The sequence below is a fragment of the Cajanus cajan genome, chromosome 7, assembly GCF_000230855.2.
Source record: "Cajanus cajan strain Asha chromosome 7, NIPB_CcT2T_4, whole genome shotgun sequence".
NCBI lineage: Eukaryota > Viridiplantae > Streptophyta > Magnoliopsida > Fabales > Fabaceae > Cajanus > Cajanus cajan.
This window is the reverse complement of record NC_138523.1, coordinates 36,203,062-36,264,009: the sequence shown is the minus strand read 5'-3', so window position 1 is coordinate 36,264,009 and position 60,948 is coordinate 36,203,062. Positions and strand designations below refer to the sequence as shown.

The window sequence follows — 60,948 nt, the reverse complement described above, 5'->3', positions numbered from 1 at the left end:
TAGGCGTTGGAAGGCCATGCCGAGACTTCAGCTGGATGGAACTTGGGTCGAGGCCTTAGGCGTTGGAAGGCCATGCCGAGACCTCAGCTGGATGGATCTTGGGCCGAGGCCTTAGTCGTTGGAAGGCCATGCCGAGACCTCAGCTGGATGGAACTTGGGCCGAGGCCTTAGGCGTTGGAAGGCCATGCCGAGACCTCAGCTGGATGGAGAAGGCCATGCCGAGACCTCAGCTGGATGGAACTTGGACCGAGGTCTCCCGCGGTTGGAGTTTGCGCTGAGACCTCGGTAGGTGTGGCCTGCCACGTTGGCCCTAGCAGTTACAGACCCAACGGTTACTAAATCTAGACCGTTGGATGTTCCAGAACGAACGGTTGTGGCTTCGAGACGTCGTTTCACCTCCCCCATTTACCTTGCCTATAAATAGGGGGGACCTTGGAAATTTACTTGCTGTAAATTTCCCAAGCGCTCTCGAAACCAGATTTGACCGAGCAAACCGATCAAAGGTAAATTTTGTATTTTTTATTCTTGGTAATAAATGGATAGGGGTTATTCCTCGGCTAGGAGCTGGACGTCCTCGGAGGCGTCGGGTGATGCGTCGGATAGAGAGGGGTCGGGTTCGAGCGAGATATCAAGGTTGCCTCCACTACAATACAAAGTGGTGTTCCCCTCCGACCATCCCGAGCAGGAGGATAGTGGGGATGAGGTGGTCGAGGTGTCGCCTCCGATGACTTTAGCTGTGGCTTTGGCACAAGCTACTGAGGTGGATGCTAGAGGTTTAGGCTGGGTTGGCCAGCGGAACCCACCTACTGACATCGTTGGCGCCGAAGCCTGTGGAGACGAGTTGGAGGTATTTGGCAATGACCGAGGTAAAGGCGTGGTTGGTCCGAGTGCTCGGGCGAAGGCGAAAATTGACTACGGCACAGTGGAGATGCCCGGGTACGAGTGGGTCGACGGTGAGGTTGGCATATACTTCTCGTCTCTCTCGGACCAAGGGTTATTAGATACCTTCGTGTCTTTGGAGAAGTGTTTCGGGAGTGGCGAAGATGAGTTTCCACTGCTTGCCGAGGCGTGCGAGGATGAGGGACCGAACACCGATTTCGTATTCATGGAGTCGGAGCCCGACGAAGACGACTACTTTTACGCTTACATGTGCTGGTTCGAGGACCTTGGGATAGAGCTCCCGTTTGATGACTTTCAGATGGGAGTTCTCCGGGTACTGAACGTGGCACTGACCCAGCTACATTCGAACGCCTGGGCGGCCATGCAAGCGTTTCAGAATTTGTGCTTGTGCGTGGGCCTTACACCCCGACCACTAGCTTTTCTTTACTATTATATATGTCGTCCGAGCAAGCCGGTGAAGTGGGTCTCGCTAGCCCGAGTGCCGAAGCGTGGGTTTCTCCGAGCCTTCACCTCCTCTTATAAGGGATTTAAAAGTGGGTTCTTCAAGGTTCGTTGGGGGCCGGAAATGAGGCCCTGTTTTTTCGACCGAGAAGACTCTCCTCTATTCCCTTTCTATTGGATGAGGCGGCCGACGCGTTTCGAGGCGATACCCTCATCAAAGCTCCCTGCTGAGGACAAAGAGATTGTGGATCTCCTAGACAAGTTGCCGAAGGGTTTGCCTGTCCGAGGCCTCTTGGACATTTTTGAAACATCTCACTTTGAGATGGCTTTGCTAGGTATGTGTGTTAGGCTTCGGTTGTTTAATCAGTTTTAAATTGATGTTAAGATGTGTTTTGTTGCAGGTTTAATGGCCGGAGGCAGCTTAGATGTGACCGCCATGGTCGCCAAGAGGGCGAAAGATGCAAAAGCTAGTGGGAAGGTGCCACAGGCAAGGTCGGCCTTGAAGTTGCAGCGGGACAAGCCTCCCAATGTGATCATCCCTCTGGTCGACGCCAGGAAGAAGGGAAGTACTTCCCGGGTGCGGGCGGCCGAGCATAACATAGAGCCGGAGCGTCCGAGCTCTTCTAGCAAGCGCCCGAAACAACTATCCTTGGAGTAATCGGGTTGTGGCGCTTTTACTATTCCAGCTGTTGTTGCTGGTTCAAACTTCCTCGCCCCAAATGTGCAGACCGAGAACTTGGTCAGCCTGGACCTCACTACCGGGGGAGGGCTGCAATACTTGGAGGGCATGTCGGCTGAGGCCGAGTATAAGCTCTTCTGTGAGCTTGATGCTCAGACTTCTCTCATCGCCAAACATGTGATGATGAGGCACGCCGTCTCGGAGGAGAGGCTCCACGGCCGACTCAAGGAGGCCGAGAGCACGGTGAAGGAGGCGTTAGCAACAAACGTCAAGGTAACCGAGTCGGCAGAAGAGCTGAAGAGGGCCGCCGACGCCCATAAAAGGGAAGCCGACGACCTAAAGTTGGCCGTTCAGAGATTGAAGGCCGAGGTCGCCGCCTCCGCGAATGAGATTGCCCGGCTGAAGGAAGCTGCTGCAAAGTTTGAAGCCGAGGCCACCGAGAAGATTCTCGAGCAGCACGACGCTGGGTTTCGGCATGCGGTTCGGCAAGCCTACTATTACTACGAGGTCCCGGCTGACTTTGACTTTGATGTTAGTCGGGACTTCTATGGTGGCAAGTTCATCAGCTATGCCGAGTTCCCTCAGGGTGCTCAGCCAGATGAAGATGCCCCTCGCCGAGGCATTTCAAGTCAGGCCCCGGTGCCGCCTGTCACCGAAGAGGAGGAGGAGCCCATCATTGATGTGGTCGGCGATGGGAATCCAGAGGGCTCGACAGCAGCATAGGTGGTCAGCTCTGGTAGTTAGGATAGGATTATCTTTTTGCTTCTTTTGCAACCGGGCCGTCAGTGCCTTTTGTAACTTGGGCATTGGTGCCGGTGAACAATTAGAATTTTTTGTGTAAGTAGCCGGGTTGAACGGAAATACTTTAATGGAATTTTTCTTTTGCTTCATTTTTGCCGTTTATGTAAATAATATACTGACTTGCATGCTTAGCCGAGGAGACAAATTAAATTTTAATCCTGGTGTGTAATTACGAGAGTGCTCAGCTCGAAGGTGTTCGGTTTGAATGTGTTAGATTTAGCAATTTGATATGCGGTGCGGAGCTTGCAAGAGTGTTCAGCCTAAGTGTGTTCGGCCTAAGCGGGGTTACGATTTGAAACGCGGTGTGAGTGTTCGGCTTGAGTGTGTTTGACCTAAGCGCATTGGGGTTCGGAGTCGAGTCGTGGTTTAATATTCGAGGAACCTTGGATCGCGCGAGAGCGTTCGGCTTCGGAGTTGGATAATACGCTTTGATACGCGTATTTGGTCACGTGAAGGCTCTTGCCCTAGGTACAACTTTAGTCGAGGAGGGTGCTAGTGTACGCCTGTGCATGGTCGGCCCGAGGGTTACTTGGTGTCTGCTCGTGTTGCAATGCTCGGCCTAGGTATATCCTCAGCCGAGGAGGGTACTCGGGAGGAACACATGTGGGGCGCGGGTGCACTAGCTTGAGTGGTCGGCCGAGGATGACGGTATTCGCGTGTGTTATAGTGCTCGGCTTAGGTACATCCTTAGCCGAGGGGGGTACTCAGGAGGGAAACCTGTATGGCTCGAGAGCACTCTGAGTGGTCTTTCGAGAGTTGCTCGGTATCCGCGTGCCTCGCGGTGCTCGGCCTAGGTGCATCCTTAGCCGAGGGGGGTACTCGGGAGGGAAACTTGTATGGCTCGGGAGCACTTTGAGTGGTCGTCCGAGAGTTGCTCGGTGTCCGCGTGCATCGTAGTGCTCGACCTAGGTGCATCATTAGCCGAGAAGGGTACTCAGGAGGGAAACCTGTATGGCTCGAAAGCACTTTGACTGGTCGGCCGAGGATTGTTCGGCGTCAGCTTGTTATATGAGTGGACTTGCGTGATCGCGACCTAGACATACAATAAAACAGCAAAGGGTATGATGAAATTTGAAAATTTTATTAATGAAGTGCCTCGTTAAAAACCTTGCCGACCCAAAACCCTCCTTAGGGAAAAAAGAATCGGTCAAGGAAAAGAGTGCACTATTACATCAGTTGTAATACACTTTCAAATGCGAGGAAATCCAAGTTCTCGGAATTGGTTCTCCTGATAGGTACTCCAGCTTGTATGCTCTGTTGTTTAGATTGTGTCGCACTCGGAAGGGTCCGTCCCAATTTGGGGCAAGTTTCCCTTGTCTCGGATCTTTTCTTGCTTCGCTTGTGACTCTCCAAACGAGATCTCCTTCACGAAATTCTCTAGGCTTCACCTTGCTATCGAATCTTCTCTAGTAGCGCTGCTTGGTGGCTTCGGCCACTACCAGGGCTCGGTCTCGGATTTCTTCTACAACATCCAGGTTTGCTCGGAGTTCAGCTTCGTTGTTCGACTCTTCGAAGTGGGCTCGACGAAACGATGGTTCTCCAATTTCTACTGGGAGCATTGTGTCGGATCCATATACTAATCGGAAGGGGGTCTCTTGTGTGGTTGATTGGGGCGTGCATCGGTAGGCCCAAAGTACCTCGGGCAACTGCTCAGCCCATGCTCCCTTTGCTTCTCCTAGCCGTTTCTTCAACTCTGTCAGGATGACTTTGTTGGCAGATTCGGCTTGGCCGTTCGTTTGTGGGTGCTCGACCGATGTGACCTTGTGTCGTATTCCTAGGCCGGTTAGGAACACGTTGAGTTTTCGGTCAGTGAATTGAAAGCCGTTGTCGGTCACCAGGGTTGAAGGGATGCTAAACTGGGTGATGACATTCTTCCAAAGGAAATTTTGTACTTGATGAGCAGAGATGTTTGCCAGGGGCTCGGCCTCGATCCATTTAGTGAACAAGTCCACGGCGACGATGAGGAACTTGCATTGTCCTTTTGCCACTGAGAAAGGTCCAAGTATGTCGGCCTTGTTGCCCATCATAGAGGTGACTGGTGTTCGGGTCACATGGTCAGTTGGGGCATAATACGCCGACTCCTCTTGAAGAGTGGGAGTCGACGGCACATAGGTCTGATTAAGACTTCGGAGCTCGGCATTTTGTCGACGTAGTTCGGCCAACTCCCTGGCATCGGCTTCTCTCTGTCTTCGGATAGTGGCCATTTCCTCGCGCAATGCGCGCAAGTCATCTTGAAGGTTAGGTTGGGCTCGGTCAGTGTTCGGCCGGGCCTCTTGTATCACATGTTCCAGTTGCATCTGAGGCATTCCGTACGGATAACGTTCTTGGTTGTTCATGGCGGGATTGTTTTCGGGGTTAGGGATCGGTTGGGTTGTTGTCGATTGTCCTTTGCGCGTTACTACCATGTCTCGGTCTCAGTTGTAGAGTTCTAAGGGGCTGAAAATGTCTCTTCGGGCCCCACGGTGGGCGCCAAATGTTCCTGTGTTAGGATACACACTCCAACTATCCTTGTTGTAGCGGGTCGGGTCCGGGGTCTAAGTCTTCTCGTCCTTCTCCGAGTAGTTCGAAGTGACGGGGGGTGCCTGCAAAGACACTCCAACGCTCAAGTAAGTACTCGGCGTATTAAATGCGGTAGTTGAAAAGTTAGTTACGACCTTGAAGGGGGTCTATTTATAGTGTTTCTTATTGGGCCGTGATTAAGGACTGGGCCCTGGAAAATTAGGGGACTAAATCGGCGTATTACGTAAATTAATCTTTCCGTAATCACTTTGGTATAAATCCATGCCTAGGCCGAGCACACTGACACGTTCCGTTCCATTAGTGGTCGGTTAGCTCGGGTGCTCGATTCAGTCAGTCACGGGCTCGGGTACTTGGCGTATTCAGGTATGGACTAGGGTGTTCGGCCTGGTCGGCCTCCATACGGTATATTAAGTTACCTGGATTGGTAGGCAAAGGAGAACCTTACGTTCCATGGCAACGGGGCGGGTCGGGTTTCATGATACCCGTCCTCGTCCTCGCGAGTTAAATCCATCTCCATCCCTGTACTCGTACCCGTCGGGTATGTGATTTTCATCCCTATTCCCGTCCCCGTTGAATATCGGGTATACTCGTACCTGTCAATTTTTTTATTTTTTATTTTTTATAAAAAATATGATATTTTTAAATTATTTTTTTATTATATTATAATTATAATTAAATTATTTCTCTATCTCATATTATAATAAATAATCACACATAAAAAATATTAATTTTTTTTAATATAATTTAATTAAAAGTGAGTATTAAATTAAAAATGAGAATAGGGATACAGACAAGTACGAGTAGATGGCAGATAAGTACATACTCATACCTGTACTCATACCCAATTTAAAGTATCGGGTTTTACCCGTATTCATACCTAGTTAAATCAAGTATTTTCCATCAAAATCAAGACGAGTTCAGATATTACATGCGAGAATATATTTGTCGTTTCTAAATATATGTTCCTAAATATATATACATATATATATATCATGAAAACTATCCATCCGTGCGAGATAAGATTGAAAACAAATTTACATTAGATGGAGTGTACGTATTTGAGTAAATACTAATAGCATGGCAGAGCCAAAAAGTGAATTTCAGAAAAAGCAGAAAGAAGAGGAGAGAAGTAGTAGTAGTAGTGTAACTAGTGTCTAATATCTCCATTCTCGAGCAAGAGCAAGAGCAAGAGCAAGAGCAAGAGCAAGAATGAAGGTAGCGACGAAAGGCATTTGTAGTCCGGGTCGAAGCGACAAGTTCCCACCACCGTTGATGAGATTCCTCAGAAACAATGCGGGAAGCAGAAGCAGAAGCAGAGGGAGGTCGAGATCCAGCCACACCATGTTTTTCAGAAAGAAGAACAGCGCCATGGAAACCACGCAAGAGCCCTCTTCCCCCAAAGTCACCTGCATGGGGCAAGTCAGAGTCAAATGCTCCAACTCCAACTCCAACTCCAACTCCAACGGACCTCAGGCTCAGACCAACTGCTGCTGTGTCCCACATCGTTTAGTTTCTCTTTTCCGCGGCCTCTGCCAACCGCTTATAAAGACAAAGAAAAGGGACTCCAAAGTCACCCAAGCTTGTTCCCCCAAAACAGAGTTCAATTTCAGGGGAAGGCCTAGACCCAGGCCTAACGCAGTCGTTTCGATTGCTCCTCCCAGAAACGCTTTCTTATTGACGCGCTGCAGATCCGCGCCGGGGAGAAGGGACACGGACCTTCGAAAGTTCCCATTCTTCAGAGACCTTGAGCTGCGTCCTCTCGTGCTCACCAGGTGCAAATCCGAACCCGCCAGAACCGCGCACAACAAACTCAAATTCAACACAACTTTCGGTTTGTGATTACTACCTCTTTCTCTTTCTGTTACTTGCTCTGCTTAGTGTTTATCTTTTTCTTCAAAAGAGTTTTTACATTTTACCCAATTTGTTTTGTGTTTTTTCTTCTCGAGCTCTTGAGAGAATCTCTATGCTCTATGTAATAATCGGTATTCAATAAAAACAAACATGAAAACTTGTTAGTGCTCACTCCTTCATCGTTTCTACTACTACTACTACCAACTATTACTTATTAAACAAGTTTCAAACTCTTGTGTTGCTTCTTCTAGCTGATTTCTCCTTTTGCTTTTATTTCCTTATGCATCATACAACTTCCTCCAACTTATGACAAATTATTGCATGTTTTGAGTGTACTTACTTTCATCTAGTTTAATTTTGCATATCACGTTTAATTCAATTTTGTTATTATTTTATATAAATTGAAAAACCCAACTCAAACTACAGACACAGGATTACTCTGAATTATGGAATATTTTCTTCAGGTTGAGGCATATAAGTGCTCTTGCCCACTTTTCTATTGGTAGTGGGAACTGAGTTAATCTAACAGGAGAAAAGTAAGAAGAGTTTTTTTAAAATATAAATTAAGGAGTTAAAAATTAAAATATTTAGTATAAAAAGAGTGCTATCCTTGTTTTAATATTTGTTTTTTTAATTAGTGACTTGCAACATTTGTTAATAGGATTCAATTTAGTATAATCTTTTATGAGTTTGAGGTAAGAATGACATCTAGTTTGAGTGGATTCGTGAGCTCCTGCACGTGTTAGTTTAATTTTAATTTTAATCTGGCATCCACGTGTCATGGGTTTATGCCATTAAAATAAAATAATAAAATGTGTAGTTTGGGGTGTAGAATAGATATGGTAAAAAAAATAAAAAAAAAATGGTAGTGAATTCATTTTTATTTTCTTTTAAGTTTGGTTTAACATTTTCTTGTTTTGGGACCCTTGTGAATGCAAATAGGTTAAGAAACACATTGACCAACAAACATGCAGTAAGGATTAGGTACCAAACCAAACCACTTTGTCATGCCTAATTACTTTTATGTGGGGTTGTTGGTTGCTCAACTAAGTTCACTGTACCCTCCACTGCATATCTGTTTAATGTTTATTTTATATAAATATAATTTATAACAAATAAATATTTATGAGTATATAAATTATATTTTATAATTTTTATTCAATACAAAAATAAAATAAAATGATAAACCGAAAGAGATGAGAGATTAAGAAAAATTATAAAAATATTCCTTTTTAAAAAAATCAGTTAAAAATATTATTGTTGAAATGAAGAGTAGTCTTAAAAATACTCTTATTTAATGACATTATTTTAATATTATATATATATATATATATATATATATAAATTTTAAGATAAAACTATAAAAATAAAAAAGAAGATAAATTGAAAGCAATGAGTGGAACGCAGTTAAAAGATGACACTCTATTAAAGATGACATATATGTTTTACTAAATTAGTATAATGTTTTTATTAATTTATTTAATCCGTATTTCTTCTTTTTGTTTTGGAAGAAATATTTCTAATATACTTAAAAAATTGCTCTTAAGAAATTATTGTCCAAATTGTATTACATAATAATTATTATGCACCTACGATTTTCTTATTTAATCATCTCTAAATATAAATATTTTAAATGGAAGTATTTTTAAGAATCATTTTTAAAAGAGAGTATCTTTATAAATTTTTCTAATTTTTTTTTATTTCTTTCAATATATCATTGTATCTTATTTTCAAAGTAAATTTCAATATTTTTAAAAGAATTTATTAATAATTTTAAATAAATTTATACATTAATTTATCTATTTATATATATCACATATCACATAATGTAGAATACAAAGATTTAATCTATAAGTACAAGTATTAAAAACACATCACATTTCTATGGGACTTGCACTTAGCACAAACCTCCCCATGCATAGTGGGAATAGGCTAGAGAACAAGAGCGCTCTCTTGCTTAGCACCCACTCATTTTTGGCATAGAGGACAAAGAAAAAAATTTGACTATTGTAACTCTAACATTTAGCATAAAAAAACACTTGCATTTAGTGTTAATTCTATAAAGAATTTTTTTGATTCCCGTACTTAACAAGAACTTAGTCTCTCTTACCGTTATAGTAATAAGACTATTTGTGGCTATTGTGTTTAATGAGAACTAAATCTCACTTAGCATCAAAAGAATAGAGAGCAAATTTTAGCCTTTGGGAGTCTAATCCTTAGAAAGGGTATCCCATACTTAACACTGATTTGTGATTTTGCATAATTGAGAGTTTTTCAAAATCTGACACACTCACTCATTAATTATCAAATTTATTTCAAGGTCTGTTATTGAATTAAAATTGAATTTTAATTTACTTTTTAAAGGAATTAATATCCAAAGAATTCAATTTTTACAATACTACCAAAAATCACACACAAAACCTAATTTACTTGAGAATCCTAACTCTAATACACAACATCTAAAGAACATGCAATCAACAATTTAATCATAAACTAAATAGTTTCAAAGGATTCACAACCATCTATAAAAATTAAAATAAAAGACATATATATATATATATATATATATATATATATATATATAAATCTAATATAGATACAAATCTAAGGTGTTTAGGACCAACTTAGTCTTCCAATATTAAATTTTCGCACCAATGAGTTAGAAAACTTACTCTTCCTTGTTTAGAAAGACACTTTCACATCACATGGGTGCAAACATATCTTCGCTCCTCAAGTTTCTTACTTTTCCATTTGCAACATTGATGACATGAAGTTTTCAGAAGGTAGAGATTAAAGATGACCAGAAAGATCAAAGATCAAAGATTAACTCTTATTTAAAAAAAAAAATCAACTTTTTACTTTTTTTTATTTTAAATAATCATATTTATTTTTTTCCAAAGAATTCTCTCATCTCAATCAATTTAAATAATTATTGAAAAAAGAGAATTTAAGATTGTAATCTTATTACACTTTCCATCCTTTTAATGAGATAACTTAAATTTCAATTAGAAGAGGGAGGAGATGATGAAAGTGAGATAATCTGTCTTCTTTATTTTTTGATAAAATTTTTACCAAAAATGAGATTTAACAATGTTGTGGCGGAGGAAAATTTTTGACATGAACAATAAATTAAATAACTAAATAAAAAAATCAAACAAAATTATAAATTAAAGTTAAAATATAAAATAATGACTTCACCTATTATTTTAAACTTTTATAAGTATAGATAGAAAAACAAAATATTATTTTAAAGAAATAGATAAAATTTGTACAAAAAAGGACAAATAAAAGTAAATATACAATTTTTTTTTTCTGTACAACTAATGTCGTAAATTACTCATCATTAATCTGATCCAAAAATTAATCATGATGGATGTTTATGAGAATTATGTATGTAAGAGTGATATATCTATTCCATCACAAGCTCAAAACTACTAGTCATGATGTTATCTTGGAATCCAATGTTTCATATTATTATAAATTCATTTGCATGAGTTAGTTGCATTGAATATTTCGTTTATTAATCTTCCATGTGACGCTATATGGGATATATTGCCTCCAAACTATTGGTGTTTTGGTCCATCGATCAAGGAACCATTGAATTTTCAAACCTCACCTTTACCATGCTATTAATTTAAAATAGTTTGTGTTTTGGTCCATCGATCAAGGGACCATTAAATTTTCAAACCTCACCTTTACCATGCTATTAATTTGAAATAGTTTGTTTCATCGTACTGTAGTAAAGTCTTGAACCTCACAAAAAAATAAAAAGAGGACTTTTGTATATGAGCATTTTAAAATAGAAATATATATCCAATAAAATATTAGATGCAAAGTTTAATTAAAAATAATATATTAGATGCATTTTAAATAAATAATACAATTTTAACATATTTTAAAAAATGTATCACATTCTTTGTTCATGTTATTGTTTATTATCAATAAATAATAGTTTAAGACAGAATATATATATAAATAATACAATTTTAACAAGTTTTAAAAAATGTATCACATTCTTTGTTCATGTTATTGTTTATTATCAATAAATAATAGTTTAAGACAGAATATATATATATATATATATATATATATAATAATAATAATAATAAAAGTTACTCTAAGAATAATTCTTGATAGAGTTATTTCACTCAATAACTCATAAATTCATGGTTTACATTGAATTTTATCAATCTAATTGTTGAATTAAGTTTTTTTTATTAAATAAATCAAGTCTACAATTTTGTTTGTAAAGTTTGAAAACTATATTTTTGATATTTTATTATGTAAATTCAAATAAATGTATAATATATTTTTATGAGCATATTTTAATTTGAACTTATGTAACAAAATATCAAATAATTTTTAAATTTGACAAAAATTTCTAAAATTATTTTTTTAAAAATACTTTAATTCATTGGTTCAGTCATTGAAATTTAAAATATATCACAAGTTATTGAGCGAAATAATTATATAAGGAGTTATTTTTGAAATATCTTTATCCTCACCCTATATGAGTAAATGATTTTTATGAGTATACATTAATTTGATTTATATAATGAAATATTATATAATTTTTAAATTTTGTAAAAAATTATAAAATTAATCTATTTAATAAGAATTTTAATTTGACGGATAAATCGTGAAAAATTTGTATATATCACAAGCTATTAAATTGAGTAATTTTACAAAAAAATTACTCTCAAAATAACTTAATCCCCATTAATATGGAGAACCTATTATATTAGCTTTTATCCAAAAAAAATGGAAACTTATTTTTAATTTGCATATAAATTAATTTTAGTTTTAATTTATGAAGAAAATTATTTATTTTTTTATTTATATTTTTATATTTTAATTTTTTTTGAATAAATTTATCAAAAACATGCCTATAAAATAAGTTAGAATAAATTTTGTAGTTAATGAAAAATGTTGGAAATGAAATTAAAAATGTTTCGTAATAGTGTGATAGTTAATGCACGTGATGGAAGTGTCCTACCAGTGCAGACAAAGAGCACTTGCATTAGACAATATGCAACCAGTCCAGCCATGAATTAGTTGTCCATCTAGGCCCAATTCCATCAAACCTAACTGCTCATTTAAGTCGATAAGAGAAACACTCTGTTTTAGACAACACAACACCCTCATATAAGTTTATTTAAACCAACCATTTTACTCTTTTTTTTTAAAAAAAAATTGAAACTTATTTTGTGGTTTACGTTCAAAAATATTATATTTGGTTTGGTCATTTAGAGTTAAAATTATTTGATATTTTTAAGTTTAAAAATTACTTCTAAGTTTTTGTCAAAATCTTTTGATTTGAAATAAACAAAGAAAAGAGAAAGTAAAAACTAAAATTAATTATATCTCTCTCATAAGTATTTCAACCAACACTTTGTCACTAGTTTTAGATTTATATGTCAATCATTTGGAGTCATTAATTTACTGCTGCAGAAACTTTTATACTTATTCAATATTGAAAACAAAAGGTCCACTATTTATTTCCAGACTAATTTTTTGGACATATGGACCTCGGGAACAAAAATGACTTTTTGTGTGAATTTGAACATAACGGACTAATTATGAAATTAATTATTTTCATAAAATTATTTATATATATATATATTAAAAGTAAACTAACCCAATTTTTGATTAGAATAAGATCTTATGATCGAATTTTGTTCTCTTAATTATGATATATTAAAAAAATTAGAGTCTTAACCTGGCTGCCATTTTGATCGAGGTAAAAGTAAAACGGGTTGGTTATAGAGCTGAGATGAATGCAATAAGAGAGTTATTCACATGAAATGCCAAATTAAAAATTAGAGAATAATACTTATTGCACCTAGGGCATGCAACTATTTTGAAATTTATTTAATTATTATTTTTATATTCTTTATTCACTATCTAGAAGTCAAATAAATTATAAGGCTATATCTTAGGACAAATTATTAAAGTTATCTAATATTTCACATGTTTGATTATTATGAAGACAAAATAAATATGACTCTATCGTCAATTTTTTCTTCTTCAAAGTTTTCTTCAATAAACATTGAAAAATACTTACGATAACTAATTATGATCACAATTCACAACCTTTTATATAATGTGTATTGCTTTTTTTTTTTTTATTTTTTTTTATTTTAAATAATCATTCAGAAAACAATGTGTAATGATTTCACTTGGGAAGTAAGGGATAATAATGTGTATCTTTCTCGGATGAGTTTTATGGCTTTAACAGCCTTTGGTATTGGGCTTACTGGGGCCAATGGCATTCCATGAACAATTACATTTAAGGGTAGACAGATATTATTATCTTGATGTTTTACATGGACCCAACTCCCTAGAATTGATAACAGAGAAAAGAATTTACCATAGTCACGGTTTTAAATTCAACAGTAGCCACAACATCAAGAATTGTTGACTCATCGTAATTGCATCACTATTGCAATGACAGTTACAATAACACTACTTTTTTTTAAGGTTTATAACATGATGTTGAACCAATTGAATTATATTTTATGTACTTTTATCGGTTGATCATACAACAGATTGCCTTTGACACATTTTCATAACTAATTGGACTCATAACTAAAAAACTTCAGAGCCAATGATATGTTTCAATAAATAATTTCCGGGTTTACATTAGAATATTACATGCATCATGATTATATAGATGGAACTCATAGCACCGAAATCTTTTTAAGCATGGTCCTAGTTAGTTTAAGAAAGAAAGCAAAACATGGAAGCAACATTGAAAATTCTTCTACAAAAGGGGAAGTCACATGTTTGGTGAAGTGGCAACGTCTTGTTCTATATTATTACAAAGGTTTCATACGTGGATCGAGAAGAACTGTGTAAATATACACACACAAACAAACACATTATGTCCCTCTTCGTCCCAGATTTCAATTATATACACATGGAACTGTACCAATCCCAACCATACTTCATCTCTTTCCATCAACTATTTTGAAAACCATTAAAGTTTAAGCAGATATATAGGAACGTGATTTTATTTTAATATCCTAAAAATGACTTCAATTTCAATCTTATTGGAATTATTAAGACATTAGAAATAATATATCTGAAAATCTTTCTCAAAATTAAACTTACCTAATAAAATGTTATTCTAATTCTTTCTAACACACCTAAAATTCATCAACCCTCATAAATAAGCCCCTAATCATTATATATGAGTATAGAATAATTCGATTGTATAAGAAAACTTTTATAGATTGTATAAGAAAACTTTTCAAACATGCGTCCGAGAAAAAGATTAGTCTCTAATTCAATGAGTACACTTGACAGAAGAAAAATAAAGTATGGAAAATATAAAGTATGGAATGGAAGCATTTATGTTGGAAACCAAACATGCAGACCAGCATCTCACAACTTATTGCTGTGTGGGTGTGTGGATGGCGACGATTTCAATATATATTTGGAAAAAAATGAGTGAAAAAGATAAAGAGATGAGAGACATTAGCACACTAAAGCTTAGCTGTGATTTTTCCGCGAGTGTACCTACTTAGTCCCCACCACATCCAATAATTCATTAAAACCCTTCCAACCCCTTCTATGGTTTTTTCTCCCTATAAATCATCCCAACCTTTGCTTCTTTCTCCTAATAATTTCAAGTTTTAACAAAATTTAATTTGAGCATGCCACATATGTCTACCTTCACCACCTGCTTCTTTCTCTTGATTCTCATCCTCGCTCTCCCTCGTTCCTTAAGAGGTTTGCGTCTTCAATTTACATACACAAGCTAGTTCACATGCATGCATGTTTATACTATAATAAGGTTTTATTTTGTTGGTGATATTAGTTAATTGTGAATGTTACGTTACAGGAGAATCAGAGATATATGAGATTGATTATAGAGGACCTGAGACCCACTCATCGGTTGTTCCTCCTCCTCATCACTTTCATATTGGAAAGCCTAAGCCTCAAAAGGGTTCAGTTAGAGGAACCAAAGCTTTGGCCTTGAGGGACACTACTTACATACAAAATAATAAGGCAAGTCTTCTATCATTCTTCAAACTCATTCAATTTCTCCCTTTAAGTATTCATGATCTAGGATTTTAAATTAAAAACATAGGACACGGGATTAATTAATGAACATAGAAGATTTAGTATGTGTTTGGTTTTCACACCAAACTAACAAATACTGGTGGATAGTTAAAAGACGTGGGCTATCTTCAACCCAACATTTTTTTTCAAACACTGTTAATGTCCGAGACAACTTTTGCCGTTATTTCATGTTTTCATCTGTCTGAAAATATTTATAATTTCAAATTCTGAAAAAGACATTTTTTTATAGGTAGAAATTAAGATGATAATAATAAAATTTAAAATTATGATTTAGTGTATATTATTCCAACTCTACTATTAGACCGTAGTGATCCAATTTTAGGAATAAATTAAGAAAATTATTAAACAACATAAGAATGTAAGTTGATTTTACTATTTATTCCTTTACATTAATAAAACCAAAAAATAGTTAGGAAAATAAAAATCCTTTATTTTTAAATAAAAATAATTTAAAGCAAATTAAAGCTTCTAAAATTATAATTATTTTGATATAAAAGGAAACAATCACCGGAGTTGAATTCCCTGTTGTTCATTTAAATTACACGAAATACAGACATGGATCTAGCAGTGATGGATCTGTAGAGAATTTTCTTTCTTTAATGTAAAAGGTATTTTATAAGGCTAAGATCACCATATAGTTAAATTTTAAATTGCAAAACATCTTTATCCAAAAAATATTGAGGTATACGTGATGTCTTAATTTTGGATTTTCAAACAAATTTTAATTCAAAGAAAATCATGTAATGTACGTACTAAATTTTACATGAAATTGAAATATATTATGTATGATAAATTTTTTATTTTTATTTATAATAATTACTTTAAAAATCATGTCAACATTTCAATCATTTTTTTTACACTATAGTTCGTACAAATTAGGTTCCAATAGTTTGAAATCCAATCAAGCAAACAATTATTTAGCGAGAGAATTAACGAAGCATATATCTTTTTTTTTTATTTTTTATTCTTTCATCTAGGTTTTGGATCAGTTTTTTTTTTTTGTTTTCATCTTCTTCTTTCATATGTATAATTTTTAAGGAAAAGTATTTTATATTTAGTTGCTCATTAATTTAAATTTTAAAAAAATATTAGTTATTATTTTAAATTATTATATTTATCTTTTTTTTTTATTTAAGATTTAACAAACTTATTATAAACAAGGAAAAAAAATAGACGGGGATAGCAGCAGTTTATTTGTTTTTTAATTTTAAATATTAAATATAAACAAAACTTTTTACAAAATCTAAAACAAAAACTATCAATAGTTTTAAGAATAAAAATATTTAACCCTACATTTAATTTTGTTTTAAGTAATTGCTCGAAACATATATTCCAATCCTCCTTTAATATCTAATTGCTCTTTTCTTGTGCAGGTTAAGAAAGTTCATGGATGATCAAGAAGCCTTACGGATTAAATGGAGTATGACTTTAATTTGTGATCTCAAACAGAAATATAGTTAATGCATGATTGTAAAGTTGAGATACTGTGTATCAGTATGTTTGTTCATGTGTATAATTGATAATAGAAAAAGAAAAAAAAATTGAACATATATCAAATTTTGAAGCTGGAATGATTGAAGGTGTGGGACTGTGAATCAGGTACATTAAAATTTAGTGCATGGATGATTAATTAATGGAGAAGGGTATATAGGGATTGGTGAAATTGGACGACAGAAACATGCAGCTACAAATGCATCATGTCTCAATGTCATCATGCCAGCGAAGCTTTATCATCTCAATATTAATGCTTTCGTCCATTTAAATTAGATTCATAAATACTGATATAGGCTTAAATAAGAGAGTGTTGACTCCTATAGCCCATCAAATAAATTGAGTTGGCTCAAATATTTCAAGTTTCAACTCTCTGATCCTTCATAAATAACTAAAATTTGACATGTACTTTGCCAATTTGATAAGTCAAATAAAAGGTTGCATTGGATTATTTCTTTTCTTTGTGCTTAAATTACTGTTGGTATGTTTATAAATTTTTATTTATCTTTGTAATACGTTTTTTATTTATTTTTATTTTATTAATGGTGATCGACTTATTTGAGAAATTATAGTTATATGTATTATGAACTTATTTTCATAGTATCGAAGAATTTATTTTTATGACAAAACTTAAACGTAGTATTATAGGTGTTATTTTTTTAATTAGAATAACAGTTTTACGTTAGAAACATGTATTTATATTTAACATAAATCTTAATAATATATATTTCACATATTATTAAAGTAAAAATTTAATTCTGATTAGAAAATAATATTAACCATTCTTATGGTCTTGTATCTAAAATTTGAATATCATTTTATTAATATTTCTAAATTTATTAAGAATGTGTTTGATTGATCATTCAAATCATTACTAATTTTAGAATTTTTTTCCTTTTTAATTATTTGACAAAATATTTTGAGAAAAATCAAGAAATTAAAATGATAATTTATAATTTTAGCTAAATTATAATTTTGGTCTCTCTATTTTTGTCGATCCATAATTTTGATTCTTCTATTTTAAAATAAAGACATTTAGTTCCCTATTTTATAAAATACGAAATTTTGGTATTCCCATGATGGATCCAAGTAGAAGAGATGAAACGATGAATCTCCCTTGCTTGTATCCGCACTTGCTCTCCTCCTTGAGACCTTGGATTTGGACGGAAGGAATGAAGAAGAAGACTAGGTTTGAAGATCCTAACCTTAGATGGAAGCACTCTAGCAAAGAGTGCCAAGGAAAGCTCACAAAAGATTCGGATCCCTAAAGCTAAGGCTAGAACTTGGGTGGGCTTTTTCGCCATTATAAATTTAAAAAAAATTAAAATTTCTAAAATAAATTAAAAAAAAATAATTTACCAAAATAAATACTTTTCGCCATGTTAGATAGGAGAGAGAAACACATGCATGTAGGATATACGTAGGAACACAAAACGTCATCTTTAGTGATGTTTTGTGCAGATGAAGCAATGAATGAAAAACATCAAGGGCATTGACGTTTTGTGTAGAATGTAAAATTAATGGAAAACGTCAAGGGTATTGATGTTTTGTGTAGAATGCAAAATGAATGGAAAACGTCAACTAGGATAACGTTTTCTTTACATTCGAAAAGTTTTTGACCAATTAACATAGAATAATCATGCAGCGAATCATGCACGGGAACGCAGAAGAATCAATGCAGGGGAATCATGTAGGAGAAACAGGGAAAAGCAACGAAAACATGGGTTGTATGGTATTGTAGAAGACGTCAATGGTTTGGATGTTTTTGGATGAAAGGTAGGCGTCACATAAGGTGACGAATTCCGTGCCACGTACCTTAACCATGCCATGTGTCTAACGTGCCTTGACATGTGTGTTACGTGCTTTGATGGATGCTTGACATGTTTCTTACGTGCATGTGTGTTGCGTGGCTTGATGGATGGCTTCACATGTTTCTTACGGCCTTGATGGATGGCTTACATGTGATTTGAGGGCCTTTATTCGATTAAAGGTAGGCGTTACATAAGGTGACGAGTTCTGTGCCATTTGTGGATACAACAAGACGAGTTATGTTCCTACTCTCACCAGTTACGTTCCTACGAGTTACATTCCTACACTCACCAGTTATGTTCCTACGAGTTACACGCTCACCAGCTAGCTCCCTGCAACGCGCACATGGATATATAGAAAATGTTAGTGAAGATGACGTTTTCTGTATAAAGCCTGCTGCACAAGTCTCTTCTTGGCAGATGGGACACATAACAAAACGTTAGCTAGGGAGACGAGAAGCTCGTGTTCACTAAACGTCAGGTTAGTGAAAGGGTGGTACACAAAACGTCAAAGCCTTTGACGTTTTCCATTCATTATAGCTTCTACACAAAACGTCAATACCCTTGACGTTTTTTCCATTCATTTTGCATTCTACACAAAACGCCAATGCCCTTTACATTTTTCATTCATTGCTTCATCTGCACAAAACGTCACTAAAGATGACGTTGTGTTCCTACATAACGACCCGCCTAGCCGTTCCACAACAACAACACCACGCAGAATAGAGCATACATATATAAAAATAGAATCTATACACATATGTGTAGCCTGGGGCTCAAAGTCAAAGTACAAAATACAGCCAAATTGCTACACTAAGTAGCCTACAATAACCAAATATCATCTTTATCTGCCAGCTGTAGACTTGCTTCAATACACCAACCTATCCTTGCTCTGCTCCCACATACAGTATGATCATTGCAGTCCAAACCACATGGAAACAACAAGGGTAAGCTAATGAAAAGAATCAACATATATATATAAATACAGAAATTATAAACAGCTACAGCTTATCAGCACATCATTAAGTTCAGCAAGATCAGCATACAACACATCACATATACAACTCACATCATTCAGCAAAAACAACATTAAACAAACAATGCTTCGTCACGCATATCAGCTCAGAGATCTCCTACAACAGCTCAGCCTTACGGCCTACAACAGCTCAGCCTTACGGCCTACAACAACTCAGCCTTACGACCTATAACAATTTATATTCAGCATTCAGCACAGCACAACATAGCAGCATTAACAACATACAACATACGGCACAACTCAACTTTTACAACAATACAGCTTAAACATCATAATTCAGCATGAACACTCATAGCACAACATAATCGTCACTTAGCTCAACAACATTCATCATTAACAGCTTAAATCAGCATATATCAGCATATATAAAAAAAGAACACATCCGCGCCCGGCGCAAGAGTACTCGCGCCCGGCGTGGACCAACCAGAGAGCTCTAAGGCTCTCACGTGCCTAGCGCAATGAGCGCAACCAAAGGCAGAGACTCTCAGGAGTCTCACCCGCCCGGCGTACCAAACCCACGCTCGGCTTGAGCAAGGCAGAGACCTCACCAAGGTCTCACGCCCGACACAATACCAATTGCGCCCAGCACCACCCCTGGCAGAGACTCCCAGGGAGTCTCCACGCTCGGCGAGACATAGTCACGCCCAGCGCCATACCAGAACCCCAAAATGTGAGTCTCTGTCTGATATCACGCCCAGCGTGGTCCAACCACGCCCGGCGTGAGCCATCCAGAGACCTTCATTCCCAAGCTCGCCCGGCGCAACCAGGCTTTTTCCCGGCGTGCTTGACCAATGGAACCCTCTGATGGTCATGCACCCGGCGCCAAGAACTACGCCCGACGTATTATCAAACAGCAACCCTCAAACTTCAAAAATTTTCACCAAAACCTGCCAAAAGAAGCAATCCAAGCACATGCAATCCACCGAAAACACCTCATTTTCATCAAACAGCTCAAAAGTCACAACTTTATCAACATGCAACCATCAAAACATGAAAATTCCAAATTTTCACCCTTTTTCCCCAAAACCCCGAAAACGAATTTTGCCTCAAATCAGCCCAACCATCTACTGAAAATCAACCACACATGAGTTTTAAACTCATTTCCAACCAATCTAGCAAAAACCTAGCGTCCCTTACCTCGGTGGAGAAGAAATCCGAGTTCCGGGAAAGTAGAGGAGAAGAGAAAGACGAACGGAGAAGAGAGACGGAGAAGGAGAAGTCCACGCCCTCGGCTAGCTTCCAGCACAACTACTCAACACCTACAACACCGAGGTTTGAGAATTCTGAGACTAAGACAAGGAGAGTGGGAAGGAGAGAGTAAGAAGAAATGGTAAGTTGAGAGAGAGAGGAAGAAGGAGTGGAGTCTCACAACCTCCCCAACAATAGAAATTTTCGTCCCCGAAATAGACTTACTTGGGAATAGGGAAGGATACTGTTGTCTGCACTGCTGCTCAACTTCCCAAGTAGCCTCACCAGTAGCTGCATCCCACAACACCTTCACCAAGGCAATGGACTTGCCTCTCAACTCCTTCATCTTGTAATCAACCACAACTACAAGCGACTTCTCAAAAGTCAGATTCTCCTTCACCCGCACACCATCCAACTCAACCACATGACCAGGGTCATGAACATGCTTCCTCAGCTGGGATACATGAAACACATCGTGTAGGTTTGAGAGAAACGGTGGCAAAGCCAACCAATAAGCGACCGGACCCACACGATGGATGATCTGATAGGGACCAACACACCTAGGTGTCAACTTCTTGGCCTTTAGCGCTCTACCCACATCAGAGGTTGGGGTCGCCTTCAGAAATATATGTTCTCCTTCAGCAAACTCCAAAGGCTTTCGCCTTTTATCAGCATAAGATTTCTGCCTACTCTAAGCAGTCTTCATCCTCTCCTGAATCAACTTCACCTTCTCAGTAGTCTGTAGGATCAGCTCCGACCCCACAACCACTGACTCATCATCTTGATACCAGCACAGAGAAGTGCTACACCTTCTACCATACAAGGCTTCAAATGGCGCCATCCCAATACTAGCATGAAAGCTATTATTGTACGTAAACTCCACCAGCAGTAAGACTTCCTCCCAGCTTCCCAAGTGGTCTAACACACAAGCCCTCAGCAGATCCTCCAAGGACTGAATTATCCTCTCTAACTGACCATCCATCTGTAGATGATAAGCAGAACTCAACCTCAACTTCGTGCCTAAGGCTTGATGTAGACTCTACCAAAATCTGGAAGTGAACCTCAGATCTCTGTTTGAAATAATATTGGAAGGCACCCCATGCAACCGTACTATTTCCCTCACATACAACTGCGTCAACTTCTCCAAGGACCACTTGATGTTGACAGGCAAGAAATGTGCACACTTTGGTCAACCGATCAACAATCACCCAGATAGCATCACTATTCCTAGCCGACCTAGGCAATCCCACAATGAAATCCATAGTGATACTATCTCACTTCCATTCCGGAATCTCCATCTGCTGCAACAAACCACCAGGCTTCTGGTGCTCCACCTTTGCCTTCTGACAAGTCAGACAGACCGCCACATATTCAGTAATGTCCCTCTTCATACCAGACCAACAGAAAGTCTTCTTGAGGTCTTGGACATCTTTGTCATACCTGGATGTATGCTAAGTCTACTCTTGTGGCCTTCCTCCATAACAACTTTCTTCAGCTTAGAATCATGAGGTAGGCAAATTCTGCCCTTAAACCTCAAAATTTCGTCTCCGCCCAGCTCAAAACCAACCGCCTTCTCAGTACCTAGCAAACCAAGAATCCGCACCAACTCTGCATCCTGTAACTGCTTCAACCCAACCTGCCTCAAGAACTCACTAGTTATGGTTGTCATCCCACAACTAATGTGATCATGAGCTAGCTTAACATAAAGATTCAAATCTCTAAATTCCTCCACCAGCTCAAGCTCTTTCACCATCAAACTCGACATGTGGATGGATTTCCTACTCAGTGCATCCGCCACAACATTGGCCTTCCCAGGGTGATACATCAGTTGAAAGTCATAATCCTTTAGAAGTTCCATCCATCGCCTCTGCCTCATGTTCAGCTCCTTCTGATCAAACAAGTACTTCAGACTCTTGTGATCACTGAAGACACTGAACCGAGCACCATACAGATAATGCCTCTATATCTTCAAGGAAAAAACAACTTCCGCCAACTCCAAATCATGAGTAGGATAATTCCTCTCATGGTTCTTCAGTTGCCTTGAAGCATATGCCACTACTTTCTTGTTCTGCATCAACACACACCCTAATTCTTGGTGAGAAGCATCACAATACACATCAAAAGGCTCACCAGAATCAGGCAACACCAACACAGGAGAAGTAGTCAACCTTCTCTTCAGCTCATCAAAACTCCGCTCATAGGCATCTGTCCAAATGAAAGGCTGATCCTTTCTTGTCAACTGGGTTAGAGGCGCTACTATCTTGGAAAATCCCTCAATGAACCTCCTATAGTAACCTGCTAGACTCATAAAGCTCCGAATATCAGTGACAGTTCTTGGACGCTCCCACTGCAATACCGACTCCACCTTAGCCGGATCAACAACAATTCCCTCAGCTGAAATAACATGGCCCAAGAACTTCACCTCTTCTAACCAGAACTCACACTTTGATAGCTTGGCGTACAACTGCTTCGCCTTCAAAATCTCCAACACCAACCTTAAGTGCTCTCCATGCTCCTCCGGGGTCCTTGAATAAATCAGGATGTCATCAATGAACACCACCACGAATTTATCCAAGAAGGGCCGGAAGATCCTGTTCATGTAATCCATGAACACTGCTGGGGCGTTGGTCACACCAAACGGCATCACAACATACTCATAGTGACCATACCTAGTCCTGAAAGCAGTCTTAGGTATGTCACCCTCCTTCACCCTGATATGGTGATATCCTGACCTCAAGTCAATCTTTGAAAACACCAATGCTCCCCTCAATTGATCCATTAAGTCATTTATCCGGGGAAGTGGATATTTGTTCTTAATGGTCAACTTGTTCAACTGCCGGTAATCAACACACAGTCGACTACCTCCATCCTTCTTCTTCATCAACAACACGGGAATACCCCACAGAGATACACTCAGCCTCACCAACTGCTTTTCCAACAACTCTTCCAACTGACCTTTTAGCTCAACCAACTCAGCTGGGCCATTCTATAGGGAGCAACCGACACTAGCCCTGCACCAGGAACCAAATCAATGTTGAACTCCATCTCCCTAGTAGGAGGCAACCCAGGCACCTCATCTGGAAACACCTTAGCAAAATCCTTCACAACCTCAATCTCAGTAATGACCCTCTCGGTCTCCACACTCATAGCAGCAAGTAGAATACAACACTCTGCTCCATCTCTCATCAAAGTTTCAGCTTGGCTAGCTGAAATTAACAACTCATCCTCCACCCGAGGAAAGATCAACCTCTTAGTGGCACAATCTATAAGGATACGATTGGCAGACAACCAATCCATCCCTAAGATTATGTCAATATCTACTAAAGACAAACAAATCAGGTTTACCTTATACCTCTTCTCATTCACCACTATTGGACAACCAACACACATCTCAAAAGCAACCACAGAAGTAGAAGCGGGCGTTTACACTAGCAGTCTCAACCTCAAAGCACATACCGGCACACCCAACATTGCAGCACAAACATATGAAATAAAAGAGTGGGAAGCTCCAGATTCAAATAAAATCATCACATCCTTACCAGCAGCTTTGCCCTTCCCCTTCACAAGGTCAGATGAAGTCAAAGCTTAAGCCTCGATCAAGGCGAATACCCTCCCAGCAGCAACAAGTCTATCACCTCTCGGAGTAACCTTATCCGGTCTATTTCTAGCAGGACAGTTGGTCGACTCATGATCCATCTGATTACACCTGAAACATCGGCTCTCAGTGTGAGGACAATCCCAAACAAAGTGGGGTCTAGCACACCGATAGCATCTGAGAGTGGCACCTCCACCCTGTTTCCCACCTCTAGCAGCATTAGTAGGTTGCCTTATGATAGGACCCCCTTGTTGTGATTGGGGCCTATCATATGGTTTCCTCTGACCTCCACCTTTCTTGGACCTAACTGGTCCCTCAGCAGTCTTCACTACACGGTTGCCACCTTCCAACCGCTCAACAACTTTAGCCTTTTCCACCAAGGCCAGAAACTCAGTGATGGCCATAGGCACCACCACCCTCTTCAACTCTTGTTTCAACCCCTCAGCAAACTTTCGGCACTCCCAAGCTTCAGAAATAGCTTGCGAAAAGAAACGAGCCAAGTGCTCGAATCTCATCGCATACTCAGACACCGACATCCCTCCTTGGTTCAACCGCATGAACTCAGCCTTCTTGGCGTGCCTCACGCTCTCTGGGAAGTACTTCTCAAGAAATACCCTCTTGAAGCACTCTCAGTCAACAACCACTCCTCTAGCAACCAACATGTGGTGGGTGCCTTTCTACCAATGTTCAGCTTCTCCAACCAGCATATAAACAGCATATGCCAACCTCCTCTCTTGAGAACATCCCAACACGGTAAAGATGTTCTCTAGCTCACAGATCCAGTAGTTAGCTATCTCTAGGTCTGCATCACTCTTGAACTGCGGAGGATGGCACTTACGGAACCCAGCTAGATTTCGGCTCTCCTATAACCCAACTGGTCTTGCTGCACTAGCTGTAGCTCTATCAGCATCCATCCTAGCAAAGTAGGCATTCTGCTGTTGCATAGTCATAGCCATCATCTCCATGGCACGGGCTATCTGCTCATTGGTTCTAGTCATCGTCTACAAAAGTAACAACACTTTCAGTATACAATAACTAAACCAGTCAACAAAGAAATCAGCACAACAATCAATACAACACAGAGCTTAGCACAACAAAAGCCTAAAGGACCCACCCCCACGCAGTGTCCACAAGACTCAAACTGCTGTGATACCAAAAAGTGTAACAACCCGCCTAACCGTTCCACAACAACAACACCACGCAGAATAGAGCATACATATATAAAAATAGAATCTATACACATATGTCTAGCCTGGGGCTCAAAGTTAAAGTACAAAATACAGCCAAATTGCTACACTAAATAGCCTACAATAACAAAATATCATCTCTATCTACTAGCTGCAGACTTGCCTCAATACACCAACCTATCCCTGCTCTGCTCCCAAACACAGTATGATCATTACAATCCAAACCACATGGAAACAACAAGGGTAAGCTAGTGAAAAGAATCAACATATATATATATATATATATATAAATATAGAAATTATAAACAACTACAGTGATGGAGGAAGCCCATGGGCCAAGGGCCCAACTACTAGGGCTATGGCAAAGAAGATGCATGAAGAGTGGGCCCAAGCCCAAGGAAAGCCCATCTCTTTGTTTTGTTGGGCCTTGACTCAAGCCCAAGTAGATTAGCGTTAGTGTAGGATTGGGCCTTAGTGCCTTGTATTTCTTTTTGGGCCTTATATTTCCGGCCATGTAGCTTAGGATTTGCATTTAGAGGCTATTTGAATTTAGGGTTATTTAGGTTACATGTGAAGTTGCATTAGCATGTAATTAGAATCACATTTAGTGTGCATTTCGGCCATGTGCAACACATGCACATGGTGTGATCCGAAATGCAACTCAAATAGAAATCTAATTACATGCCAAATGAACTAGCACATGGGTGATCCGGGTTTTAGGCACCAAAATTTGAATTTTGAATTCAAATTTTGGGCGCCTAAGGTTAAGTGAACCTTACCTTGGTTCCACTTAACCTTAGGTTAACCCAAGGTCACCTTAACCTAATTTTACCCTATAAATCACTATGGCCGAGACTTGTATGAACACTTTGGATATATTGGATGTGTTTTCTCTCTTTAATTCATCTCCTCCGAAGTCACCTTGACTCCTAAACTCTACCCTTCTTGAGTGCTTCTCCTTGTAGAGCTAGGAACTTTCATCCTCTCTGGACTTAGCTTCTATGCAAGCTTAGGTCACATTGAGCCTTGTGGAGTCTCAATCCTTGAAGCCATTCCAAGGATTTTCGTGAAGGCTTGAAGAGTTCTTGTGGTTTCCAAGTGGAATCACATCAAGTGGTATCAAGAGCATCCAGTTTTCTTCAAGAGATAAGTCTTGTTCTTGTCTTTTGATGTTGTGATCCGTGGTTAATTCTCTTCATTTTTGTGTTCATATTGTTTTGAGTTCTTGTCACATGAGAGTTGCTTCCTTCCTAGATCTATTTTTAGCCTTAAAATTTGATGGATCTAGTTTCTTATGCTTGAATGATTCATTATGCGTTTGAGATAATATGCTTCCATGAATCATGCTCCATTCTTGTGCCTATTAGGAAATTTTCTGCCTATGAACATTTTGCTTTATTTGAGTCTTACTTGAAATTTTGATTCGGTCATTGTATGCTTGAGTCTTATTTTTTTGTTTTGAAATCTATGTCTAGTAGGTTTGTGTAGTCCTTTATATGTTCATCATTCTTAGCCTTGCTTGTGGATCCGTTTGAATTTTTTTTTTGAAGTGAGTCTTGAAACATTTTCTGGATTTGGTCGAGATCCATAGTCATTGGTATAAGCTCATAATTTTTGTTTTACTTTGAGTTCATGAACTACTACTAGATCATTAGTAGTTTTCTTAGAAATTTTTAGGTTTCCAACTTTTGAAAAATGTCTTCAAAATTTTCCTATCCGTGAGTGATTGATCTTGATTGTTTAAAGGAGTGCTGGAATTTGTGTTTGTGTATCAAATTTGAATTTGAATTTTGGAGCCTAAACCGTGCATGTGCCATTCAAACTTGCAAGCATCAAAAGCATGTCACATTTGCCTTGAATTTAAACCTAATTTGGTTGTCATTTGGCACCTCATTTTTGAATCCGATTTTTAGTGTTCCTAAGTGTGACCGAGACCTAGTTGCTACATAAACTTTGAAAGAAAAAGGCAACTCCTAAGATTTAAAAAAAAAATTAGAAGAAAGATCAAAAGAAATTCAAAACAAAATTGATTAAAAAAAAGTGCTAAACCTATTTTGAAAAGCAAAAGCCAATTAAGGAGTTTGGTTTATCATTTGTTTCTTCTCGGTTTGTACTTGTTTTTGAATCATAATATTTTCAACTTATAAATCTTTGAGTATTTTGATTTTGTGCATCCATTCTAGAACTCATCTTAGGACCATTCCTTCTTGTTCTAGTCAAATACTTGTTTTTGTGTCATCTAAATTGTCATCTACTTCTCTACTCTTATCTCTTCACCTCTTAAATTCTCTTTGCTGTTCTTATCATTGATTAAACTCAAGTGTGACCTAAGTTTGACCTAGCCTATCTTCCTAGAAGCTAGTTCTACAAGGGTCATCAAAAGAAGCCTAAGAAAAGGAGGAGGAGAGGACATAGGTGGCTCTCGAATTTGACTACTTCAAAACATACACCATAAACACTCTTGGCTGGAAAAATTGTGGTTGCTGGACTGGATCAGCCGTGAAGACTTTTGGAGATTTAAATTTGAATTTGTAATTGAATTTAAAAAAAAAAAATATATATATATATATAAGAATTAGTGAAGGATTTTAGAGACCAATTTTTACTTACTAGTTTGAAAATTTTGTTGCAAATTTGGTCACTAATCCCTCACTAATTCTTAGTGACTGTTTTTCTAATTTATTTTAAACCACTAGTTCTTGGCTGTTTAACTTTGTCTATACCTTGTAATTGGCCATTTAAAGGAGTGTCTTGGGTGTGTCTTTGGTACACAACCATCTCTCCTTAGGTGTACATTTTCGTTAGTACTTTGTGAGAGTGGTCCTTGATTGATCTTTGGTATCTTTCAAGCTCTCACACTAGGACACGTTTAGGTAGTTTATTTCTTGCTTTAAATACTTGTTTTATTTGCTTTCATTCGTCTAGTTTCTAGTAAATCACAAATCATCAAAAATAATTTTCATTGAAAAGAATTTGGTAGAGATTAACTACAAAGGGGATTAGTAATTTTTACTTGAAGAGGCTTGGTTTTTAAGTGGCTCTTAGTAGCTCACCTCCCTCCAAATTTCAATTTGTATACTTAATCCTCCAAGTACTTAGTCTTAACTTTGCATAAAAATTGCTTTTCAAACTTCTTTTATCAAAAGAAATCTTTCACCTATAATGGAAGAATTTTCTACTCCTCATAGTGATAGTAATTCAAGTGATAACAATGATCTTGCCAAGTTATCACGTGAGTTAAGATCACTAAAGCTATGGAAAAAGCAAGAATCACAACAAAGAATTAGAGAAAAATTTGAAAGAGAAGCTCAAATTGCTCTTATGGAGGAGGAAATTCGTCTATTAAAGGAAAAAAGAAAAAAAGAAACACCATAGTTGACATAGCTCATACGCCAATAGTTCCACTATAGGAGAGTCAATGCATGATGATAGCCTAGCATTAGGAGATCATTATCAACAACCTCCTAGACGAGTCCAAAGGACCCCAAGCAAAGGGAATCTAGGGTAGATCTCCCTTATTTTCATGGAAAGGATGATGTGGAGGGGTACCTAGATTGGGAGATGAAGGTGGAACAAATCTTCACTTGCCATCAAGTGAGTGAAGAAAGGAAAGTCTCCCTAGCCACTCTAAGCTTTCAAGGTCATGCCATGTATTCGTGGACTTCTCTTGTGAGAGATAGGCGTCTCCATAATGACCCTCCAATTCAATATTGGAATGAGTTAAGGAGTGCCTTGAGAAGGAGGCATATTCCCTCTTATTACACTAGGGAGCTTATCAACAAGCTCCAAAGACTCCATCAAAAAAATATGACTATGGAAGAGTATAGACAAACGATGGAGTTATACTTGATGAGGGCTGGTATTAGGGAGGAAGAAAACATTACCATTGCTAGGTTTTTGAGTGGTTTAACTTTTGAGATAAGAGATAAGGTTGAGCTTCTCCCTTATAGGGATTTGAATGATTTGGTTCAACTTTTCATTAAGGTTGAGCAACAAAATTTGAGAAAAGGTTTCAAAACAAGCTCATATTCATCTTCTTACTCTAAGGTTGACTACAAGAGGGAGGGTAAGAAAAATGATTTTGAAAAGAAAAATACTTTTCCCTCCAAAAATCTAGACAAGGGTAAAGAAAAAGAAAAAGACAAAAAAACAAACACCTCACACACTAGCACCAAGTCTAATGATATAAAATGCTTTAAGTGTCTTGGGAGAGGCCACATTGCTTCTCAGTGCCCTAACAAGAAAGTGATGATTTTAAGGGGCCAAGACATTTATAGTAGCCATGATGAAGCTACTACTTCTTCATCTTCAAGTGAGGATGAAGAAGAAGCAAGTGAGGGAGAGTCATGTGAGGTCACTTATCCTTACAAAGGGGAACTTCTTATGATGAGAAGGGTCCTCAACAATCAACCTAGTGATACACAATCCCAAAGAGAGAACATATTTCATACAAGATGTAATATTTCAAACAAGGCTTGTTCTCTCATAGTGGATAGTGGATCTTGGTGCAATTGTTGTAGCACTAGGATGGTTGAAAAGTTGGGATTGACTACCACACCCCACCCCAAACCTTATCAACTTCGTTGGCTTAATGATGATGGGGATATGGTGGTCAACCAACAAGTGGAAGTAGAGTTTTCTATTGGGAACTACCAAGATAAAGTTAAATGTGATGTAGTTCCCATGGAAGCTTGTCATATTTTATTGGGTAGGCCATGGCAATTTGATAAACAAACTCATCATGATGGCCTAACTAATAAAATAACTTCTTCTCATAAGGGTAAGAAGTTTGTGCTTCATCCTCTATCACCTTCCCAAGTGATGGAAGATCAAGTCCAAATGAAGACCAAACGTGAGCAAGAAAAAGAAAAGAAAAAAATTGAAAAAAAAAAAGTTCTAAAAACTAGTGAAAAAGAGGATTCTAGAGAGAATAGTGTTCCCTCTCTAGAGATAGTTCAAGAGGAGATTTTTGACTCAAAATCTTTACACAAAACCTCTCTCTTTCTTGAACCATCATCTCATATCCTCATGTGTAGAGGAACAGTAACTTGCACTGCCACATCTTCTTTGGAAACTTCTCTACCTCTTGTGGTGAAAAATCTTTTGAAAGAATTTGGTGATGTATTCCCTAGTGAAGGTCCAGGACTTCCACCTTTTAGGGGAATAGAGCATCAAATAGATCTTGTGCCTGAGGCTAGTCTTCCAAATAGACCATCCTATAGGACTAACCCACAAGAAACAAAAGAGATAGAGAAACAAGTACAAGAGTTGTTGGAGAAGGGTTGGATTCAAAAGAGTCTAAGTCCTTGTGCTGTACCAGTAATTTTGGTGCCAAAAAAAGATAGAAAATGGAGGATGTGTTGTGACTGTAGAGCCATCAACAACATCACCATAAAATATAGGCACCCAATTCCTAGGCTTGATGACATGCTTGATGAATTGCATGGGTCATCCATATTTTCCAAAATTGACCTTAAAAATGGATATCACCAAATTAGAATCAAGGAAGGTGATGAGTGGAAAACTGCTTTTAAGACTAAATTTGGACTATATGAATGGTTGGTTATGCCTTTTGGGCTTACTAACACACCTAGCACATTCATGAGGTTGATGAATCATACCCTTAGGGATTGCATTGGTAGGTTTGTAGTTGTTTATTTTGATGATATTTTAATATATAGCAAAAGTCTAAGTGATCATGTGGATCACCTAAGACAAGTGCTTCTTGTTCTTAGAGACAATCACTTGTTTGCCAATGTAGACAAGTGCACTTTTTGTGTGGATAATGTTATTTTTCTAGGGTTTGTGGTAAGAAAAAATAGGGATCATGTGGACCCCGAGAAAATCAAAGCCATCCAAGAATGGCCTATTCCTACTAATGTTAGTGAAGTTAGGAGCTTCCATGGTTTGGCAAGCTTTTATAGAAGATTTGTTCATAACTTCTCTACATTAGCTTCACCTCTCAATGAGTTGGTGAAAAAGGATGTGGTCTTTGAATGGAAAGAAAAACATAATTTAGCTTTTCAAGAACTTAAGCTTAAACTTACTCAAGCTTCTGTTCTAGCTTTACCTAATTTTTCCAAAACCTTTGAGCTATAATGTGATGCTTTGGGTCTTGGCATAGGAGCTGTGTTGTTGCAAGGTGGTCACCCCATAGCTTATTTCAGTGAAAAACTTCATGGGGCTGCCTTGAACTACCCTACCTATGACAAAGAGTTATATGCTTTAGTTCGTGCCCTTCAAACTTGGGAACATTACCTTGTCACCAAGGAATTTGTTATCCATAGTGATCATGAATCACTTAAATACTTGAAGGGTCAACATAAATTAAATAAGAGACATGCAAAATGGGTTGAGTACCTTGAGCAATTTCCTTATGTCATCAAATATAAAGAGGGATCTACAAATGTAGTAGCTGATGCTTTGTCTAGAAGACATGTTTTATTGAATATCCTAGGTTTTCAAATACTAGGGTTTGATGACATCAAGGAGTTGTATGCGAAAGACCTTGATTTTGCTAACTTTTATTCTTTATGTATTCAAAAACCTTATCAAGGGTACTATATTTCTGAGGGGTATCTTTTTAAAGAAAACAAACTTTGTATACCCCAAGGATCTATTAGGAAACTCTTGGTCAAGGAGAGCCATGAGGGTGGGCTCATGGGGCATTTTGGAATTGATAAAACTCTTTCACTTTTGAGAGAGAAATTCTTTTGGCCTCATATGAAAAGAGATGTCCAAAGGTTTTGTAGTAGTTGCATTGCTTGTTTACAAGCAAAGTCTACCACCAAACCTCATGGACTTTACACCCCCTTGCCAATATCCTCTTCTCCTTGGGTAGACATTTCCATGGATTTTATCGTTGGATTTCCTAGGACCCAAAGAGGAAAGGATTCCATCTTTGTGGTTGTGGACCGTTTTAGCAAAATGGCACACTTCCTTCCATGCCACAAAGTGGATGATTCAAGTAACATTGCTAAATTATTCTTTCAAGAAATTGTGAGACTATATGGGTTACCCAAGACTATAGTCTCAGATAGAGATGTTAAGTTCCTTAGCCATTTTTGGAAAACTCTTTGGGCAAGGCTAGGAACTAAATTTCTATTTTCTACCACATGTCATCCCCAAACTGATGGGCAAACTGAGGTAGTGAATAGGTCTCTAGGGACTATGTTGAGGGCAATCCTCAAAGGCAATAAGAAGTCATGGGATGACTATCTCCCTCATGTGGAGTTTGCCTATAATAGAGTGGTTCACAAGACCACTAATATGTCTCCTTTTGAGATTGTTTATGGTTTCAACCCTCTTACTGATGTGTTTTCACTTGGAATGCACAAGGATGCTTCACACCTTCACGGAATTCCTTGGATGAATCTTCAAGGAATGGAGTCTCCTCAAAGGTGCAAGGTGGCCGAAGCTTGCTCACAAGCTAAATTCTAGAAAAAAATGGTGACCTAGCTCTACAAAGAGAAGCACTCAAGGAGGGTAGAGTAGGGAACCAAGGTGACTTCGGAGGGATGAATTTCAAGATAGGAAATCTCATCAATATAATCCAAAGTGGCTTACAAATCTCGGCTATAGTGATTTTATAGGGAAAATTAGGTTAAGGTGACCTTGGGTTAGCCTAGGGTTAAGTAGAACCAAGGTAAGGTTCACTTAACCTTAGGCGCCCAAAATTTGAATTCAAAATTCAAATTTTGGTGCCTAAACCCGGATCACCCATGTGCTAGCTCATTTGGCATGTAATTAAGAAGCCATTTGAGTTACATTTCGGATCACACCATGTGCATGTGTTGCACATGGCCGAAATGCACACCAAATGTGTTTCTAATTACATGCTAATGTAACTTCACATGTAACCTAAATAACCCTAAATTCATATGACCTCTAAATGTATATCCTACACTACATGGCCGGAAATACAAGGCCTAAAAGAAAATACAAGGCACTAAGGCCCAAATCCTATACTACCCTAAACTACTTGGGCTTGGGCTAAAGCCCAACAAAATAAAGTGGTGGACTTTCCTTGGGCTTGGGCCCACTCTTCATGCATCATCATTGCCATAGCCCTAGTAGTTGGGCCCTTAGCCCATGGGCCTCCTCCATCATCCCCTCCCTTTTGAAGAGGATTTGTCCTCAAATCCAAAGCATCCTCCTCTTGGGTAGCTAGTCCTGTAAAAAGAGACAAATTAGAAACATTGAAACTAGAACTAACACCATACTCAGAAGGGAGATCTAGGACATAGGCATTATTATTGATTTTCTTAAGGATTTGGAAAGGACCATCCCCTCTAGGACTAAGTTTTGACTTTCTTTTGGAAGGAAACCTATCATTCTTAAGGTGTAGCCAAACTCATTCACCTTCCTTGAAGATAACCTCTTTCCTACCCTTATTATTATATTTTTGGTATTTTTCTGTTTGGGATTGAATATGATCTCTAACCCTCGCATGTAATTTCTTGACAAACTCAGCTCGAGATGTGCCTTCTTTATGAATAAAAGAAGCAACATCTGGGAGAGGTAATAAATCTAATGGAGTAAGAGGGTTAAAGCCATAAACAATCTCAAAAAGAGACAAGTTAGTGGTCTTGTGAACCACTCTATTATAGGAAAACTCCACATGAGGGAGATAGTCATCCCATGACTTTTTATTGCCTTTGAGGATTGCCCTCAACATAGTCCCTAGAGATCTATTGACTACCTCAGTTTGCCCATCAGTTTGGGGATGACATGTGGTAGAAAATAGAAGTTTAGTTCCTAACCTTGCCCAAAGGGTTTTCCAAAAGTGGTTTAGGAACTTAACATCTCTATCGGAGACTATAGTTTTAGGTAACCCATGTAGTCTCACAATTTCTTGAAAGAATAATTTAGCAATGTGACTTGCATCATCCACTTTGTGGCATGGAATAAAGTGTGCCATTTTGCTAAAACGGTCCACTACCACAAATCCTAAGAAAATAACATTATCCACACAAAAGGTGCACTTGTCTACATTGGCAAACAAGTGATTGTCTCTAAGGACAAGAAAAACTTGCCTTAGGTGATCCACATGATCACTTAGACTTTTGCTATAGATTAAAATATCATCAAAATAAACAACTACAAACCTACCAATACAATCCCTAAGGGCATGATTCATCAACCTCATGAATGTGCTAGGTGCATTAGTAAGCCCAAAAGGCATTACTAACCATTTATATAGTTCAAACTTAGTCTTAAAAGCGGTTTTCCACTCATCACCTTCCTTGATTCTAATTTGGTGATATCCACTCTTAAGATCTACCTTGGAAAATATGGATGACCCATGCAATTCATCAAGCATGTCATCAAGCCTAGGAATTGGGTGCCTATATTTTATGGTGATGTTGTTGATGGCTCTACAGTCACAACACATCCTCCATTTTCCATCTTTTTTTGGCACCAAGATGACAGGTACAGCACAAGGACTTAAACTCTTTTGAATCCATCCCTTCTCCAACAATTCTTGTACTTGTTTCTCTATCTCTTTGGTTTCTTGTAGATTAGTCCTATAGGCTGGTCTATTTGGAAGACTAGCCCCAGGCGCAAGATCTATTTGATGTTCTATTCCCCTAAAAGGAGGAAGTCCAATTGGGCCTTCCTTGGGAAATATATCATCAAATTCTTTTAAAAGATTTTTCACCACAAGAGGTAGAGAAGTTTCCAAAGAAGATGTGGCAGTGCAAGTTAGTGTTCCTCTACACATGAGGATATGAGAAGATGGTTCAAGAAAGAGAGAGGTTTTATGTAAAGGTGTTGAATCAAAAGTCTCTCCTTGAACTATCTCTAGAGAGGGAACACTAGTCTCTCTAGAATCCTCTTTTTCCCTAATTTTTAGGGTTTTTTTTTGTTTTTCAACTGTTTTGTATTTTTCTTTTTCTTGCTCACGTTTGGCCTTCATTTGTACTTGATCTTCCATCACTTGGGAAGGTGATAGAGGATGAAGCACAAACTTCTTACCCTTGTGAGTGAAAGTTATTTTATTAGTTAGGCCATCATGATGAGTTTGTTTATCAAATTGCCATGGCCTACCTAGTAAAATATGACAAGCTTCCATGAGAACTACATCACATTTAACTTTATCATTATAGTTCCCAATAGAAAACTCTACTTCCACTTGTTGGTTGACCACCATATCCCCATCATCATTAAGCCAATGAAGTTGATAGGGTTTTGGGTGGGGTGTGGTAGTCAAGCCCAACTTTTCAACCATCCTAGTGCTACAACAATTGCACCAAGATCCACTATCCACTATGAGAGAACAAGCTTTATTGGAAATATTGCATCTTGTATGAAAAATGTTATCTCTTTGGGATTGTGTATCACTAGGTTGGTTATTGAGGACCCTTCTCATCATAAGAAGTTCCCCATTGTAAGGATAAGTGACCTCACATGACTCTCCTTCACTTGCTTCTTCTTCATCCTCACTTGAAGATGAAGAAGTAGTAGCTTCATCATGGCTACTATAAATGTCTTGGCCCCTTAAAATCATCACTTCCTTATTAGGGCATTGAGAAGCAATGTGGCCTCTCCCAAGACACTTAAAGCACTTTATATCACTAGACTTTGTGCTAGTGTGTGAAGTGTTTATTATTATTTTTTTATCTTTTTCTTTACCTTTGTCTAGATTTTTGGAGGGAAAAGTAGTCTTTTTTTCAAAATCATTTTTCTTGCCCTCCCTCTTGTAGTTATCCTTAGAAAAAGAAGATGAGTATGAGCTTGCTTTAAAACCTTTTCTCAAATTTTGTTGTTCAACCTTAATACAAAGTTGAACCAAATCATCCAAATCCCTATAAGGGAGAAGCTCAACCTTATCTCTTATTTCAAAAGATAACCCACTCAAAAATCTAGCAATGGTAATATTTTCCTCTTCTCTAATGCCAGCCCTCATTATGTATAACTCCATCGTTTGTCTATATTCTTCCACAGTCATATTTTTTTGATGGAGTCTTTGGAGCTTGTTGATAAGTGTGACACCCTCTACCCCAACATAATTACAATAGATATAAACCATCTATATATAAATTCTTTCTTAGTCTAATATAAAATAATTATCTCAAGTATCATTGGATAAAAGATGCACATTCATAATTTTCAACTGTAAGTATCAAATTGTCAAGAAATAATAAAATAAAGATTATAGATTAATCCCAGTAAAGGTGGCAGGGCCTCCTAGTTAGGAATTAACTTATAATCTTTTAGTAAAATTATAATATGACAAAAATACACACTTTCAACATAAATAACATAAAAATTACAAAAGAAAAATAATAATAATTTAACAATAAGTCTAGCTAATCCCGATGTCACATCTTATCAGAGCGAAACCCAAACAGAAGCCTAAGCTTCACCACCAACATCCTTAGCCTCATGCTAATTATCTGCATCATAATTTAAATATACACAAAAATGACAAGGGAGTGAGAAACTTCTCACTCAGTTGCAGATATAGAAATAAAAGTTAAATAGCACACACACACGCAATATAATTCACATATATAATCAATCTCACATATATGCTTATGTATAATGATTTCCTTGACTTGACTCACTAATGTATGCATGTGGCGCCATACAGAAGTTGCAGAATTTATCACTGGTGACCCAAAGGTACACCTATCACTGGTGTTCATACACCTCGTTAGCATGTTACATCACTGGTGTCCCGAAGGCACACCTATCACTGGTGTTCATACACCTCGTTAGCATATCGTGGGTGACTCAAAGGTACACCTTGTTAGTCGTGGGTATGCGGCCTCAGCGGCACACCTGGAGTAATATGTGCATATGATGCATGTCATACATTCACAGACTCAACCTTTAGCATGTTACACATATCATATTCATATTTCATAATTAAGAATTATTTCAATAATCCAATTTAATAGTCCAATAGTCCAACAGTCCAAACAGTCCAACAGTCCAACAGTCCAACAATCCAACAGTCCAGAGGTTGCTTAGGTATCATATTTTTCAATAATAATATATTAAGATCTTTTAAGTAAAGTAGGAAGCTTAAAAGGTAATATAAGATAATAAGGAGGCTCAGCCTTCCATTTAAATAATAGATTACAAATTTATAAATACTTAGGAGGCTTAGCCTTCCATTCAAATAACAGGTTCTAATATGTAAATAAATAAGATATAAAACAAAACACATCAATAATACATATTCAAAGAAATAAACAACAGGCAAGGGATCGGGAGCCAATCCAACAAACAAACTATTTAACAATTATTCCCACACCCCCAAGCGAGGTTTCCCACTCCCCCCTTACCTGGGTTTACAGAAATTTGGGCAGAATCTCCTCCTCTCTATCTTTCCTTAAAAGGAATCGGAATTAGGGCAGAATCTCTTCCTCTTTCTCCTTAAACAAGACACTAGAGCAGAACCTCCTTTTCTTTCTCCTTCTCTCTCTCTTACTTTCTCTCTCTATTTCTCCAGAATTTCCTTCTCTCTAGAATTCTAAATTTTCAAAACCTTAAGTCCCTATTTATAGAATTTTTGAAGTTACTATGCACTATGCACTATTCATTAAAATAATATTATAAATTACTATGCACTATGCACTATTCATTAAAATAATATTATAAATTACTATGCACTATTCATTATTATATTCAAATTTATTATAAAATTTGAACCCGCGTCCCTCGTGCAGCCGCCCTTCACTGTGCAATTGCATAGTAAAATACTATTCATACATACGTATACGTAAATAGTAAAATACGTATACATAAATAGTAAAATACGTATACATAAATAGTAAAAATACGTATACGTAAATAGTAAGATACATAAATAAAATACTTATTCACATAAAAAAAAATATTTCTTTTCATTGAATAAAATTTGGGATGTTACAATAAGCTCCCTAGTGTAGTAAGAGGGAATATGCCTCCTCCTCAAGGCACTCCTTAACTCATTCCAATATTGAATTGGAGGTTCATTATGGAGACGCCTATCTCTCACAAGTGAGGTCCACCAATACATGGCATGACCTTGGAAGCTTAGAGTGGCTAAAGACACTTTTCTTTCTTCACTCACTTGGTGGCAAGTGAAGATTTGTTCCACTTTCATTTCCCAATCTAGGTACCCCTCCACATCATCTTTTCCATGAAAATAAGGGAGATCTACCCTAGATTCCCTTGTCTTGGGGTGCCTATGGATTCTTCTAGGAGGTTGTTGATAATGATCCCCTAAGGCTAGGCTATCATGTATTGACTCTCCTATGGTGGAACTATGAGCGTAAGAACTATGTTGACCATGATGTTTCTTTTTTTCCTTTAATAGACGAATCTCCTCCTCCATAAGAGCAATTTGAGCTTCTCTTTCAAATTTTTCTCTAAGTCTTTGTTGTGATTCTTGCTCTTTCCATAGCTTTAGTGATCTTAATTCACGTGATAATGTAGCAAAATCTTTGTTATCACTTGAATTAGTATCACTATGAGGAGTAGAAAATTCTTCCATTATAGGTGAAAGATTATTTTTGATGAATGAACTTTGAAAATCAATTGTTTTTATGCAAGGTTAAGACTAAGTACTAGGAGGATTATGTATACAAATTGAACTTTGGAGGGAGGTGAGCTACTAGGAGCCACTTAAAAACCAAGCCTCTTCAAGTAAAAATTACTAATCCCCTTTGTAGTTAATCTCTACCAAATTCTTTTCAATGAAAATTATTTTTTTGATGTTTTATGAGCTATGACATACTAGTCGTAGGAAAGCAATTAAAACAAGAGATAAGCAAGAAAATAAGCTATCTAAACGTGTCCTAGGGTGAGAGCTTGAGAGATACCAAAGATCAATCAAGGACCACTCCCACCAAGTACTAACAAAAATTCTATCCCTAAGGAGAGATGGTTGTGTACCAAAGACACCCCCAAGACACTCCTACAAAGGCCACATACAAGGTATGAACAAAGTGAAACACAAAGAACAAGTGGCTTTAAGAAAATTAGAAAAACAGCCACCAAGAATTAGTGATGGATTAGTGACCAATTTTGCAACAAAATTTTCAAATTAGTAAGGAAATATTGGTCTCTAAAATCCGTCACTAATGCTTATGTATTTTTTTTTTTTAAATTCAAGTACAATTCAAATTGAATTCTCCTCCAATCTTCACGGCAATTCCAGTCAAGCAATCACAATTTTTCCAGCCAAGAGTGTTTATGGTGTATGTGTTGAAGTAGTCAAATCCGAGAGCCACCTATGTCCTTTCCTCCTCCTTTTCTTAGGCTTCTTTTGATGACCCTTGTAGAACTAGCTTCTAGGAAGATAGGCTAGGTCAAACTTAGGCCACACTTGATGTATAAACAATGATAAGAACAGCAAATAAAGTTGAAGAAATAAAGAACATAGGAGTAGAGTAAGAAATGACAATTTAGGTGACACAAATAAGTAGTTGACTAGAACAAGAAGGAATTGACCTAAAAATAGTTCTAGAATAGATGCACAAAACCAAAACACTCAAAGATATGAGAACTGAAAATTTTATGATTCAAGCACAAGTATAAACCGAGAAGAAACAATTGAGAATTCAAACTCCTTAATTGGCTTTTGCTTTTCACATTAGGTTTAGCACTTTTTTTTAATCAATTTTGTTTTGATATTCTTTTGATCTTTCTTCTAAATTTTTTTTTTAATCTTTAGGAGTTGCCTTTTACTATAAGGTTTCTATGTCTCATATAAGTCTCAGTCACTTGAGGGAAACACCAAAACCGGAATCAAAATAATTGCCAAATGACAAGCCAAATTAAATTCAAATTCAAGATAAATGGAACATGCTTTTCATGCTTGTAGTTTTGAATGGCACATGCTCACGGTTTTAGGCTCCAAGATTCAAATTCAAATTTGAACTAATAACACAAATTTTCAGCACACACCAAGACATTAAGATCAAACACTCACGGATACACAATTTGTTTAAGACATTTTCAAAATTTGGAAAACCTAAAATTCTAAGAAAACTACTAATGATCTAATAGTAGTTTATGAACTCAATTAAAAAACAAAATGATGAGCTTATACCAAATGCTTAAGGATCTCGGCCAAATCCAGAAAATGATTCAAGATTCACTCAAAAAAAATTTTCCAAACGGTTCAACAAGCAAAGCTAAGAATGATGAACATACCAAGAACTACACAAACCTATTAGACATGGATTCAAAAATAGAAGACTCAAGCATACATTTGACCGAATAAAATTTTCAACAAGACTCAAAGAAATTAAAAAGTTCATAGGCAGAAAATTTTCCTAATAGACACAAGATTGGAGCATGATTCATGGAAGCATATAGTTATAGGCGCATAGATGAATCATTCAAGCAAAAAGAAACTAGATCCATCAAATTTAAGACAAGAAAATAGATCTAGGAAGGAATCAACTCTAATATGACAAAAACTCAAGATGAACACAATGAACATATGATGAACATAAGAACAAGATGAACCACGGATCAAATCCAAAAGCCAAGATGATTGACTTATCTCTTGAAGACCGAAGCTCTTGATACCACTTGATGTGCTTTCACTTGGAATGCACAAGGATGCTTCACACCTTCACGGAATTCCTTGGATGAATCTTCAAGGAATGGAGTCTCCTCAAAGGTGCAAGGTGGCCGAAGCTTGCTCACAAGCTAAATTCTAGAAAAAAATGGTGACCTAGCTCTACAAAGAGAAGCACTCAAGGAGGGTAGAGTAGGGAACCAAGGTGACTTCGGAGGGATGAATTTCAAGATAGGAAATCTCATCAATATAATCCAAAGTGGCTTACAAATCTCGGCCATAGTGATTTTATAGGGAAAATTAGGTTAAGGTGACCTTGGGTTAGCCTAGGGTTAAGTAGAACCAAGGTAAGGTTCACTTAACCTTAGGCGCCCAAAATTTGAATTCAAAATTCAAATTTTGGTGCCTAAACCCGGATCACCCATGTGCTAGCTCATTTGGCATGTAATTAAGAAGCTATTTGAGTTACATTTCGGATCACACCATGTGCATGTGTTGCACATGGCCGAAATGCACACCAAATGTGTTTCTAATTACATGCTAATGTAACTTCACATGTAACCTAAATAACCCTAAATTCATATGACCTCTAAATGTATATCCTACACTACATGGCCAGAAATACAAGGCCTAAAAGAAAATACAAGGCACTAAGGCCCAAATCCTATACTACCCTAAACTACTTGGGCTTGGGCTAAAGCCCAACAAAATAAAGTGGTGGACTTTCCTTGGGCTTGGGCCCACTCTTCATGCATCATCCTTGCCATAGCCCTAGTAGTTGGGCCCTTAGCCCATGGGCCTCCTCCATCACTTACTCCCTTGGATTTATTACCCCTACCCAATGTTGCTTCCTTTATTCATAAAGAAGGCACATCTAGGACTGAGTTTGTCAAGAAATTACATGAGAGGGTTAGGGATCATATTCAATCCCAAACAGAAAAATACCAAAAATATAATAATAAGGGCAGAAAGGAAGTTATCTTCAAGGAAGGTGACTGGGTTTGGCTCCACCTTAGGAAGGATAGGTTTCCTTCCAAAAAGAAAGTCAAAACTTAGTCCTCGAGGAGATGGACCCTTTCAAGTCCTTCGGAAAATCAATAATAATGCCTATGTCCTAGATCTCCCTTCTGAGTATGGTGTTAGTCCTAGCTTTAATGTTTCTGATTTATCTCTCTTTACAGGACTGGCTACCCAAGAGGAGGATTCTTTGGATTTGAGGACAAATCCTCTTCAAGAGGGAGGGGATGATGGAGGAAGCCCATGGGCCAAGGGCCCAACTACTAGGGCTATGGCAAAGAAGATGCATGAAGAGTGGGCCCAAGCCCAAGGAAAGCCCGTCTCTTTGTTTTGTTAGGCCTTGACTCAAGCCCAAGTAGATTAGGGTTAGTGTAGGATTGGGCCTTAGTGCCTTGTATTTCTTTTTGGGCCTTGTCTTTCCGGCCATGTAGCTTAGGATTTGCATTTAGAGGCTATTTGAATTTAGGGTTATTTAGGTTACATGTGAAGTTGCATTAGCATGTAATTAGAATCACATTTAGTGTGCATTTCGACCATGTGCAACACATGCACATGGTGTGATCCGAAATGCAACTCAAATGGAATTCTAATTACATGTCAAATGAACTAGCACATGAGTGATCCGGGTTTTAGGCACCAAAATTTGAATTTTGAATTCAAATTTTGGGCGCCTAAGGTTAAGTGAACCTTACCTTGGTTCCACTTAACCTTAGGTTAACCCAAGGTCACCTTAACCTAATTTTACCCTATAAATCACTATGGACGAGACTTGTATGAACACTTTGGATATATTGGATGAGTTTTCTCTCTTTAATTCATCTCCTCCGAAGTCACCTTGACTCCTAAACTCTACCCTTCTTGAGTGCTTCTCCTTGTAGAGCTAGGAACTTTCATCTTCTCCGGACTTAGCTTCTATGCAAGCTTAGGTCACATTGAGCCTTGTGGAGTCTCAATCCTTGAAGCCATTCCAAGGATTTCCGTGAAGACTTGAAGAGTTCTTGTGGTTTCCAAGTGGAATCACATCATACAGCTTATCAGCACATCATTAAGTTTAGCAAGATCAGCATACAACACATCACATATATAGCTCACATCATTCAGTAAAAACAACATTAAACAAACAATGCGTCGTCACGCATATCATCTCGGAGATCTCCTACAACAGCTCAGCCTTACGGTCTACAACAGCTCAGCCTTACGGGCGACAACAATTTATATTTAGCATTCAGTACAGCACAACATAGCAGCATTAACAGCATACAACATACGGCACAACTCAACTTTTACAACAATACAACTTAAACATCATATATCAGCATGAACATCTCACAGCACAACACAATCGTCACTCAGCTCAACAACATTCATCATTAACAGCTTAAATCAGCATATATAAGCATATATAAGCATATATAAAAAAAGAACACATCCGCGCCCGGCGCAAGAGTACTCGCGCCCGGCGTGGACCAACCAGAGAGCTCCAAGGCTCTCACGCACCCGGCACAATTCCCATTGCGCCCAGTACAACCAAAGGTAGAGACTCTCAGGAGTCTCACCCGCCCGGCATACCAAACTCACGCTCAGCACGAGCAAGGAAGAGACCTCACCAAGGTCTCACGCTCGACACAATTCTAATTGCGCCTGGCACCACCCCTGGCAGAGACTCCTAGGGAGTCTCCACGCCCAGCGAGACATAGTCATGCCCGGCGCCATACCAGAACCCCAAAATGTGAGTCCCTGTTTGATATCACGCCCAACGCGGTCCAACCACGCCCGACGTGAGCCATCTAAGGACCTCCATTCCCAAGCCTTGCACCTGGCATGCTTGACCAATGGAACCCTCTGATGGTCACGCGCCCAGCGCCAAGAACTACGCCCGGCGTACTATCAAACAGTAACCCTCAAACTTCAAAATTTTTCACCAAAACTTGCAAAAACAAGCAATCCAAGCACATGCAATCCACCCAAAACACCACATTTTCATCAAACAGCTCAAAAGTCACAGCTTTATCAACATGCAACCATCAAAACATGAAATCCCAAATTTTCACCCTTTTTTCCCAAAACCCCGAAAACGAATTTTGCCTCAAATCAGCCCATCCATCTACTGAAAATCAACCACACATGAGTTTATAAACTCATTTCCAACCAATCCAACAAAAACCTAGCTTCCCTTACCTCGGTAGAGAAGAAATCCGAGTTCCGGGAAAGTAGAGGAGAAGAGAAAGACAAACGGAGAAGAGAGACGGAGAAGGAGAAGTCCACGCCCTCGGCTAGCTTCCAGCACAACTACTCAGCACCTACAACACCAATGTTTGAGAATTCTGAGACTAAGACAAGGAGAGTGTGATAGACTATGGCCAAGGCCAAGGAATCCAAGAGGTGATATCTTAAAAGAACCAAGAGGAATGGGATGATCTTAAAGACCTTTTCATATGTTTGTACATATAGTAGTTTCTTTGTATATGCTTGTTTTTGCCTTTGTATTTGTGAGGCACTTTACTTGCTTTTATTAGTCATTGTATATTGATTTTAGGGTAGGTTACTTGGAGAGTTTAACTCCATTTAACCTCCTTTGTTGATAAATTCATTTTATATTTTTTCAGTAGGAAAAAAGGGTGGCATTTAGCAATGCTTGAAGGTCTTACTAGTAATTGGGTCAGAATTGGGCCTAGGCAAAATTTTGCATATTAGACTCATTTTGCTCCTAATTTTTCATAGATTTGATTTAGCTAGGTCTCATCATCATATGATGAACCTAACTAAACCAAATCAAATATTTTTGAATTAAATCATGGATCAATTTTTAGCCTTGGCCGCCTAGCTCATTCCTTTTGTCTTGGCCGAAATTTCTAGCTTCTCCTACAAGCTTTGAAGCTTTCCTTCCAAGTCTCTAAACCTTGGTAGGTTAGGCTGACCTTACCATGGTTCTTAAGTGAACCATGGTCAAGGTTAGCTTCTCCTACAAGTTTTAGAAACCATGGATGGTTAGATACACCTTACCATGGTTCCTAATGAACCATGGTTAAGGTTAGCTTACACTACAAGCTATCTTTCCCTATATATTTGTTTTCTCTTCACTTGTAATCACTTTTGAACATTTGAGAAATAAAACTTCAGATTTCTCTCTCAAGAGTCTCCTAAAAACCGTAGAGAATTCTCTCTTTAGGTTTCTACCAAAGGTGCTTCAACCTTTGCCTTGGTTCCTCAAGCTTCCTTCACAAGCTAAGGAGAACTGAATCATTTCCATTGTTTCTCCACCATTGGAGAATCCTCCAAGGTGTTTTCGCCACCTCAAGGAGTTCAAACTCAAGAGTTTCTTCGGTCCTTTGCATGGAAACTTGGAAGCACAACTACTCAGCACCTACAACACCAAGGTTTGAGAATTCTGAGACTAAGACAAGGAGAGTGGGAAGGAGAGAGTAAGAAGAAATGGTAAGTTGAGAGAGAGAGGAAGAAGGAGCGGAGTCTCACATCCTATGTATATATCCATCATGCATGTGTTTCTCTCTCCTATCTGACATGACGAAAAGTATTTATTTTGGTAAATTGTTTCTTTTTAATTTATTTAAGAAATTTTAATTTTTTTTAAATTTATAATGGCGAAAAAGCCACTTGGGTGACTCTTGGAGAGAAAATAGCTGAAGTTTATTCTTAGAATTCTCTATGCTCAAAAGTGATTACATGAATGAGGGAAGGAAGCTTATATAGGCACGAATTTGAAGCTAGTTGGCGCCAAGTTCATAGCTCACAAATTGGCGCCTAGATTTGAATTCAAATTTGAATTTGAATTCAAATTTTCAGCCCACATATGTGCTAGGCCGTGAATCTTGGTGCTTCCATGCATCTAAGTTTAATTTGGCAAGCATTTAGGGTTGATTTGAGTGTGCACATGTTTAGCCACTCATGGTGAAAAATATGTGACTCAAATGCAACTTAAATGACTTTCAAATTAAACCTAGTTTTGCCTAATTAGCCTATTTAAGTAATCCTTCCATAATCCTATTCTAATGGCCTAAATACAATGGCCAACCAAATACAATCAAAAGGAAAAATTACAAGAATTAAAATAAGCCCCATATTGGGTACTAAATGCCCAAAGGTCCATGAAACCCAAAACTAGGCTCATTAAGTCTATGGCCCAAAATGTTACTCTATGTGATCCAAAATACAAGACCCAAAATATATGAATCCTATACTAATATAATATATACAAAATAGAAAAAATTGGATATCTCAAGGTGTGGCCCATGTGAAGATCAACTTGGGCCTTCCAAGCCATCGGGGCCATTGGGCTTTGACTAGCCCATTCCTCTTGGTTCCTTTAAAGTGTCTTCTCTTGCCTTAATAGGCATGATTCCATCGTTCCATCAATTTGATATTTGTTAAAATTTTGATTTTATCTGGTGATCTGTTATCATTTAAGTAATGTAATATTTAGTGATGTGACATACAAGGATAAAAATTAATCTAACATACAAAAAATCTTTGTTTATATATATTTTATGAGTAATTGATTTTTATTTTATTAATAACAATTTTATTTGTGTGTTTTTAATTTTTAAGTTTTTTTTTTTATTTCTAAATGTCATGTTACTAAATATCATATCACTAAAGTATAAGTAAACGTTAAAATTTAGTCATTAGTATATATTAATTTGATGGGAGAACCAAATTTCATATTTTTTAAATTAAAAGAATTACATGTTTATGTTTTAAAATAGAGATCATAATTACAAATTAATAAAAATAAAAGGACCAAAAGTATAATTTATCCTATAAATTTTAATAAATTGGTGAGATAATCCAACCAAACAAACCATGATTTGGAATTTACAATGCAATACAAAAAAGGGAACCAATCCAATGTGTTTTTAACGTATTAGTATTAGCGAGTTGAGTGAGCTTGCATAACACTCAGGCTTAAATATAATTTTTTTCTTTTTATTAATTTTAATTTTAATTTTTTTTCAGAGCAAATTTATAAACATGTATTTAGTTTTACAAAATAAATAGTATCAAATAAAATTCAACGAATAATTAAAAAAAATCAATGAATTCAACCATTTTAAGTGGTGATTAAAAAAAGAAATTGAAATAATACACAAGGGGAAAAACAAAGTATCAAGCAATAAATATTGATGTATGTGTACTATAGAATCAAGAAATCAAATATATATGATTATTACAATAAAATAAACATGTAGAATATGATGTTGGGAAAAAACAATGGAACTTTTTTTTTTATTTATTTATCATTTTTGCTTTTGTTTAGCAATAATAGTCTTTTGTATCACAATAATTTAGCTTTAAGATAAATCTTTTAAAACAATATCTAAACAAAAGTAAATGCTATAATCGTTTCAAAATAATTAGTTGTAACAATAAATCAAAGTAAGTAATCAAAATATAGTTGAATTCATTCCACCACTTGTCATAAGTTTATTTCACCTGATAATCTAACATTATAAAAAATGATTCAAAGGTATTTAGACTTAGATAAAATAATGTAATATACAATAATACAAATCTAATATAGAACTTAAGGGTCATACCAAGACATTATATAGATTTTACAACTTAATCTGTGTATAGCTTAGTTTTTTTCTAACTCGCTTATTAAAAAAATTAGATTTAAACTTGTTAAAAGATCTTCTAACGAAAAAGATCTAAGTCTTTATTGACTTAAATCTAATATTACTTAATTATAATTTTATTGACCTAAACATTTTATATACTAACTTTTATTAGAACCCATCACTAAGGTCATTGATCAACTGAGCATGGAATGTGTGAAGGGAATACTAGTTGTGGAGATGATATGATGAAAAACATATTGTTATATAGTATAATTTTGGATTATTATTATTATTATTATTATTATTATTATTATTATTATTATTATTATTATTATTATTATTATTATTATTATTATTATTATTATTATTATTGTTGTTGTTGTTGTTTTTGTTGTTATATTTGTTTAGTTTTCACTTATTTTTGTAAACTTTACTGTATAGATGTATATAGTTTATTATGATATTTTTTAAAATTTATAATTATGTAAATCTTATGGAAGAGTTATTTTTCGCTATTAATAAATGACCATGTTAAATGTAGGAACTATGATAAATCATTACAAAAATAATATATAATTATAATTGAATAATTTGTTCGATAAAGGACTTTTAATAGACATTATAATTATAATGCATGCGTGTCTCAAGACACTCATTAGCATTTTTTAATTATTGTCATTATTAAAAAAAATATTTTATAATTTATAATATATATATATAAAGATGATAATTTAATTTGATATACATATTTTTAGATTATTTTATCCTAAAATTTTTAAATAATAAAAGATAATATTAAAAATTAATTATTTTTATAAATACAAAAATCAAGATCTTAAAAATTGAGAGCCAAATATAATACTAATTGATCTAATAAATATTATTAATTTTTAAATATTTTTATAAAATAAAATATATACACATGCAATATATAAAAGCAATTCAACATTTTGTATTGATGGAATCATGCTTTGGAATGCAAGAGGTGACATACTCAAAGATCCAAGAGGAGTGGGCTAGACATGGAAGATTGGGCCAGTCAAGGCCCAATGGGCCTTATGGGCTTTGAAGGCCCAAACTTAGTTTCAACATGGGCCTAACTTGTTTTTAACATTCTTATTATATTTTTGTTAGCATAATTTGAATATATTTTGGTCTTGTATTTTGGACCACATAGAGTAGCATTTTAGGTTTTAGGCTTGTTGGGCTTAGCTTTGGGCTTCATGGGCCTTTGGGCTTTTGGTACCCAATATTGGGCTCATTTTCATTCTTGTAATTTTTCCTTTCCATTGTATTTGTTTGACCAGTGTATTTAAGTCATTATAATAGGAAAATACAAGGAATAATAAAGTAGACTAATTAGGTTAAATTAGGTTTAATTTGGAAATCATTTAAGTTACATTTGAGTCACATGTTTAGCACCATGGGTGGCTGAACATGTGCCACTCAAATTAACCCTAAATAACTCTCAAATCAAACCTAAATGCACCTTGGTACCTAAAATTTCGGAGTAGCACATGGGAGCCAAAATTTGAATTCAAATTTGAAATTTGAATTCAAATTTTGGGTGCCACATGTAGCCTTTGAGTTAGGCGCCCAAAAGTGTGCATAACCGGATGCTACTTAAGCTTTTCCTTACCACTTTGTATTCACTTTTGAGATTAATAAAATTGGAGAGCTTATTCAGCCCAATTTTCCCTTGAAAGTCACCTTGAGAGAGAGCTTCACTTTTAGGAATCCATTAGGTTTTCCTCCTCTTTGAAGTGAGCTTTCCCTTGCACCTTAAGCTTGGATGCTTCCTTCTAAGGCTTAGGCCTTCCAATCCGCAAGTTCTTCTCCTTCTAAAGTGTTCGTCACTTTGGTTTTATCTCCTTTGAAGAAGATCCGTGCTTAGGAGGAGCTAAGGAGAGGATCATTCATCACTTCTCCTACTTCTTCCATCAATTTTGGTATCAGAGCAAGGTCTTCAAGGAGATAAGTTGCTTCAACTTTTGTGTCCGTGTCTTGTGTTGTTTGTGTACTCTTGTTTGTCTTCTTGAGTTTTCATTTCGGATCTATTTGTTTTGAAGAAAATTTGTTTCATAGATCCATTGTTTGATTGTTCTTGATTTCTTTCACAATCAACATGTTTAGGACCTATTAGCTTGTGCTTATTATTTTGTTTTTCTTTGAGTGTCTCCATTCTTGTATGTGTCCATGATTGGACTTCATGCATTGCATTAGATTTTGATTTTGAATCTATGTTTTGTCTTAGAGTTTGTGTTTAGTCCTTATATGTTTAAGAATTCCTTGAATAGCATGTTGACCTAATTTGTCTTTGAGTGCATTGTTCATCTTTTTGCTCTCGGTTTGCTTTCTTTTGTGCCTACCTATATGTGCTTTTTCTTTTGCCTTCTTGAGTTCATAATTTGCTATTAGTTCTAGCAAATTTCTTTAGAGTTAGGTTTCCTTTGTGTACTTAAGTTTTCAAATCACTTTCCATTGAAAATTCTTAAGAAAATTTGTGTTACTTAAAATCTCAAGTGTTCAATCCTACTTCTAGTGCACTAATTCTTGTGGATTCCAATTTTTTTTAAAAAAAAGGAGTAAAGAGGCTGAAAACAGAGGAAAATACAGAGCCTATTGTTCAAAAGTTCAAAAGAAAAGAGTACAAAAAGAATCCAAAACAAAACCTAAAAACTAGTGCACTAGTTTCATCATTTTTCACTTGATTTTTGACTAACTTGTAGTCTCGGTTTCTATAGCTTGGAATCTTGAAAATTTTGAAAACAAAAGGCAAATACCTTCTCTGGAATCTTAACTTGAATTTGGAAAAAGAAAGAATAAAAAAAAATATAGATAAAGCAATTTAAAGAGAAAAAGCCGAGAGGTGTTCAATTACAAAAATCTACTTGATTCCTTAGCTTGTTTTGACTACTATTTGGTTTATACTTATCCAATTTCTTTCAAAAAAAATTTGTGTTGTTAATCTACTCTAGTACCTATCTAGGAACCTTCCTAATTGAGTGCTAGCCTTCTTTGGAATCTTAATTTTCAGTTTTACTTGTTGAACATCTTTGAGTCTTGTCATATACACATATTACTCTTTACTTTTGGTATAAGCTTTTCAAATTGTGCTTTTATTTCTTGTCTTGTTTTCTTTCCTTAAAATTCCTGTGCTGGAAGTGGCCTCAAATCCTTGCTTAAGGATCAAGCATTGACTCAACAAAGAGTAGGAAAAGTGTTGGACACTTAGACTACAAATTTGACCTAATTTAGTGACCTAACTTTTCCTAAACTTCCTTCACTTGAGTGACCATTCCTTTCACCTTGTGATCAGCCTCCATTAACCACTTTTGTTGTGTTCATTGTGCAGGTCCAGGAGCATCTTATTTCAAGGGTTAGTGGCGGATTAAAACACTTGAACAAGTGTTCGAAAAGTTGAACAACAAATCCGTCACTAATTGGGTCACAAAAGCCGCCATTATTTGCTTTCTAGTTTAGTTTAATTTTTGTCAATTCTCTTGTATTTTTAAACCAATTTGTAAAGCCTGGAGGGAGTATTAAGAAGCTGGTCAGGTATATCTAACTCCTTGGTAGCCTACTCACCTGTAGTACTAGTGGAAGTGGCTTGGAAATTTCATATGTTTCAAGCTGCCACTTAGGGTTATCCGACTAGTTGCTTACCTTGCTTCCTTTAAGTTTCTTATCTCTATTTCTGTTTACTTTGCTGCCCTAATTCGTCTAGAATTGTGTAGTTTAATTGCTCACGCTTAGTTTAGTTTCAAAAACAAACAAATTTGTGAAAAAAAAAGCATACAAAATTTTTGTGAAAAGTTTTGGGGAACCAAAGATACCACAAAGGAGTTTAGTGATTTCCACTTGAAAAGACTTGGTTATTAAGTGACTCTTAGTAGCTCACCTCCTTTGATAGTGCAACTTGTACACTTAGACTTCCAAGTGCTATTTTTGTTCCTAGAAAATTACAAAAACATTTTATATCTTTTGCATAGCATATTAAATTCTTATTGCTTAATCATGAGTCATATTTCTCAAAGTAGTAGTGACTTTGAAACTCCTAAAAGTTTTAGAAGAATTGTCAAGGAGGTTGAAGCACTAAAAATTTGGAAGCAAGAAGAGGTACTTCAAAAAGAAAAATAAAAGATTAAAAGAGAAGTACAACTTATTGCTTTAGAGGAAGAGATACAAAAGATTAAGCAACAAGAAGAAAAACTTTTGAAAAAAATCAATAAAAATAAAAGTCAAAAAAGTTCTTCAAGGAGCTCAACCAAGAGTTCCAATGACTCTCAAAGCCAAGAGAATTATGGTAGTTTGAATATGGATGCATACTATCAACCTAAACCAAGGAGAGTCATTAAAGAACCCAAAGTGAGGGAATCAAGGGTTGATCTCCCTTACTTTCATGGTAAAGAGGATGTAGATGCCTACTTGGATTGGGAGATGAAAGTGGAGCAAATCTTCACTTGTCACCAAGTAGGTGAAGAAAGAAAAGTTCCCTTAGCCACCTTAGCTTTCCAAGGACAAGCTATGTATTGGTGGACATCCTTGGAAAGAGAGAGAAGACTTCACAATGACCCTCCTATTACTTATTGGAATGAATTGAGGAGTGCTATAAGAAGAAGGCACATACCTTCTTATTATAGTAGGGAGCTTATGGATAAGCTCCAAAGACTCCAACAAAAGAACATGAGTGTGGAGGAGTGTAGACAAAAGATGGAGTTGTATCTCATGAGGGCTGGAATAAGGGAAGAGGAAAGATTGACCATTGCTAGGTTTTTAAGTGGTCTAAATTTTGATATAAGAGATAGAGTTGAGTTACTTCCTTATAGGGACCTTGATGATTTGGTCCAACTTTGTATAAGGGTAGAACAACAAAATTTGAGAAAAAATTCTTTCAAAGGTAAAACTCCAACTAGCTCTTATATCAAGAAGGAAGACAAGAGGGAGAGTCAATATGACTCTTCTAAAAACTCTAGTAAGGGTTAAGAAAAAGAAAAAGAAAATGATAAAAATAAAAGTGTTGTCACTTAAAGTAGTAAAACTAGTGACATCAAATGCTTTAAATGTCTTGGGAGAGGCCATATAGCTTCTCAATGTCCAACTAAAAAGGTTATGATTTTGATAGGACAAGACATTTATAGTAGTCTTGATAAATCTAGCTCTACCACTTCAAGTGATAGTGAGACTAGTAAGGAAGATCATCAAATTGAAAAGCTATATCCTGTTGATGGTGATCTTCTCATGATCAAAAGGCTTCTTGGAAGCCAACCTTGTCCCACATCACTATCACAAAGAGAGAACATCTTTCACACAAGATGTCTAGTTTCTAAAAGATCTTGTTCTCTCATTGTTGATAGTGGTTCTTATTCTAATTGTTGTAGCACAAGGTTGGTTAACAAGTTAGCCCTTACCACCATTCCTCACCCTCACCCTTATAAACTTCATTGGCTTAATGAAGGTGAGGAATTGGAAGTGAATCAACAAGTGAAGGTCAAGTTTTCTATAGGGGATTATAAAGACAAAGTTCTATGTGATGTGATCCCTATGAAAGCTTGTCATATTTTGCTTGGTAGGCCATGGCAATTTGATAAACAAACTATACATGATGGCCTCACCAACAAAATATCCTTCATTCATAAAAATAAGGAAATTGTTTTTAATCCTTTAACACCACCCCAAATGTTTGAGGATCAAAAGCAAATGAAAAGAAAAAGAAACAAAGAAAGGAAAGAAGGAAAGAGTGTGGATAAAGGGGACTCCACTAAGAACTTTGTGACAAAAGAGAGTTATTTTATTACTAAACAAGCTTTGAAAAGAACTCTCTTTATTCATAAAAGTCTTGACTCTTATCCTAATGCTGCCATTTATCTTAAAGTTGAGAATGAGAAACAAAATAAACTTCAAACCAAGAATTCTCAACTTAGAGATATAGTGAAGAAGGAGTGGACTAGTTCTAGTTTAACTTCTTATACTACTTCCTTGGAGGTGCACAAGGGAGAAAGTATTTTTGTGGTTTTAATAAAGCACCCAATTTTTGGTTTACATTGTTTGGTAGATACAACTAGTTGCTTCTATGGGAAGTTATTATTTTGAACTTAATTTGAGTTCTTCCCTACAAGACAAATATAGTTTATATGATTATCAACATCTAACAAACAATCAAATCCAAAATTGTTTAGGGCGTTTTTTAGTAGTTTTTACTTTATATTTTAGGAAAAGCCTAGGATACCATTTAGGGTACTTTAGGCAAGATATAGTAGTGTTTAAAAATCATTCTTTTCATTGTCTTAGTCATAATGTTATTACATTTTTAGGTTTTACTTCTAGGTTGTGCTTAGAAGAGGAGCCTATTTCTATTTTTAGGGAGTCTAATTTTGATAGTTTATTTTTCTTTCTTAAGCTAGATAGATGGACTACTCTTAGGATTTATGAAACTTTCATCTCTTATCCCTTATATGTTATGCATATAGGTGTTGATTTTTCTTCCATTCATCCTCGAGATTTGAGGACAAATCCTTTTCAAGAGGGAGGGGATGATGGAATCATGCTTTGGAGTGCAAGAGGTGACATACTCAAAGATCCAAGAGGAGTGGGCTAGACATGGAAGATTGGGCCAGTCAAGGCCCAATGGGCCTTATGGGCTTGGAAGGCCCAAACTTAGTTTCAACATGGGCCTAACTTGTTTTTAACATTCTTATTATATTTTTGTTAGCATAGTTTGAATATATTTTGGTCTTGTATTTTGGACCACATAGAGTAGCATTTTAGATTTTAGGCTTGTTGGGCCTAGTTTTGGGCTTCATGGGCCTTTGGACTTTTAGTACCCAATATTGGGCTCATTTTCATTCTTGTAATTTTTCCTTTCCATTGTATTTGTTTGACCAATGTATTTAGGTCATTAGAATATGAAAATACAAGGAATAATAAAGTAGGCTAATTAGGTTAAATTAGGTTTAATTTGGAAATCATTTAAGTTACATTTGAGTCACATGTTTAGCACCATGGGTGGCTGAACATGTGCCACTCAAATTAACCCTAAATAACTCTCAAATCAAACCTAAATGCACCTTGGTACCTAAAATTTCGGAGTAGCACATGGGAGCCAAAATTTGAATTCAAATTTGAAATTTGAATTCAAATTTTGGGCGCCACATGTAGCCTTTGAGTTAGGCGCCCAAAAGTGTGCATAACCGGATGCTACTTAAGCTTTTCCTTACCACTTTGTATTCACTTTTGAGATTAATAAAATTGGAGAGCTTATTCAGCCCAATTTTCCCTTGAAAGTCACCTTGAGAGAGAGCTTCACTTTTAGGAATCCATTAGGTTTTCCTCCTCTTTGAAGTGGGTTTTCCCTTGCACCTTAAGCTTGGATGCTTCCTTCTAAGGCTTAGGCCTTCCAATCCGCAAGTTCTTCTCCTTCTAAAGTGTTCGTCACTTTGATTTTATCTCCTTTGAAGAAGATCCGTGCTTAGGAGGAGCTAAGGAGGGGATCATTCATCACTTCTCCTACTTCTTCCATCATGTATTCAGATTTTTTAATAACATTTTTATTCTTGTAACTACTCTCAAATCACTCACTTTCCTAATATAAAATATCCACTAATTTGTAACTTATTCTATTTTTTATTTCTTATTTTTCTTTAAGAGAAAGCGGAAACAAACATGAAAAATTGTTGAAGTAAAATTGATTCAAACAATTTTTTTTTATTTCAAAAAATACACAATTACACGAAATGTTATTTTACACCGATAATAATAATAAAGCTACCATATTTCTGATATATACTACCAGGTTGGCAACTAACTGTAACTAAGCCTAAGTGGAATAAACCTCTCCCAGAGATATTCAATAATCCGTGGGCATGCTAAATGATGAGTTAAGCACGAAATAATTTGTCCCGAATATTTGCCAAAGTACTTAATTTATGTGGTCAAGATTTCAGTCAGTAGAACACAGGACAAAGATAAACATTAACATAACTCCAGAGACCACAAGAAGAAAACATTTTAAGAGTATACATTTTAAGATCACAGAGACACCCTTTTCAAAAAAAAAAAAAAAAAGAAGAAGAAAATAAAGATCACAGAGACAGAATATAAAGTGAGGAAAAAGTCTACTCTCCAGGTGCCGAGACACCCTGCTTCAGTCTCTCCTTTTTCATCTTCTTCTTTGAGATTGGCTTCTTTTTTCTTGGAGGGAGGGTCTTCTGTGCATATATGTAGAGTACATAATTTCCAACGAGGAATATCAACAGCAACCCACCAACAAGAAGGAGAACAATTAATGCTGGGTTGAACCCTTTTGAAGCATTTCCCTAAGTGTATCAAAAACGAGACACTTCCATAAGGTCTACGTCAAGGAGCGCTTAAGAAAAAGAAATTACAAAATTAACAATCGATATAGAGGAGTATATTTTACAAAGAGAACAAAAAAATGCAATTAACCACCACAATTATAATTTTCTTCAAAAGTGAGCCTCTGTTTATTGCAAAAGAAGAATAACAACAGGAGAAAGGTGATTTTATCTGAACTGGTTAAGGTAGAACTTTCTCTTTTAAAAATAGAATATTCCCTCTATAATTATTTTATGATTGCACTTGCTTGAGATTGGTGATAAAGGTTTATGAAATTCGAATATTTGAAGGGGCAACTTTTATGCCCAAAGTGTACTTAAAATTTGCAAGATATCTTGCTGAGAATTTATAAGAAATGATGATAACTTCTAACTGAGTTTTATAGTAAACTCAAAATTGATGGAAATTATGATTACAATTTTCAAATCCAATATCTCAGCTAATAAAACAAAGGGTTAAACATCTTTTTCATTCTCCTAAACATGTAAATGTTCGTTTTTCGTCTTCCAATTTTAAATCATCTACTTTTGATCCTCCATTTTTTAAATTGTGTGAAAATTTACCTCCTAGTTAACACCGTTAAAATTTAACGATTATCTTAGTCTGCACAATACATGTCATCACACTTACCAACTTCGACTTCACGTATATACATTTAATGCTTGCTAACTTGGACTCCATGATCAACTACCTAACCCATAATCCAGAAAAGATCACAAACACTTTGCAAAAACAACAGACACAACATCATAGTGATTGCCCAACATTAACTCAAGTAGACATGTGTGATGACTTGTATTTTGCTTACTAGGATAATCATTAAATTGAGATAAAGGAGTTAGCGGGGGAATATGGTAAATTTTGACAAATTTTAAAAATGAAGGACCAAGAGTTGATGTTTTAAAATTGAGAGAGGAAAAATGAACATTTACATATTTTAGAAGACGAAAAAGATGTTTAACCTTAAAAAAAAAATAACATCTCCAAGTTGTTTTGGTTTTCTACTTTCAATTTTTTACTATAATTATGTTTTTTTATTGCACTTTTAAATCTTCCCCTGCACTTTCTCTCAAAAATCATACAAATCGCACAAACCAAATTTTGAAACACACAGAATACTACAAGCTTGATCAGAATGTTATTTCCCTACACAATCAAAAAAAATGTTAGTCCCTACTTCAGAAATGCAAAATGGTCTTTGATCTATTGGTTGTAACATTAAATGTTGTTGTAGTATACCCAAAAATTAGTCCTTAAGATTGTATTGTAGTTTAATCCATAAGATTTCAAATATCCTCCGCCAATCCTTGATTTTACAAAACCGGCATTCACTGTAGTCCTTTTTAGTTTTGAATACAAAAAGACGGTATAAACTAACGAAAGACTTTCAGAGGATTTTTAAAGTCTCATCTCATAGGCTAAAATGTATGACTAATACAATCTCAAGAACTAATTAAGGAAATATTTAGCTTTAGAAAACATACTGTTTCGTATTTAATTATAAAAATATTACCTTGTTTTCACTTTATTTTGTTTCTTGTTTGAAAAGTTTATATATTAAAAACAAAAGATGAAAATGAAAATACAAACCAATAAAAAATTTTTTTTGGCCAAAATACACTTTATAATCGGCTTTTTCATAATCAGCTGTTCATAATTTTGATCCTTATTTTTTTTTTAATTCCACAATTTAAGTCCTTTAATTTTATAAAATCTACAATGTTAGTTTCTTCATTGAAATTGAAGAATTAAAATTACGTAATTTAGAAATTCAGAGACCAAAATTGTACATTAAATATTATATGACAACTAAAAATGCATTTTAGCCAAAAAGTTTTCATTATTTTCTACACAAACATTTGAAACCATGAAACAAAATCAAAACAATGGACCATTTTGCAATTAAAATCGCAAACAGAATATGAAAAGAGAAAACATTTTTTTTTCAAATCAAATGTTCAATGTTGTTGATACACGAAACTCGAAAGAGAATTTTATGCATCAAGGAAAGGTAAACCTTTTGACATGCATTTAAAATTCATTAGACAAAAAGAAATTTTTTTTACTGAACCATCGGTTCCGCTGTTTGAACACAGCAATGTCCTTTTCTGCTATATATTCATGTTAGATCCAACACACGGATTGGCATAAAATCTCAAATAAGAAACGCATCGAACAAATTGAAACAATTATCCCACACATGAAGCAAATTAAAGCATAAGAATGCCTAAGGGAAAAGCAAAATTCAGAAACAAGCAGAAATGAAGAGCAAAGCGTTGAATTTGAGAGCAAAGGCAAACAAAATGTAACTAGAAAGAGAAATGAACAATTATTGTTTACAGAATAGCGATGATTGAAAGAAAAGGAAAAGTGAAAAGAGAAAGGAATCGAATACCACGCGATCGAAGGAAGGAGGGACTTTGTCGGCGAAATCGAAATCGTCGGCCATGGATCTACGGTGAGAAGAATGAGTGCTGTTCGTTTTCTGCACAATCTACCAAATTTATATTCACACACATGCTTTCTCTTTTTTATTTTATTCTCTTAATGGCACAAATGTTGAATTTTTTACTTAAATAATATTTTTTTTTAAAAAAATTACCTAATTAGGCACTATACAAGTTTATTTACAGAAGTAGAACCATTCACTGTTTAAGCTCAGAATTCGGTTCTTGAGGAACCGAATTCTGAGCTTCAAAGTGTATTTTTTTTTCTTTTTGCAACTCAGAATTTGGTTCCCCGGGAACCGAATTCTGAGTTGATTTTATATATTTTTTTTCGTGTTTGCAGGGAAACGTGAGCAAGTGTTGGAAGCGGAACGGCCCGTTCCGAAAGCAGAACGGGCCGTTCTGCTTAAAGGTACAGAGTGATAATTGTGAAAGTGAAACGGGTGAAGAACGGGCCGTTCCAGAGTTAAGAATTAACGTTGAAAAAGATGTTGGAAGCGGCCCGTTTTAAACAAAACTTTTGGTCATTTTTTGTTAACGTGGAACGGGCCGTTCTTGTTTTAGAACAGTCCGTTCTAAAATAGAAATTTACACATGTTTTTACTCCTGGAACGGGCCGTTCCAGGAGATTTTTTAACAAAGGTTTTGTGATTCAGAACGGGCCGTTCCGGTTTTGGAACGGCCCGTTCTGGGTGAACAGTAAAAACGCAAGTTTTTTTATAAATAGACCCCCTCCCCTTCATTTTTTTATGTGATTTCAGCTGAGTTTGTTTTTTTTACTCGTTTCCTGTACTGCTTCTAATTCACCTTGATAGTAAGAAATTATTTTTTTGGTTCAATTTTCATTAACCAAATATCAAAAATGTTGTTGTGGAAGTAAAATGAGCATAGGTCTGCTTTCATTGGTAGAACGGTAAGTTTAGCACTTTCGTTATTTACTTTAAATTTTAATGAACTTGTAACAAATTAGTACTAATTTTGGTAATTATTGCAGGAGACTGAGAATATTATTTGTTCTTACTGTCATTCAATGCCAGAACCTCACCCTCTAATTGTTCCTATACTCGAGGAAGTGGGTTTTTCTGGGGTTGCAAAGCTCAGAATCTGAAAGTGGATCACGCATTAATCACAGCTTTAGTTGAAAGATGGAGACCTGAGACTCATACATTCCATTTTCCAACTGGAGAGTGCACCATAACACTGGAGGATGTTGCACTTCAACTTGGCTTAAGAGTTGATGGTTTACCAGTCATTGGCCTAACATTATATGACTGGGAGGAAATGTGCTCCACCTATCTCGGAATCATGCCAGTTAAAGGTGAGTCACTTATTGGCTCTATGATTAAGTTAAAGTGGTTAAGAGATAATATGTTAGAATTACCAGAGGAGCCATCTCAAGAACAACTTGATGCACATTGTAGATCATATATATTAGGTTTAATAGGAGGTGTTTTGATGCCTGACAAAACAGGCAATAAGGTACATCTTATGTATTTATCTTTATTAATAAATCTTAGAAGAACAAGACGATATAGTTGGGGGTCGACTTGTTTAGCTATGTTATATAGGGAAATGTGTAGAGCTACAAATGTTAGTAGCAAAACAATGGGTGGTTGTGCATCTCTGTTACAGTCTTGGGCATGGCATCGCATGCCATATATTGTGCCTATTTCCAGGTTACCAGCAACATTCCCTCTAGTCTGTAAATGGAGCGGGGGCAGAGTTTTAAACTTTCAAAATGTACCTCATAATGATGTTGTTGGATATAGATCAAGGTTTGATCACATTCAGAATTATCAGGTAACTCTTTAAAATCAAAGTTTTATTATTTTTTTTATTTTCTTTTGTTTAGCATAATATGTTAACTAAAGAAGTTTAATTTTTTTGTAGTTTTTATGGGCGCCATATGGAGTATTGCAAGCAGCAATACCGATGCAAGCATATAGAGATGCTCTGCTATGGACATCATGCACCTCCATTATTTGTTTTGCAATTGTTGAATGGCACCAATCTGATAGAGTGAAATTGCAATTTCGTCTCTTCCAGGATGTCCCTTCTCCACCGAATAATTTGGATAACCTGCACAACATTGACATGAGGGGAAGACAAGATGAAAATTGGGTTACAAGACATGCTCAGTGGATCGATGTATGGAACAATAGACGTGAGCACACATTGATGGGTCATCCAATGCAAGACCCGCTATTTCACACACGAGAATACATGGAATGGTACATGGCCAATTCCATCTATTTTTTATTTGTGCCACGACTACTACAAGATCCAAGGACCCATCAACAACGAAGGACTTCCACAACATTTGAGACTGGTCGAACTTCCATGCGATCGCATGAAGAGCCTGGTCAGCATGTATCAAATCCTCAGTACGTCACTCCTGAACAAAACATAATTGACAGACGACATTCATTTGCAACAACT

General features: G+C 36.5%; 2 protein-coding genes across 2 annotated transcripts in view; both read left to right on the top strand.

Annotated features, from left to right (window-relative positions):
• The first annotated feature begins 6,348 nt into the window (after window positions 1–6,348).
• On the top strand, window positions 6,349–17,222 carry LOC109805260 (uncharacterized). The gene is made up of 3 exons (XM_083059556.1): window positions 6,349–7,172; window positions 15,039–15,205; window positions 16,654–17,222. Exons 1-3 carry the CDS (start codon window positions 6,551–6,553, stop codon window positions 16,672–16,674), a joined length of 810 nt encoding a protein of 269 aa, XP_082915682.1. The 5' UTR covers window positions 6,349–6,550; the 3' UTR covers window positions 16,675–17,222.
• A 42,168-nt stretch (window positions 17,223–59,390) lies between these two features.
• LOC145949984 (serine/threonine-protein phosphatase 7 long form homolog) overlaps window positions 59,391–60,948 on the top strand; it is a 1,615-nt gene continuing 57 nt past the window's right edge. Inside the window, exons 1-4 of the mRNA XM_083060893.1 lie at window positions 59,391–59,422; window positions 59,547–59,988; window positions 60,142–60,309; window positions 60,400–60,948. The exon at window positions 60,400–60,948 is cut by the window's right edge and continues 57 nt beyond it. Coding sequence (XP_082917019.1) covers window positions 59,391–59,422; window positions 59,547–59,988; window positions 60,142–60,309; window positions 60,400–60,948 — 1,191 coding nt within the window. The remainder of the gene's footprint in view (window positions 59,423–59,546; window positions 59,989–60,141; window positions 60,310–60,399) is intronic.

Excerpts from the sequence above, each read along its gene's own strand:
- LOC109805260 (XM_083059556.1), top strand. The coding sequence starts at position 6,551 with ATGAAGGTAGCGACGAAAGGCATTTGTAGTCCGGGTCGAAGCGACAAG. Across the intron at positions 7,173-15,038 it reads CAAATTCAACACAACTTTCG|GAGAATCAGAGATATATGAG; the intron begins GTTTGTGATTAC and ends GTTACGTTACAG. Across the intron at positions 15,206-16,653 it reads CTTACATACAAAATAATAAG|GTTAAGAAAGTTCATGGATG; the intron begins GCAAGTCTTCTA and ends TTTCTTGTGCAG.